We start from the raw sequence: 69,300 nt of genomic DNA, 5'->3' as shown, positions 1-69,300 counted from the left end.
CGTGCCAGGCTTGTGCGGCTTCGAGCGCACGAGCGCCTCCAGACTCGAGGGAGACGTCAGAAGCGACGACGGCGGACGACTCGAGGAAGGCGGCGGGCCCGAGGGGAGAGGCGGAGGCGCTCGACGCGCGGGCGCACGCCGCCCAGAGGCGCTGCGACGTGTGGAGCTGAAGCTCTGCAACCTGCTTGGGCCGCAGGCGATGGATTTTTTGGTCGTGATGAAGGGTGCCGGCGAGGAGAACCAGGCAGAGAAGCAGCAGGAGCGACAAGAGGTGCATGTAAAAGTAGCAGCGTCCCGAGAGGCGCCCAGGGCGGATGCACGCACTGGACGCACGGCGCGTGGCCGCTGCCATCTCGCGAACGCGCCCCTTGAGGGAGGGCGGCGGCGGAGAGGCCGTCGAAGGCGTGACCGGATCCGGGTCGTCTTCGTCCTCCCCCAGTGTGGTCGTGACGGCTCCAGGCGCCATTCCCTTGCCGTCCGAGCTGCTCCACTTTCGAGCTCGCATCGCCGCGAGAGACGCGAGAAACTTCCTCCACCCCCCGCGGCGTTCTTCCCCCACCGCAGTCCCGGTCGTCGCCTCGTCGAGATGCAGAAGAAGCGACGAGGGCGAAGGCAGGTCCACGAACCCAGGCGAGACGTGAGAGCGACTGCCAGGCCCCTCGGCCCGTCGAGAAGCGTCTGCCGCCGCTGGCGGAGACAGAGAGCGTGGCGGGGTCAATTCTCGGGCGCCCTCGATGTACAGCTGGTTGCCGGCTTTCGAGGCAGATCCGTTCGCGTGTCGGATCTCTGGGCCACCTTCTCGGGTCCGGCGGGGGTACAGGTGCGAGCAAACGGACGCGGAGACCACTGGATCGACGAGGAACGCTGCGTTGTGTCGAGGCCGCTGCATGCGGCCCGAAAGGTCGGCGACTCTGCAGGACGCTCGGGTCACGTCGTCTTCGTAACTATGGGGGGAAGAGCAAAAGGACACCTGGCCTCTTCCTCTCACGACGCTCTCGTCTCCAGAAGAAGACACCGCCTCGCTTCCTTCGCCCTCAGTAGCTGCGGAAAAGGCGAAGACACCCGCCGCGCCGCCTCGGTGGTTGAAGGAAGAAAGCCCAGATGGAAAATGCACCGACGGACCAGCCCGCCGGGGCGCGGCGAAGGGTGTGCCGGCGGTTCGGTGCGCGTGGCGGATTGCGGCCGAAGTGGGGCGTTCCGTTGATAAGGAGGAGGCGGGCGAAACGCTCCGGTGTTGGCGACGGTAGCCTCTCGATGCAGGCGCGGAATCCAGGGCGGGCTGCACAGAGGTACATAGATCGAGGTAAGGCATCCGCGGTGTCCCTTCAGGCTCGCCACGGGTGAGAGACGACGAGGACCGGGACCGCAGAAAGGCGCAAGTCCCAGAAGACAGGAAACGGTCAACTCCGAGAGACGGAGTGAGAGGCACGGACGAACAGTCTTCACGCCCTGCGTAGTCGCGGAACGCGTCTTCACCGTCGAGGCCTTCGTCCTCCGGGCCATTGTCCTCGAGCGGCGTCGGGGACGTGAGAGACGAAGGATTCGGAGAAGACGCCAAGGAGGAGATGGAGTCCTCCGACGAAGACGACAGAACAGAAGACGAGAAGGCAGAACAGGCGGCGGGAGTCGCCATGCGCGAACGCCGAGTCCCTGCTCCGGGGGAAGGCGTGCCAGGAGAAACTTCGCCCGAGGCCGATCCAGGCGGTTCCTGAAGATCTTCGTGGAAAGTGTGCACTTGAGGCGTGTATGCGCGCATGGCGGAAGATACACCAGAGCTCTCGATTCCCCGGTCTCTGCGGAACGAGCGACGCGAGGCGCGCTGGGAGGAGGCGGGCAACGACAGGCCAGAAGACGCAGACGAAGCAGAGGAAATGGACGCGCGGGAAATCGAGGAACGCGCGAAACTGTACCTTGACCTGGGGCCACCCGAGGCACCGCCAGCAGCGTCAACGGCACTGGGAAGCGATGGCGGGGAAGACACAGAGTCAGCAGTGGGCTGGTCGCTTGCCTCAGTCGACGGACGCCGACCTCGAATCGGCGACAGCGGCTGGTGAGACGCATCAATCATTTTAGCTGCAAGTCGACAGGGGACGTGACAACGCCGTTGCGGACGGTGACATTATTCGACAGCTGGAAATTCGCAGGGTGGTGCCACGAAAAAAGGGTGCAAGCACCGGTGACAGCCGCAGCATCGAAGACACATCGGAGCTGCGGGTGGGGGAAAACACAGCCTGAAAAAGGAAAAACTCCCCTCACAAAAGGACGGAAATGGGAACGTCCCGCTGCCCGGGGAGTCCTGTCAAGTCGCACAGTCCCATGTCCACCATCGAGCAGACAGGGGCCGTGCAGCTGCGCAGAGAGGCTGAAACACGTCCGGAAAAACCGACAGCGACGCCAGGGGAAATATAGGAAGAGACCCAGCCGCGCAGACGGAAGAAAAAGAGGGAAAACTAATCAACGAACGAACGCGTGGGTCTGCGTCGTCTTCCGTCGGGAACCGAAGGAACAAAAAGCAAAATCGGTGAGGGAATACCACTTCTAGGGTGTCAGGAGTAAGGTGTTGCGGTGCATGCTTTCCAGAAAATACGCAGGGAACAATTCCTCGTAAGATACCACATCTTGTAGCACAAAAATCGCGGATGATTGTGTCCGGCAGAGACGCAGCACAGTTGTGCAAGTGGTGTGCGAACAAGCACACTTTGTTGCGGTTTTGTTGCGCAGCATGCATGCAGTCGTCCACCTGACCAGGAGCAACAAACACACACAAACATCGCTCGTCTATAAAGAGTCGCAAATGGATTTCAGCGGTTGATAGAGCCACAGCGCGCCAGGAAAGCGAAAAGAATGTGCGAGACTTAAAGGATGGGAGGTAGCCTCCTCTCTGAGGTCGTATGCCGTCAGCTGTGGTTTTTTGCCGCCCAACTGGAGCCAGATTTTCCACGGGATCTCTTCTGGATCACTTTTTTGAAAAATGTGCACACATGCCTGTCTCTCATGTACTATCAACGACTAGATCCTCGTCGTTACTGTGAGTTCTTCACCAGATAGTTTCACTGAAATGTGATTCCAGAGGTACCCTAAGTATGCGACACGTAAGAGAAATATCATCGGAGGGGCTACCATGATCCCCATGAAGCTCGAGTCCATAGAGAACAACCGAGTATACCGGTAAACAGGTGATTCTTCAAAACAGAGGCTAGATGTAGTCAAACATGGAGACGAGGCCGTTTGCAGGCCGTGGATCCGAGGGAAGCCTGCACCGATGTGTGCTGTCTCATCAAATCAGCCAGTAGGTGGACATTTCAAATAAACTTTTTGTTGACAGCTGCTTTCGACGATATCTACGCTTGCTTGTGTGGTAATCGGTCCGCGTACTCGCATGGTTATGGAGATGGTGTGTTCTTTCGCGGGCACTACACGATACATTCTATATTATTGCACATTTCCATTTTATATTATCTCTGGGAGCTCTCGCCACCTGCTCCCGCTTCCTGTGGCAGCGATATACGGGCTCAAAATTTGTGCGGCAAATGGAAGCGTATCGCGAGGAATTGCGTACATCGTTGAGTGCGCAATTGAGTTTTCTAGGAGGACAACGCACCACGTGTAGCAGCGAAAGAGCACTATGCTGACCGACTGGGAAAAGTGGTGTTTCGCAATCGCACAGGCAAGGTCACTCAGTGTACGTGGACCATTTTGGGAAGAGCAATGCTACAGCTAATACGCAGCTGCGCTTGCGTAAAAATTTGTCTGAGCAGACAACTTGCGAAACAATCACTTTTTTGGACGTGCACCGCGTAGTTCTGAGCGTTGTACGAAACATGTCAGACCAGCGAAACTTCGACTGCTGCTCGTGACCGCCTCCATCGCGCCGCCATTTAGTTGAATTTAGTGCGAGGGAATGGCATGCAGTACCCTACTGAATATCTGTGGTGGCCTTTGTGCGCCGCCATTTAGTTGAATTTAGTGCGAGGGAATGGCATGCAGTACCCTACTGAATATCTGTGGTGGCCTTTGTGCGTATATCGCTATCTCTGTTGCGCGTCATGAGACCGAGGGAGGAAGCCCTTCGGCCCTGAAAGCCAAATAGAGACATGTCACTGTTCCATGCATGCACCGCACTCCTCCGAACAGCTGTCTCTATTTCGGTTCCACTTGCAGGGTGGCTTGGTCTTGAGCAAAAGTTATCGGGGCCCCAGTCCCGCTCACGAAGACAGCACACGCTGCGGCTGAGACCGATATATGCCAACCTCGTCAGAAGGGAACACGTTCGCTTCCCTCACGGAGGTTCACATGGGACGACACATACGAACGTCCTGAAAGCTGCAAGTCGGTACATGCCAGTGAAAGCGGGGATTCCACTACGGGCACTCGTGGACCGCTCCTGTCACGTCCGTCAGCATACAAAGTTCACGCGCACATCAGTATTATGGCCTGGAACGTCTGTCGACATATTTTTGTGTTGCGGCCTCTGGCTCGAAGTGTATACCTTCTGCTTCCTTCCTTCCCTCCCACGCGACGTACTTCCAGACATCGAATAGTGGTTCTGTTACAGACTGCGAGGGTTCTTGTTCTTTTTGTACTTCATTAGCACGCGTAATACTGTGCACTGGTGTACCCTCGTTTTTTAACGGTGACTCTGAGCCACTCGGCGCAATGGACGAAAGATATGAGAGGGGATCCTGAGGAGTTCTACCCCTGCCCAGGGCCGCCGCCGGACTTGCTTGCACTTTCGCAATCACCATCCTTGCGGCAGTTTCCAAGTCGAGGTCCGCTTCAGACAAATCCTGGGAAGATAGTAGCCTGTTGCCGTTTCGGCCTCGACTCGGGGGAATCCACCTTTCCGAATCGGCTGTCTTCGGTAGGGAAGCGCGTTGCTGCGATTGACTAGAGATGCCTCCGGAGGTTTTAGTGTCTCGTCCTGGATTTCTGTCAACATGTCGTGGAGGCCGCCTATACAGATTTTGAAGGGGCCGAGGCCTGCGAAACTCCGCTGAATCAAAAGGCGTCAATTTAGAAGGCCCTGTAGTTCCTCCTTTGCTTCGCCTCTCCCCCCTTTCAGCCGCTTCTTCGGCGTTGCCGGCGGGTTCAAAAACACTTTGAAAGTGCACTCCATTCTTCACACTTCTCGAAGATCTCACTTTCGTTTTCGCAGCCGACGGAGGTTGTTGCTGGAACCACAGAGCAACGCACAGAATCACGGCCTTGCTCATGAAAATCACAGGACATCCGCTGAGACGATAACGTGAAGCACCGCATCCTGTGATCAGCTGGGCACAGCCCCACCCGCAACAGGATGAGACAAAGAACAGAACCGACCACTGCAATCGACACAGTAGAACTTGGATCCGCTAAACCAAGACATTCCAGATCTAAACCAGAAGTCCAACTCAAATATCACACATGGGCTCGTAACATACTTGTATGCTCTTGTATGATGGGTTCCTTTAGAAACGTGAGACGCTGGCCTGTTTCATATCGAAATCCAGCGAATAATGGCTTGTCTTGCTTACTGCTACATCCACACTTTAAGCTGCCGACGTCGCAGCTGATACAGACAACACCTCCAGCATACCTCCCACTTCACACAAGAACAGGCAGTCAGTGCTGAACAGAGAGCAAGGGTGTAGGGGGTAGAAAAAGCATCCTTGCCCTAATAAATGAACCACTCAGACAACGTGCAAACAGACACAAACTCGCAGATCACCTTTTTGACATACAAGCCCGGCGGCACAGCGGGCTGGTTTGTAGATACCGAGTTGGCAATAGCAGGCTGTCGTGTCGTCGTTCACCATTTCATAAAGCCACTACAAAGATGCTAGTATGGCCGTACGGGATGCTTCTCAACTTTTGCAGAAAGGCCGAGCTACCAGTCATATGCACGAGAGACAAGACACTTGATTCCATTGTCAAACTGATGCCACTCCATGATGGCTGTGAGGCGATCTTTCATCCACATGATTGGAGTTTGATTCACAACAGCTCTTACCGATTCATCGTGTTCAGCAGCAGGTCCGCGACCTCCCGCTGCACGGGGATTCCTCTTTCCCCTCCTGTTGAATAGCTCACTGAGCATGCTCATTTTGAGTTTATGCGCCAGCCTGTCAGTCACCGACAACGAATAAGATTTTCTGCTTCATGACAGACATGTGCCCTCTAAATGCAGCAGATAAAGAAGAGATCTGACTTGTTCTTCACGTTGTGTCATCCATCGGTGCGTGAGAGTAACCACCACCCCGCAAGAACGAAAGCGAACTCGGGAAGTCACGGGACGTTCAGCCGGTCGTGCCCGCAAGAAGCTGGCTGTCTATGAGAATGTTTCGGCGACATCGGGGGTCACCTCAACAGCCGTGACACAGAGACGGGGTTCCTCTCGAGACGTTAGTCACTCTCTCGTGGTCAGCACAATGCAGAATCAATGCGTTAAAGGCCAAAAATGGCGTTTGAGAGAAACCGCAAATGCAGCGATGCTCGATGCCATATTTAGGCGATAGCGGTGGAGCCAGTTTTCGCTCTCTTGGTTTGGGTGGTTCTGATTAGTCCCTACCACTGACGCGAATGTTCGCCTGTGAATTATTCGCACTCGAGAAATCTAGGACCCAAAACGAGTTTGGCAGGATCACCCGTCTCCGGGATCCATCCCCTCTTCAGACTCTGCTCGCTAGCCGACGTCCGGCCGTCGTATGAATGTCTAGGTATGAACCAAGCACCATGGCGCAGGAAACGATTAAGTCACGTCCCTATCTCTCGGCGGCAGGAGTTCTGCAGCAATTGCAAGCTATTGTTCGAAACCCCTCGGCAAACCACAGGCGAGCGGCGCAGCAGTGCAGTTCGACAACTGTCGGCGACTATTGGATAACTGATATTTGCCTAACAGTGTTCTTCGATCTTTTCGGGAGCTAAGGGGAGAACTGACTGTTTCATTATACAGGAATTTCGTTTGTCGTTTTGGTCGCAGATTATCAATAGCAATAGCACTATCGCTTTTGTCGGTAGCGGAACGGATAGAGGAGGTCTTCATACACGTGCCCCGCTTAGGCTGTCAGGATTACGAACTATCCACCGGCGTGTCAGCCTGGTTTGTTCGTCGGCTTGGACGAAGAGACAGTCCGACTCGAAAACTCAAAGCTCTTTAGGACGGCGAATGCGCATACACGACAGACACTCACCGGAGACAGACTCTGTTCCGGAATGTTCCAAAGGGAAACGCTCTGGAGGCGCGTGTACCCAACAGTATTGGAACTGAACAAAAAAACTCGACTTCCACAAACAACACACTTTCCTTGTCGCTCATCGGAATGCTTATGAGCCAGTCAGACAGCGGTAGTACGTAAGTGCAATCATTGTAAACGCCACAGAAATGTGCGTAAGCGAAGACTGGTGTCTTCTCGTCTGTAGAGGAAGACTACAGAGCCAAGCATGACTCCTCAAAAAAACAGAATCTCAACGAATGCCTCTTTGTGTGCCATTGAGACGGCCGGAACACAATATATCTCCTCCGGCTATAATCAACAAAGGCAAAACAACTCTTTTCCTTCTGACCCGCCGTCCCCGGACAACAGCGAAACGCTTTATGACCTCGAGAGAAACAAAAACAAGCGACGAAGTTTGTTACCCAGTGCGTATCGGGGGCTGAAAAGGTTGCGATGGATCGGCTGGAATGCTGCGTCCGTCCATGACAAGAAAACCAGCGTCCAGGCTTTCCGTCGCATCACCTGTCGCGGCGTGCCTGTGTGTTCGTATAAGCGAGAAACGCTACTTGGGATGTAAACTGTTGCTGCCAACCACCCAGACGCCGCGACATTTGCCGGGCTCGCCGAGGTACACAAAAATTCAAGGAAATAGGAGACACATGCCCACGTGATCCGGCACTCTGCATGCGAACAAGCAATAAAAATACAGTGTTCATAGCTGAAAGACACACAACGCCTGAGGTTGCTATCGCTTTGCAACACTGATGGCCATCGCGCTGTTCTTGAGAACAAGACGCTTCAGCAGTTATCACCTACATCCATATATATATATATATATACATACATACATACATACATACATACATACATAGAAACATTTATGCATACACACGAGCGAGAATGGCGTGACTCTAGCCAAAATGGAGACCATATGTGCAGTGCAATGAATGGGAACCCCAAGCAGAGGTCTTGCGGCCGCTCCAACGGTGGAAACGTCTGGATGCTATGAGTCCACACAGCGAGACACTTTGGTGCAGGGAAGCAAAACCGATTAAAAGCCATTGGATTATGCGGTCGCAAAAAACACATGTCACATGCTGTTCACAAACAACTGTTTCTCCCGGTGAAAATGCCAGAGGCGCGCGCTATTCATTCGCCAGCACCGCCAACGCACGTACACAGCGAGATGGAACACCCTACTGCGCGAACGCACGTCAAGCCATCCTGGATTCAACGATTTATTTGCCTGAGATCTGCGCATCCTGAGACTGATGACTCACGTGAAACCACAGCGGCGTGCGTAGCGAGAAACGACTCGAGAAAACTCCAGGCGTAAAGATGCCGTACAACTTTGAGAATTTGTGGATTCGTTACAGGGCGATTTGACCCGCGAGCAGGAACGTCCTTGTATCTGAACCACGCTTCATCGGAAGCACGGAACTAGCAGATAAAAAAATCGGATGACAGGCGAGTGACTGACACTCAACAAACTGGCATTGCCATTTTACACGGTTAACAGATCAGCCCCGTGTACCCCATCTCGTTCACAGCTATTGCTGGCCTCTCTCATAAACTGCGTCTACACTGCCCGTGTGCCTTGCGTAGGTCCTTCGTCTGAAGTCTCCACTTTTTAGTTGGGCCCCCGACACCCACCGCACACACCGTCGGAGCACTCTCTCGCTCGTTTCGTCCCCCAGCAGCCGTTTTTCGCAACTGTGGGGCGAGCAACACCCGTAGAAAACAGGGAGTCGGAAGCGCCCTCCGGGCCTCCGGGCGATAGTTTGCCACGCCAAATCCGTCGCCTCTTCCCCGGGTTTTCTGGTGTCGTGCTTGCCTCCTCTTCTTCACGAGAGACCGACAGGCGACTTCCGTCCACCCTGGCCCTCGACGCGTAAGTCAGAGGACACACAAGCGGCGGGTTAGCGCCTGATTTCGAATGGTACTGACCACGTTGTTCTGTTCGCTACCTCTGATTTTGATCTTTAACACATGCGCTTCGCTAGACACACACCCGTTCCCGACCGGCTCCTCGCTCCAAACGAAGCAGCGAACATAAGACTGGAGACCGATCATCAACTCCACGCGTGACTGGATCAATCCCTTTGTGGTAGATCCGCTTCTCCAGCTGCAGGCCCCGCCTTCTCAGCGGCGTCCCTTCGAGGCAAAGCCGGCGCGTCAGACTCGCGTTGCCCGGCGAGCTGCGCAGCGCCAGTCACAACCGTAGGTACACCAGGTAGCGAATCGCGGCCGGTCTGGAGAACCGCCCAGTTGACGCTCCGGCCGGTCCCCGTGACTTCTGTCACCACGCGAATCATCCCTGGGTCGCATGCACTCAGGCCGTCCCAGCCCCACTCGACTGAACACACAAAAGAGAAAAGCGCGTAACAAGACGCTAGACGCCTGGAGAGAGCTGAGCGTCGGTGCTCGGAGTACGCGGGACGCTTGGCATCTACGTGATGAGAATTCACACGTGCAGAGCGATCGACAACCAACTCGAGGTCTACGTCAAAAAAGGGGCAAAGGGACGATCGGCCATAGCGACGCAGGCGGCCTAAGAGAAAAACTGGAACACAGCGTGGAAAGCACCCCGTCACACGCGGCCTTGTGCCCGTTCCTCCAGCTCGTCTGTTCTGTCTCTGCGTCCCGCCGTTCGTGCCTTCCTCCCTCCGGCGCTCCTGCTGCGCGGTCTGCGCTACACGCCACTTAGACGACCCTGTGGCCGTTTCGCTCCTCCTCGCTTCTTCCGGAAGGCGCCATACCTCTCTGGGTGGCCGAGGCGCGTGCACCTCTGTGCCGGGTGTTTGAGAACGTCTTGGAGCCGCGCAAGTTCGCCCGCGAGGGAGACAGGGAAGCCGCTGCGGAATTCGGATTCGGCGCCGCGTCCCCGTCTGCCTCCGTGGTTTTTGCCGTACTCGCCACAGAGCTCAGACGGCGCACTAGGCATGGAAAGACTTCACTGAAGGATCGCCGGCGCGCAGGCTCCCCGCTGAGAAAAGAAGGGGAAACACTAAGAGAGCAGTGGGCGGGAATCGAAAGAAGAGAGACGTGCGAACCGAAAGGAGGCGTGGTGACCGGAAAAGGAGAAAACGCGACGCAGCGAGCGAAGGACCGGAGGAAATGCAAGGTGACAGCAATAGAGACAGCGACAGCGCGACGCAGTTGTGGCGGGCGTCGTGCGTTCCTCTTCTTTCCGGGACGTGGCGCCAACCGCATGCGCATGCACGCGATGAGGAACCGCCATTCGAAACGCATGCATGCGCGATTTGGATCAAATAACCCCTCAGTGCGATATCGGCAACGGACGCAAACACACCTGACACATGCAAGCAGATACAGATACGCATCATTCGTATCCAGACCTATCTTTGCGTGTGCAAAGTTTCCAAACTTACGGTGTCGAGTCATCCTGGACCACCGTGCTGCTAGGTGAGGAGGACGGAGGTCCCGTTACACCTCTCTCGACCCTGCACGCTGCGTTCCTTGCATCGTATCTCGCCCTTTCTTCGCCTTCGCGGCGTGTCTGTGAGGGATCTGGTCCTCCCGGTCGACTGAGAGACTGCGGTAGGGTGGCGATCTCGCTGCCGCAGGCGACTGCACTCAGCTCCACAGGAATCAGCGAGCCGGCGGCCCCTTCTCCAGTAGGTGAACCGGGAGGAGCGACAATAGACAGAGTCCCGTTTTGCTTGTGCACCTTCGCTAGCGAACCGAGGCGTTCGCCTTCTTCCCTTCTGTCTTCTCTCGACCTCTTGCTGCTGTCTTTCTCGGCTTCGTCGACACACACCACAGGCGACGCGGTGCAGGTTGCTACCGACAAGTCGAGAGACGGGACGACGCACTCCGTCGTGGGCAAGCAACTCAAGCTCTGCCCGGCCTCGACCGCGCCCGCGACGCCCTCTGGCAACATGCGCACGTCGCTCGTGCCGCCTCGTTTGCTTTGCCAGTAGAAGGGTTCGAGAGGCGCAGCGGCGTCCCGCGCAGTCAAGGAAGAATGCTCGCCTTCGCGCGCAAGCTACGAAAACACACATATGTGGGAAGAAGCGCCTGTTCTCCTTGCTACGGGAGCCACGCGACAAAAAACTGGCTGATACCGTGCTTCACCCCCGACAGATTCCGTCTGTCGCTGGACACCGCGCAATACACACCGAAAACACTAAAAAGAAGAGAGAAGCGTGCGGACTCGCGGCTTTGCACTCGAGTTCGAATATAAAAGATCGAACACGTGCATGCAGGCCTTTGGAACCTGACGTCGGTTTCGCCATTTCTGGGCAAAGAGAAAGGGTGAACCACCGAACCGTCACGATCCGAAGCGCGGGCGGGGTATGTCGGCATCGCGACGGTCTGCAGCGATTTCGCGCCTCTTGCACACCTCCGGATCTGCAACTGGACTTCAAAAACGCCTGATTTGTTTCCTGCGGCTCGCGCATGCACCTACTTTCTGTTCCGCAGCGAGCTTCCGTTTCGCCCAAAAAACAGCATCGTGGAGAGAGAGGAAGCAGTGTTCTGGAGGAAGCGTTTCGTAGAACTGAGCTCTCTGTAGGAAATCGCGCATGGGGCCTTTCCAGTTGGCGAACAACATGATAATTCCTTGCTGCCGTAGGTACGCACACAGGCGCTGAAGCATGCGAATCGAAGTCACATCCAAGTCATTGATCGACGATCCGTCAATGATGAGGTACCGCGTTGACGGCTCCAGTTTCTGCCGAACACGGCTGTCAAAGTAGTCGCTGTTGCTGAAGTTTAGAGACGCGTCGAAGCGTACGACTTTGATGCCTGCACGCGGCGAAACAAGGGAAACGGGATGCAACGCGGCCTCCTCTCGTGTCTCAATTCGACGCCTCGCCCTCTGCGCCATCTCCCCTCGCGCGCGCTTAACCCCCCCCCCCCCCGCTCCCGCTCCTGCCTCTTTCTGTCAGGCGTTCTCCGTCGCCTGTCTGCCGGTCTCCGTTCGCTCGCCTTGTTCACTGTCTCTCCGGCCTGCGAGAGTGCTCGCCGACCGCTTCACCTCAAGGTGCATCTCACCAGGCTCCTCTTTCGCCATGCGAAACCGCTCGATGTTCCTGTAGATGTAGGTTTGCGGGAGACGCCCCAAGACGATGCACTGCGGTCGCGCCGTCTTGCGCAGAAGCCAGAGCAGAGAGAGAACAATTGAGGCGAGGATCCCCTCCATCGCGCCAAAGACGATCGTGATGAAGAAGCAGACCAGCCAGAGGAGGACGTCGAGACCGCCTGAAGACGCCAAGCAATCCATGATCGCGACAACATGCAGAAAAAGGGTCTGCACACCTTTCGACGCGAGAGAGACACCTCACCCAGTCCAGATCCTTTGACACCCGGGACTCTGAGGCGGCAGCGACGTCGGCGACAGAGCAGAATCGCGCGTGTTTTGTGGTTGACGTCGCAAACGAAACCTACAGGAATCTGCACGTTTGTTGTTCAACAATCTCTCTTTCGGCATACGTTCTCTGTGCGTTCATGCGCCCGGCGGATACCCGCGCGGGTCCCCTCTTTTTTCCTGTGGCGTTTGCATGTCCCCGCTCGGGTTTGCCACCGAGCCTGCCGTCGCTTCTGGCAACGCGCGTCCCGCTCCCCTTCCCCACTACGTCTTTTGCTCCAACACGGCCGCACAGCCTGCGATCGAGAGGGACAAAAGTAGATAAAAAAACTAAACCAGACATCCAGGCGGGGGAGCTCTCTTCCCTGGGTGCTCCGGGCCCGAACGCGGGGCTGCCGGCGCCGCCTTGCGCGTTTTCCTGCCTACCGATTCTGCAGAGCCGGAAGAACTCGGAGAAATCCATCATGCCATAGACCCCAAAGAGGACGACAGCGGCCAGGACGGCGTTGGGAAGGAAGTACAGGAGCGGGGTAATGAGGGAGAGCGTGAGAATCATCACCAATACGTTGCTGATGTTGTGAAGCTGCGTGTGTGCGCCTGTCGCCGAGACGACCGACGTGCGCGACAGAGACGTGGCGCACGGGAAGCACTGGAAGAAGGAGCCCAAGAAGTTGCAGAAGGCCAGAGCCGTCAGCTCCTGGTCCGGATCAATCTGATACGTCTGCAGGGTACAGCACAGCACCAGCCAACGCGGCAGAAGTGAAGCGCGAAGAAAACCCGGTAAGCCGACGCACGCAGTCCAACAGATCCTGCGCTGGACGCATGCAGAAGGCGAGGCCTCGCGCGTATGCATTGAATCCAAAAACAGTGGAGCGGGGGGTCAAGGCAGACAAACGCAAGGGCGCTAGCGCGTCAGGGAAGTGGAAACGTTTGATGCGACCGCGGCGGCGGGGGTGAAGCCTAGACCCATCGGAGGCAATCGGTGACGAGTCGCCGATTGGTTTCTTGCTCGTCGCCCACTGACTGTCAGCTCTGTGAAGTCTGCGACCCGTACTGCCCGTCCAGAAATACACCCACGCCACGTTGCATGAGAGATATGGTTTCGTCCGGAGCATCTGCAAACCTTCAGAACCTAGGTGCAGAGTCGCGAGGGACACCCGAGGCATCTGGTCCTCGATCAACTCATCACAGGACTTATCAGAACCCGTGGAATGGGGAGAAGCCGTGGAGACTTGGCGACGCCGCACAGATGCAAGACCCGGCGGCACGGTCGCGCGCAACCGTTGCATTCTTCTCTGCCTCTCTCTCTTAAAGCAGTACTTTCTTTTGCTGCGTGATCGTTTTCGCGATGGAGATGTGAATGATGAAGAACATCACTGTCAACGGGAACGCCTCGCGCAGGACGTCGAGGAACGCCAGTCGATAGGTGACTGCGCTGCCGTCGAGGTCACCTGACAAAGATGGGAGACTCGCAGTCCACTTGCTGGCTCGGCAGAGCTAGCCAAGAACGCACCGTCAAGTCCCTTCTCGTCTCGCCTCAGAGCAATTAGGATACCCCGAGGCACCAGGACGGATCTCTGCGGCTGTCAGGAACCGGAAGAAATCCCTGCTGTACCCCTCCATCTACAACCAGCAGCACGCATGCACTTGCGGCTTCGTCATGTCGCGGCACTGTGTGGCGAACTTCACATTTTCCCAGAACCCCTTTTGCTCCGTCTTCACTGGCGTTTCGAACCCCGTCTGATGCGCAACTTACTAGCCGGCAGGACCGGGACGTAGAAGGACGGAAGACGCGCGGACGGAAACCCGTCGGGAATGAGACCGATAACTTTTACCCCAAATTTCTCGTCCAGGCGGCACAGGTACGTGATGGCCGTGAAGATCGCGACGACGATCAGCGGTCCCGGAAGAGGAAAACACTTGAAGTAGCTGAAGACGACCGGAAAAGACAAAGAGGAACCCAAGCGATGGCCGCTCTCGATTGTGTCTCCTCGGGGAATGGACCCTCCATCTACCAAGTGTCTCCGCCTCATGTCCGCGTCGAGAAGAAGTTTCGATCGAGCCGACATTTCACTCCCCTACCCGCTCGCCTAGGTATCCGCCCGGCGCGCCAATACATGGGCATCTCTACCACTGACGCCCGCATCTGAAGGCGTATCGCTATGCGGGCGCGTGATACTCATGGTTTTTCTCTCCATTCCGCCTCTCTCTTAGTTCGCCCGTCTTTCTTGACTTTTTCTTGACTTCGCCGTGCCTCCGGCTCTCGGAAGCCGAGAGGAGCAAACCCGTTTGGCAAATCGCACGCGGGCGTACGTCTCGCAACCGGCGCACCAGCCTGTGGCGAGTACTGTGAAATACGCCAGCCGCCCTACAGAGCGCTATGCTCCAAGCAGGGACGTCTCCATCTTTGTTCGCTACTGAGAAAAAAGGAAGGAGCGGCTCCTCACCGGCGACTGAGGAATTTGCAAATTGCGAGAATCCCGATGGAGAGACAGCAGATCCCGACCGCCATGCCGTTCCACTGCGAAATGTTACTGAAGCAATGCCACCATTGTCTGAGACGCAAAGGAGGGAGAGCGGAGGCAAAACTCAGAAGCGAAAAAGACGCACAAAAGAGCGCGACAAAGCGCGTACAGAGCAACATGCTTGGTGATGCCCGAAGCACCCGGTTTCTAGCGTGTCCGGTTTGCCGTTTTCTCGTGCCCGTGCTCGCCAGAGTCGAAAAAGGCAAACCGCCACCTCTGCGGGTCATCCCGGGCGATATGGGGTAGGGTTTCGGCCGCCCCGTCTTGAGGAAAAAGAGACCGCTTCTGTGGTTTAGATGTGTCTATCCGGTGCAGATCGCGTCATCTTGAAGCCTCCAGGACGATTCGGAACACGGCGCTGCTAGCGACTACTCCCTGTATGTAGCTGCTTGAAGCCTTTCGGTTTTTGATCCCGACGTATCGACGGAAGGGCCCGAATCGTCAGCCGTGATGTTTCGTTTCAGCCGTTTCCCGGATTCGAGTTTGGTCCCCGAAGCGTTCAGAAAAATCCATGAGGCACACGTACCTTATGATTTTGAAGTCTGCGTTTTCGACGTCGGCAGGGACGACCAGTCCGGTCATGTGTTTGAGTTGAGACGTGCCAATAAGAAAGGCGCTAGCGGTGGAGAAGCCGGAAAGGACGGGCACGGAGAGAAGATCGGCAAGGAGACCGGCTTGTAGGACTCTCATGATGACATACACTACGCCGACACACACGCAGAGGCCGATTGAAATATCGATCCTGGCCTGCGCCAGAATTGCTTCTTGACTTTCGATTCGCCTCAAGAGGGCGTCTTGCAGAGCCGAGTCAGCTAGCCCCTCGTCGAGAAGCAGCTTCTTCTGGGACTCCAGCTGAGAGACGAATTCCCTTTCTCCGATGATTCGCGACACAGCTTCGCCCGCGAGAAGATCTTCGATCGCAGAGACTCCCACCACGACATGTTTCCCTGTCCCCATCAGCATGTAGAAGAGAGGGTAAAAGAGCCCCACGTAGAGACCGAATTGAGGAGGAAGGTTCGCAAGCATCGCGTACGACATCCCCATGGGAACTGCCATAACGCCTGACAGAACATGCAAGGAAAGATACCACACAAACCAACCGTCTTGACAAGCGACCGTAAACACAGTCAGTTCTGGGGTGAGCAAATAGCAATAGACATAAACTCAGATTGGAAACCGACTTTCGTGGACGCACACAAATATTCACTGCATGCACGAATATATAAATATGTATATATATGCATATATATAGGCATATATAGTGATAACCTATGCCTGAGGGCGTGTGCGCCTAGGAATATACACGTAATTAATGCGTTTGTTCTCCATTCACGGGCCTCCCCACCGGTCAACTGTACAGACATCAGGGCTGCAAAATGCGGACGGCCAGGGAGCACGAAAGCATCCGGCGGAATTCGCGATGGCGTACTCACGTCTTGTCCGCCGTGTTGTGTTTGTGCCCGTTCAAATTTGCCAAAATCAAAACTAACCTGCTGATATCCCTGAAAAGAAATCGGCGTTTAACTGGTGCCGACTGTAGGTCTTGATAGCGCCAATAATCGGAAATGTGGAAACGAGCAATTGCGCCCACGAAAATTTCCGCCACCGAGACCTTGCTTCAGCCTTCACGCGCGTTACCACTCCTCCGGCGCCCTTTCCGAGATCAAACTCCTGGCACGAAGAGGGAGAAGAGCGCTCACTATGTACGTTGCTTGTCTCGCGCACTCCGTCCCCCAGACTGTAACGCCACAGTTCCCCCTTGCTTCATCGGACCTTGAAAATCCCTCTCACCGTTTGCCTCCCTTTCTCTGAGTGTATACCGCTACGTTTGTCTCTTTCAGGCGAAATGCCTCCTGCCCTTTCTGGCGGTCAATCTTTGCCAACCTGCGTCTTTCACCCCGACTGTCTCTATCAGTTCTTTCGTCTGCATCCATTGATATATACACCACCGTCGCTGTGTCGGTACTTACCCGTGCCCGTCTGTGAATCTACACCCTCCCCTATCGCGGTCGCCGTTCCCCCGCATGAATTCTCCCACGACCCTTCTGTCTCTCACGATTTCCCTCTAACTGTCCACCCTGGTCTCTGCCTCGCTCTAACCTCGGCCTCCAGCACAACGCAAACACCTTTGCAAGCATGACAGAGTAACTCTGAATCTAAGCTGACTTGCGTGCAGTCCTTTCTTTGTCTACTTGTTCTCTGGACTTCCGTGGCTGTTCTGTTGGTCGGGGTAGTGAAATACGATTGAATTACTTATACATCACTGAGCACCTATATATACAGAAAGATAAATTTCAGCAACTCCAGTGACGTCTAAAGAAACTTACACGATGGATGTCACGCTCTGTCATGGTTGTCCGACTCGGCGCAAACAGTTCCCGCTCCCTCCTGCCACCGCGTAGGCCCCCCCAAAGATGAGGGTCGCCTGAACCGCCGCCCGAGACTCCATTTTGCTCTTCCCCCACGTCTTCCATTTCGTCCTCTGCCCTTTCTCTGTCCTTTCGTTCGAAATCCAATACCCCACCCCCCCCCTCTCCTTCCATTATTCCTGACTTCCGCCTGCTCTTCTCGTCGGAAAGAGAGCCCGGGCGATACATGGAGTCTTTCCTTCTGCCAAGGAATACGTTCAGGCGGTCATTTAGGTGGGAAAAAGGTGCCCGACGGTGCGTTCCCATTGTGCCTCAGACGCAGTGAACGTAACTGGGGACCAGAACACACAGATAAGAGGCAGTACGCTTTCCGAGCAGAAAACGCGAAAGCCGTTTTCTTTTCAATCCGCTCCACGAGGTTCACACCTCATGAGCGGATTGTCAGAGCGGAAGCCACGAGCTCGACATGCGAAGAAAACGTCAAAGCAGGGAAGTGCGAGGAGTGTGCGGAAAAGAGGGTGGGGACGCCAGACTCACAATCAAGAGAAACGCCAGCGGGCACCGATGGAAGACGCAATCCACAAAACTTTCTACTAAAGACGGTCAGGAGCCTGACAATGCCTTCTCGACGCAGAAAAGGACGGGGACTGTGGTAGGCAGGATAAGAAAGGGTCGAAAAACAATCTTGCCGACAGAAGAACAATGGCGACAATGACGGACAGCCCTCGCGTACGCGTCAGAGGACACAGTCGTTCACAGTGGACTCAGTTGATTAACGAAAGTCACGGAAAAGGGAGTTCTTCGCGTGAACTTAACACTTCCAGTGCAAGTTTCCATCTGCGCCTATCCAGCAATCACACTCACGTAAACTCCTGTCTGTATGTCCAGCGCCCCGCAGTTAACACGGTCGACACGGCCGGTCTGTCAGAGCAGATTATAAGGTCTAGACCTAGCTTAGCCTTTACCAAAACTACCGTGGTGTCACTCAAAAAATCCAGGAAACGCAAAAAAAAAGCTAACACCGCATTTGCAACTCGGACGGGCGTTCGGCTCACAGGATTCCACAGCGCAAAAGGCAATGGAAAAATAAGCTTTCGCCCCTGAAAGCAATGGACGGGCAAATTCCTTCACTGTTCCCTGCCATTAAGACAATAGCGAAAGCCACACGAATACCGCAAAGGCATTTAGCGGTTTCGGGCGATTGCAGTTACTGCCTAATAAAGCGACACAGAAACTGTACGGACGCGTCGCCTGGAACCGAAGAAACCGTGGCACTCAGTTCTCAAAAACAAAGAAAGCACGCCGCCTAAGCTTCTTTCTCGAAAGACTATGCACAAAAGACAGCAACAGGAAGAAATTTGAACAGTACAGGCGTCCAGCTTGTCGCCTGTCGGCTGCAACGGCTCCCAGATGTAAATACACCGGAAAGTTAGCTTGTCAGCTGCACTTGGGTTTCTCTGTTCCCGAAAAGAAAAAGAAACGCAGCTACTGGAGCGTCGCGGTTTCAGGACACGTACGGGGCAGGAATGCCAAATTTAGCTAAACTTTTCTGCATTGCGTGAGAGACTTTTCTTGAGCTACGTCTCACACGTCTATCGACCGAATATTGCCTGCAGTCCCGAACTGTCTTGTACATGCGTGGTGGGTACTGGAACTGCGCTGGGACAGTAACGGTGGCAGAAAAGCAAAAAAATCGTAGCACGCCGCTGGCCTGCAGAAAAAGCACAACCGTCCCACCTTGGTCCTTCGAAAGGTGTAAAAACGCGACGTGTGGCCGTATCAACGGCACACATTAGCAGTTCCAATGCCTGTGAGTGACGGTGTGCCGCTCCCCAGCGTCGCCGCTCTCTGTTCCGCCACAAGGCCGGTATTTCGTGTCTCGTTTTCACGCAATGCAGTTGAGACAGGTGACGCCGTGCGCTGCTCGCTCTCAGGTGCCTCAATTGGCTGCAGTGCACTCCCCGTGTGTCTTCTTTTCTCCCATTTCAGCGAGGTCGACCTTCCGATCATGCGTTTGTACCCGGGTTTCTTCTCGTAGCGCGCAGAAAAGCCTTTCTGTGGAAACCACCCGCCGCCACCCTCGTGCTGGTATCTGTGGTCGGCGGTGGGTAGGCAGGGGGACTCGGATCATCCTTTTTCCATATCGGGAACCCGCTTTCACGCGACGCTCAGCGGTGTAACGCGGTCGATGATGAGCAGCGCAAGGGTTTCACACGCTTTTCCACCCTGGGCCACCGACCAAGCACGCAAATGGCAAAAAGTTTGCCCCCACCGCTTTGCTCCGAGACGGTCCCACTGCAGCAAGTGGGTCGTGGTGCTTGTACCTGTGGTGTTTCGAGAACTGCAGGGTTCAGATGCATGTGGAAGCCACCGCTGGAAAAATAAGTAGTTAAGCAGCCGCGCTTCGCAGTGCTGTGCGCGGGGAGTTAGCGGTTGTCATCCTATTGGCCTCCAGCGGTCCCGGCAAGTCGTTGCTCTTTGACTAAAAACGCCGTTATTGGTTGTCTGTGTCTGCACCTCCTCCCACGAGATCCAACACTCCCGTCGTAGGTTTTCAGCGTTTTTCCTTGCGGGGCCGAACCGTCGCCGCTTTCGCCTTCTTTATTTCCGCTAATCTGCGGCGTGAGCCCCCGAGCAACTTTTTCCCGCCCTGGATAATCCCTCTAGCAAAGAAGAGGAGCCTTAGGCTTCGCGCGCTTGGTAGCGACATACACGTACAGATACGTATACATGTATTTCGGCCGCAATATCTCTATTTACGCTGACCAGTGTGTACATATATCCATTTTCGACGGAAAAAAAGAAAGTGGTGGCATTACGCATTTCTAAATCCCTGTTTTGGCGCCCTTACTCTTTTTGGCTTCCAACTGGTTTCCGCTGATCAACACAAGGGAGACACGGAAGGTTATCGGGTCTAATACAACCCCAGTCCGTCTCTTCTTCGTGCCGAAAAAGAGGAAGGGATCGTGCAACTTGCGCGCGCCCCCACGACAGAGAAAGGAGGAATATTACACGTATTCTCCAGCGTTTCCTTCCATTTTTTGACAGAGCGACACAATTTCACTCCGGGCCTGGGATAGAGCGCCCTTTTCCTGCTTTTTCAGCTTCTTTCTCCGTCCGTTCTGCTTTTCGGCGCCTTCTCGACCGTCTCGCGTGGCCTGTCCGCACTCTTCACCTTTTCCGCGCGTTCCGGTCGACAGCAAGAAAAAGGTACACATACGAACGGGAAAAAATACTGAGTGTTGTGCGTGTACAGCAACGGAAAACGTATCCTTTCTCTCCGGACCCAAGCGTTTTCCGAGCTTTATCCAGTTAATTTACCGTCGATTTCACCTTCCGGTGGATCCCGGTTGCATGGCCGCCTGAAATGGCAGTCTCTCTCCCTGCCTGTCTTCCCGTGCGTCCAAATCTGTCCTTTTCATACAGAGAGGAAATCGCGCTGCCCTTCATTTGGGAGCAGATTCGTGTTTGTTCCTAGTTTGCTGTTGTGGAAAGTCTCATGGCAACGTCCGTTGGGAGGGGGCGGGGGGACCAGCATACGGGGGCCTCCGTCGCCTTACTAAAATTCCGCAATCTTTGTCCGTTTGCCTGCACTCCTTTCCTGTCTGCGTGTCCATCCTCGTCCGCCAGTATTTTCACCTGATTCCGTCGCGATCATGCCCGTTTCCAAAGCAAATAAAAGCAAGTGCCCGAGATCACGTGTGCATGCGCGGACGCAGCGACGTTTGTACACTCGCATTCTGACCACGTGCGCATACATTCCTATTTGTAGTTGTGCATAACTACGCCCGTATCTACTCACAGAAATAAATTGTAGTGTGTCAGGGGAAGATTAGGCTAGGCAATTGGATCTGCACTGCAACTGAATGCAAGGTTTTTTGGACATACTCGTGTTGGCGTTGACCCCCGCAGCTTCCGCGGGTCACCTTATGGGCGCTTTTTTGCATGTTCGTTTCCCGAGTTCCTGTGGGTTTCTCTCATCTTCTGTCCGCCTTCTGCTTTCCTCGTGTGATTTCCGTGTCCTCTTCCCCCCACCGCATTCTTCCTCCTCTCTCCCCGTCTGCCAGCCAAATAGTATACTTATATATATATATATATGCGAACATCTCTGTTTATATAGTTGGAGAGGTTGCTGCTTTCTACCGTGTGAGTCTGGATCCGTCCTTTCGGCGCCGTCACCGTTTCTTTGCCCGCACTGTCTGCCGTCGCCTTTTTCTCGTTTGTCTCGGCTGTGCGTCCGCGCCCGGCGACCGTGCGTGGGTGTGTCTACTGAAGGTGAGTTTTTTTCCCTGCAGCAGTCGGTGCGTACACGCTTTCGTGGGTTGCTGTCTTTTCTTTTGTGCATGCAGACGACAGCTAAGGCATCTGCTCCAGGGGGACACGGTACTACGGGCCACGACCGCCTGGGCGTAACGGCGTTGGGGTTCAAGTGGGGGAAACAGGCTCGTCTGTCTGGACTTGGTTGTTTCTTCTTCCTCTCCGGGGAAAAGGGTTCTGTGGAAAGCGTCGCGTTTCCGCACTCTTCGTCCCCGATTGCCACACGCTGCGCAACAATGCGGGGTAGCATTTCTGTCTCGACCAGGGTTCCGTATTTCTTTTCTCGCTTCTCCCCTTTCACTTCCCTTCCGTTTGTCTGTCTCCATCCTCAACCTTGTCCTTGGCGAATGTGAAAGACGGGAACGTTCCGCGTTTGGTGTCGCTACGGGGAAACGCATCCGTTTCGTGCGTTCTGTTCAACTCCAATCTCTCCTGCTCTCCCCCGCTGTTTTCCCTCCGTCTCGTCTCGCCTTCCCGCGGTTGTCTTGTTCGCGCCCGCTGCGGCTTGTCTCCTTTTCACCTGCCGGGTCTCGTGGCCCACTTGGATAGTCAGATGCGCCACTCCACAGCTGGATGTTTATAGATGCATCGCCTGTATCTATATGTGTACTCTGTAGTTCCGAAGCAAGATGAGCGCAGCCTATTACACCCGTAGACCCGGACCGTCCGGCTCGCCGTTCCCTCAGTCCCAAAACGGAGGCGAGCGAAATGCGAACCAGGGCGACGCCCGCGGGGGGGGACATGGGATGGGGCAGCAAGGCGCGCCTGCGTACGGCTACGCGCAACCCCGCATGCAGCATTTCAGTCACCAGCCCCAAAACAGTGCGGCGCCTTCCCAACCGGCGAATCCGGCGCATGTCGCCGATCCCAACAACACCCCCGACGGCGACGAAGGGTGGAAGAGCCAAGTCGTCTTGCCTCCAAAGGACAACCGCGTGAAGACGGAGGTGAGGCATAACCCGAAGGATCGAGAGTGAGGGGGCGAGCGGGTGTGGAAACGGGGGAGACACCAGAACGGCGAACCCCTGAGCGTCTGGAGACCGCACGGCTGACGGAAAAAGAGGCGTAGGCAGCGTAGAGCAGACAGAACAAAAGGGGGAGGGACGGCAGAAAGAGAACGCGAGGCGGCGGGAGAGAGACTCCCGCTTTTCCCACGCTTTCTCTTTTTCTCAGGATGTGACGAAAACGAAAGGCACCGATTTCGAGGAGTACTTCCTACGACGTGAATTGTTGATGGGGATCTTCGAGAAAGGCTTCGAAAAGCCGTCGCCGATCCAGGAAGAATCCATTCCTATCGCCCTCGCCGGGAAAAACATCCTCGCCCGGGCGAAAAACGGCACTGGCAAAACAGCCGCGTTCTCGATTCCTCTCCTCGAGAAGTGTCAGACGTCGAAGCGCTATATTCAAGGTGCGTGCTTCACTGTGGATTCACTCTGGTGCACAAAGTTGTGTGCTCGTGCTCGGCTCGGGGTTTACCAGCACGGAGGCTCCTCCCTCTGCCGCTCCTCGTCGAAGTCAGAGTAGGCGTATACGTGGCGTTTCACGGACTCCAGGACTTGTGAACATCTCCTCACATGTCGCAATACATCAACGTGCAGGTATATATACATATATGTGAATGTGTGTCGAAGGCGACTCGGGTTTGAACGAAGGCCGCTGCGGCGATGTGCTGTTTTGCTCAGGGTTGATTCTCGTTCCGACTCGCGAGTTGGCTCTGCAGACGAGCGCAGTCGTGAAGGCCATCGGGAAGCACATGAATGTTCAGTGCATGGTTTCGACAGGAGGCACGAGCCTTCGAGACGACATTATGCGACTGTATAATCCCGTGCATGTGCTGTGTGGGACGCCGGGACGAATCCTGGACTTGGCGAACAAGGGCGTCGCCGACTTGAGCAATTGCCACATGGTGGTCATGGATGAAGCCGACAAACTGCTCTCGGCGGAATTTCAACCGATTGTAGAAGAGCTTATCAAATTCGTCCCTAGAGAGAGGCAGATTCTCATGTACTCCGCTACCTTTCCGGTCACAGTCAAGGACTTCAAAAACAAGTATCTCCCCGATGCTCATGAAATCAACCTCATGGACGAACTCACGCTGAAGGGTCTTACACAGTACTACGCGTTTGTCGAAGAACGTCAAAAGGTCCACTGCCTCAACACCCTTTTCTCGAAGGTAAAAAACGGGCGCATGTTTGCATCTTTGGGGACAGTTGGATCATTTGCACAGTGCGGTGTCTAGGTGTTTGGAGATGTAGAAACCTACTCGTGCTGGGCTGCAACGAAACGTGACTAGGGCGGAGAGGGGCTGCAAGAAAACAAAGGAAAGCGAGGCAACTGGGAAAGCGGCAGCAACGAAGGACCTGCACGTCACCGTGATGCCAAAATAGAGAGGAGGGAGGTCGAGACACGTAAAGAAGGCATGGTTGACGTGCGAAACGAAGAAAGAAGGGACGACGATAGCAAGACGTGATCAACGCGGGAGATCGCTATATGAGATTTTTGTGAAGTTTTGCGGGCTACGCGAAGACGAGTGTGTAGCAAACAAAGCAGACTGAATGCAATAACGCTTTTGGGAACAAGGTGGGCTCCGTCGTTGCTCGGCGGGCAGACGCCGACTGCTTTACTCATCCCTGGACTCCAGGGAGCGAAGACGAACGTTAAAAAGGAACGTTTCCAGTTGTCGACAGTCGAAGCGTGCGCGCCAGGAGAACAGGAATAGCAGCACAAGATACTCTCAGATGTTGAGGTGGCGTGTGCAACTTGTGTTTGCAGCTTCAAATTAACCAAGCGATCATTTTCTGCAACAGCGTGACCAGAGTGGAGCTTTTGGCTAAGAAGATCACGGAGCTAGGATATTCGTGTTTCTACATTCATGCGCGGATGATGCAGTCCCACAGAAACCGGGTTTTCCACGATTTCCGGAACGGGGCGTGCCGCTGTCTTGTTTCCTCCGACCTATTCACACGTGGAATCGATATTCAGTCCGTTAACGTCGTTATCAACTTCGACTTCCCAAAGAATTCAGAGACATACCTCCACCGCATTGGCCGCTCCGGCCGCTTTGGACATCTTGGACTTGCCATCAACCTTATCACCTACGACGACCGCTTCAACCTCTACCGGTAAGCGGAGACGCCTCGTTCATCCAATGACGTTGCCAGCTACGCGGCGGGCATCCGCAAAAAGTGTACGTCCCGTATCCGGTGCGAACGGTGAGACGAACAGACCAGGCGATGGGCAAGAACGCAGTATTTGAAAATCAGTACTCACGCTGGTACCGAGAGCCTGTCTCCCGTACCACATCGGTCGGCCCGCCGATCTGCCTAGACGCAGCCATTGGCAGTTGACGGGAAAGCGAAGCATTAACGAATAGGAAGGCAACCGCATATGAACAGGTGTGACGTGCCGAGGGTGTACCGTTTGATGCAGTGCTTTGGTCTTCGATCCAGACGGACAGGCCGCCGCTGCAGTTAACTTAAGTGATCGTGAATAAAATCCGAGCACAAAAAAAAGATAATGTGACATAAAAGGGAACGAGCGGCTTGGGCAGACGGAATGCAGTCTGCGGCTAGGTAGTCGATGGTAACGCGAGAACAGACAGCGCTTTACGTTTTGCTTTTCTGTGTCGACGTCTGCTGTGTTTTGTGCAGAATTGAGAGCGAACTGGGCACAGAAATTCAGCCAATTCCAAGCCAGATCGACGAAGCAATTTACACTTGATATGTGTGACGTCTGAGCGGCGAAGAGTGAAAAGAGCCGAGAGACAAGAAATCGGACTAGACTATGGAGGTCTCACCCGAGGTGATGATAGAGCATCTCCGGTACAAAAGTTGACTTGCCTGCATGCTGCGGCTAGATGCTTGCAAAGAGCGAGGACTTGATGACGGGGCCTGCGTGGTCTTACCGAGAAGGGGGCGAGGCGTGGGACAGCTAATTGACCGTACTGTTACTGTGGCAAAGTGGGGAAGGCATTCGCCCACCACAATCTCCCAACATTGTCCATTAAACGCCTGCCTCGCCCCATGGGAAGCGCAGCTTCTCGTTGACAACTATACAGGTCGACAACGAGAGGCTAAACCTATACCTTTTTTCCGTATGGAGCGCAACCTAGAGACAGCGATGTAGTTAATCATCGTCAGCTGCGCATGCTCCGTGAGCTCACATAGATGCGCGTATAGACACTTGGTATACATTCGGGTATGTGGAGCCAGCGACATCAGAGCAGCTATGCTGACTTCCAATCCAGTTTGCAGTTTTGCACTGGCACGTCTGAACACTGGGCAGTTCCATGCCCAGCTGTATATCTAAACCAAGCCTCTCGCCTGGCGCGGCGGGTGGTTACACACAGGGAGCACCCGAGCGAAATTCGAAATTTTCGTTAAACTATTCACGACGCACGGGTGACACAAGCAGGAACCTGCAGAAAGAGGCGAAAACGCGCGCACTTCAAATGGTTCAGTCTCGCATAGTCACTGCACCTCACACGCTTTCTATTATATGCGTGGAATGCTTCTTCAAATGTAGAAAGTGTATGGCGTCTGAGTTCCTTTGGGTCATCAGCCAAACCACGCAATGCTTATTGTATGTATGAGTGATTAAAGAGCCTCCTTGTGCGCGTCGGGCTCTAGTAAGTGCCCTAAGCGGAAGAACGTTTGCGCAGCACGAACAACGAATCCATCGGTGGGCAGTCAGATGCTGAACGGACAAAGGCGGTAGCTAAAGTGATGCTGCGGTCAGAGATGTAGACACATTTTTTTAACGGGAGTGTGTCATCGACTTCCGGACTGTCAACCGCACTGCAATGTACACACGCGGGGGAGGGGGGGGTCAATAAGTGTAGAACGCCTCGTTGGCGCGTTCTCCGAGCCGTATCCACTCTACAGAAACCCAGGAAACAGGTAGTAAGAGCAAAGCCGCTGGCTGAGCAAAGTTTGCGTTAGAGTCATTAAGAAGCTTCAAGAGCTACTGCCTAGACTGGAAACGCTCGACGTCGCCACGTACCCAGAAAGCTAGCTGCGGACGTGCACCGGCGAATGTCCTGTGGTCGGGCGAGATTTGAACCTCGGAGGCAGGGGGGGAGGCTCGGCAGAAGAACTCTTGTCAGCCCTCAGCTTGTGTTGAACGTGGGGTACCCCGTAAACTGTGCTATCTCAGAAAAAAGCTCCGAAATGGACTTTATCTCCCGACCTTCCACCGTTTGCCTTATTTTGGCGACGTCGCTCTGGTTGGGGCGGGTGACTGGTGCGCCGTACGGGTACGATCCCTATGATCTCGATCCCGTCAAGAAAGATAACTTCAAACATCAGCACCAGCAAACGCAGCACGGAAGTGGATTGGGACACTCGAAGGAGGTCGTGCAATCAAAACAAGTGTACCTCCCAAGCAAAGAGTATCAGGAGCAATGTGACAGCATTCCCCTTTCCAAAGAGGCGACCTGCTCGATGGTAATGACCAGTCTAAGGAATTGGCGCGCGGACCGGATTTACGTCGGTTTATCACTAGAGTAACTGGCTCTTGCGTCAATAGAAATTACCCTGTTATACAGTAGTCTTAATGACCTCTGGCTATTTCACGCAGATCACGTTGTCAGCTTCAAGCCCCCTTGATCGTTTTCCTCTTCACAGAAACACTTGTGTCCTGGTACGTGTTTCTACTGTCAGGCGGTGCCTTCGTCAAAGCCGTACAGTTGCCCGTCTCAGGTCTCTTTCGAGGTCTGCGACGTAAAATCTACTCAAATGCAAGCTACCTGCTATCGAGTAGTTCAGCAAGAGCGGAAATATTCTTGTCCAATCCAAGTTGACGTGCAGGAGCTTTGCGCTGATGTTCCTGTCTCACGACCATCAACATGTGCTCGGGTACGACTGATGGTATTTGTGTGGCAGTATGGCAGAAACATTACAACAAGTAACAAGGCAAATGTAGAGTTAAGCCTAAGTATTACGGGTCTCCCCCTCACCGCCGACAGGAGAACCATATTGATATTCAAAACGTTCGCTCTGGATCCTTCCTTACTAATCGTCCGAAACGCATCTGTACTTTTGTTGCGTTGGCTGGGTTCGAAGAAACGGTGTAGACGCGTTTGGTGTATGCGTGCAGCAAGTCCCTAAACGCACCAAGAAGCCGTGTGTCAAACAGGTCAACGAGACGGTGTGCAAGGCGGTTGCTGAGAAAGTTCAGTCGACGTGTTACCGGCCCAAGCAGGTCACAGAAGAGTACACGTGCCATCGCCTCGACTCAAAGGAGGAATGCGCAGTCCACCAGCACACGGTACGCTTCATTTTAAGGCGTCTCGTGCGGCGTGGTTCCGCCGACCATGCCGGAGATAACCGTCGTACCGTACAGGACCCACCCTGATCTACCAAGGCCCCCCCAGCCAGCCGTGTGGTTCTATTTGACAGAAGCTGCTATGACTTGGTCCGTTTCTCGGACAGCTGTTGAGATATCACTTTGATCATTATTGTTAGAGAACAGTTGTCGCCCGCCATAATGTCTCCGTGCTACTCTATGTCATGCCTGTAGGTTCCGTCTCTGTGTACCCGCAAAGTCATCAGCAAGAAGCCGTACACTCAGATGGACACCGTCTATGAGAAAGAATGCGCACAAGTGCAGAAACACAAAAAGGGAACCTGCAAGCGGCAAGTGATGAAAACGGAGCAGTACCCGTGCACGGACTTTCAAATGAAGAAGCAGTGCTCCAAAGTCCCAAGAGTCGTGAACCGGCCATGCACCATTCAGACGGTAAAACAGCTGCTTTTTATCCAGGAATCGGGCTGTCGGCAACTGCAACCATGTGGCCGTGTTCCCGTCGGCTCTGTCACATACGAGTAGAGATATATACAGTGAGACGAAGCTGTGATTTTCTGGAGTTTCATTCATTGTGCGTTATGCTCAGACGCAGCAAGTGGCAGTCGACTGCACGCAGGAGGTCGACACCGTCCAGGAGAAGCAATGTGCGAAGAAAATTAAGGAGACAGTGATGCATACCGTGTGCGAGAATGAACACTACGAAAAACCAAAGAAGCAGCTCTATCACCAGAGCGGTATCTACAGGCGCCTTGGTCCCGGAAAAAAGGGCTGCAGGCAGGTGCCTCAAGAGATTGAACGAATCGAAATGGAGACGTGCACCGAGGTTGTGAAGATGAAAGTTCCCAAAACTTGCTACGAGAGCCAAGAGGTCCCTGTTCAGTCCACGTGTCCTCAGACTGAGATGGAGGAGGTGTGCTTCGATGTGAAGGAACCGGTTCAAAAGATGTGTACTCGCGAGGTTCCAACCACCGAAGACTATGCCTGCGATGAGGTGGTCTCTGAAGTCGAATGCAAGAAAGTCCCTAAGCAGGTCAAAGGGGTTGCGTACAAAGAATACGAGCAAAAAGAATCGTACGCATGCGAAGCAACAGAACAGATCAAGAAGTGCAAGATGATTCCTGTCTTCCAGGCTTCAACGTGTGTTGCCGCCCTGATGGATGTGGAGCCGTACGAGTGCGCTGTTAGTGTGATGAAGGAGAAGTGCGAACAAGTTCCTCGAACAATCCCAAACACATGCATCGAGGAAGAATGGGTCACCGAACAGTATGAGTGCTACGAAGAAGGTGCGTTTGTCCGAGAGTATAAATTACCTAGGTTCGTCAAGGAAATCTCGGGGCTCTGTCATTGGAGCAGTTGCGGCCCCTCCCTGCTGTTCTTCGGTATACTCTTTGTTTCGTCTAGTCTCATGAGCTACTGATGCCCTTAACTTCGGCACTGCTAGTATCTCAGCTTCCTCGTTTTTTGCCTGTCTACGGCGTCTATACGGTTTTGCTCTCCACAGTCCGATTCTCTCACTTTGAACGACAACCTGTGTTTCTGCGTGTGCGTGTTCCTTCTTGTTACAGGCACCGAAAGACGCTGCAAGAAATTCCCTGTATACGCGAATATGGGGGAGTGTACGACGACAGTTAAAGTGACGGAGGAGTTCCCGTGCACGCATCCTTCTTTGGAGCAGGTTTGCCGATTAGAGACTTCCACAGTGGACAACACATGCTACGAGCCCACTATGGAGGAACAGAAGTATACTTGCTTCGAGAGACACACGAGAGAGCAATGTGAAAAGGCGCCGATCCCACAGAAGAAAGGCGGGTACCATCACAAGGCTTAATTTCGAGGGACGCGTTTATCGTTCCGCTTTCCTTCCTCCAAAAGAGAGCAGAGGGGAGCTCAGTGTGGAATAGGGCTTATTTTACCGTCTTAGTGCATTCGTGCACGAGGCCCTATACTTCTGCGTGAAGGGTTCAATGCGGTGCTCCTCCCGGTCAAAGTCTATGTCCGGGAAGTGTTCAGATCTTCATTTCTGTGTGAGATATCCGGGTTCCAAACGGGACTCGAAAAGCGGCCGTTTGTGCCGAATTGCTTTTCGAGGTGGTTTCTGCCGGTTACTCTGCTTTTAAAACTTAAGGTCGCAGCCGACCCAGTGAAAATTTTCTGATGCGTGCCTTCTCTGTGTCCTGGATACAAACCTCATCTACAGCTGCTGGTGCCTCAACTGCTTCCTTGCCTCGGCCTCGATGCAGCTGCTCGCAATGTGAGCGTTTATAACGTACTCCATCGATCTTGGGTTGTGCAGGCGCTGCTGTGTGCCCCAGAAACCTTACACTAACTGAACGATGGTGCAGGACACATTTCTGCTGTTCACTGGTGCTAGACAGCAATGCTCATCCTAGTTGCAGGCAGAAGCACGTCTTATTTAAAATATCACGCAGCGAGAACATTGATTGTATCTCAACCCCTGAACGGCAACGCTCTCCCCCTCCCACTTTGTTTTGCATCACAATCTTCACTACCTCGTGTATCGGCTGCAGACGTGTTTGCACTTTTCCCTCAAGAGCGTGAAACACCCGTTCTGTTCCGGAGAGTGTTCGAGACTACTGAGGCACTGCTGTAGTTAAATTGGTCTTGCGGTCGGTGAAAAGGCAGCAACTGGTGTAACAGGACCTCGGTTTCGGAGACATGGTGTCTCGCTATTGTTCTTTTCGCTTTAAATCGGCAAAGAGAGTTTCCAGGGCATCAGGAGGGTGAATAACATACGTGGCTCGTGGTGCGTTCTTCACTATACGGGCACAGCGGGGCCTTTGGCCGTGTAGCTCACGTGTGAAGATGCCGAAGCAGCACGGTGAAAAAGGACTAGGTGTGGCCTTAAGCTCACCAAGGAAAACCTGCCTCAGTTCCCGTATCACACGATATGAAAATAGAGGCTGCTGAATTGATTTACGTTGACTGGCTGCTCCGAATGAGCATAGGCATGGCCCGTTGTGGGGCTTGGCCAGCGGCGAGGGACGTAGTCTGTTGCCTTCAGTCGAAAAGGACACTTTTGCTCGTTATCGCTGTATGTGGCACAAACCCTGCTTACCTCTAAAATATTTTGTGGGGCATTGACTTGTTCGGTTTTTTTTACTCGGCCGCTTCCTCTCTCTTTTCCTGCCGGGCGGGGCAACGCGAAGATCGATTGCAGTGCATGCATCTTCTCGCTCTGCGTCACTTCGCGGTCCTCTGTCCCTTTTTTCGTAGCTACAAATCCATTTCTTGCTCTACTTTAGGTTCTTGAAACCCCCGAACCCAATCTCATCTTTCTTGACGGGGATACAGGAGTCAGCCTGTGGCGTCTCCCTCCATTTTTTTCGCTCGTGCGTTGACTCGGGGCACCGGCCGCATGCAGCAAGCGACGTGAAGCGTTTTGACTTCGCTTCATTACCACCATGAAGAAAAACAGCAAGAGAAGCTTTGCAGCTTCCACAAGCTCTCGGGAAGTGGAAGTGAAGAAGAAAAAGAAGAAAATTCAGGCGACTGACCCCGTGGAGGAAGAACCAGCAGAGGAGCAAGAACAAATTTCTTCGCCAACAGACGCACCTGAACCTGCAGATCCAACAGATGTTTCTGGAGACGACACGGAGCAGCAAGACTGCCGGAAGACAGAGAAGGCTCCTGGTAAGGCATTCGTTGCATTGTTGCGTCGTCATTTGAACCGAATTGCCTGTGGATTCATGGAGACCAACAGCGTCGCCTCTTGCTAATATCGGACGGACATGCGCAAGTCAAACACTGGCATATAGGTTTGAGCTGGCCATTCACGGTGCTTCAACACGTTCTCTCGGAACTACCGGCTTATTCTTACAGCTTCGACTTGTGTGTCTCGACTGCGAAGGTAGTCCCTGTAGGTATCGAAGAGGCTATGGTATAGCTAACTGCCTATAGAACATAATAGGGCTCTGCGGGCGTCGTTCCCTCAACGTTTTTATGTCGGCGGAGAAAAGGTTTTCTATGACCACTAGAGCCTCGTCGCGTTCCCTTAAGTTACACTCATGAAACCCGTGTGCTGCTTGGTCGACAAAAACCCCTTTTACCAAGACTGCCAATCCACCCTTTACACGAGGCTGACGGATTGCCTCGTTGCTTCTTTCTTTTTCGAAACTATTCTGCACCTGCGTAGGGTGTGCAGATTTCAGAACGATTTGTCACTTTGTTTACTCACTGTGTTTGTGCAATTCCAGGGAAGGACTCTTTCTTTAGCGATGTCGCATTCGAGTCCCTCGACATTTGCGAGCCGGTCAAAAAGGCTCTGGCGGAGATGAAGATGGAGCGCTTGACAGAGATTCAGGCCAAGGCAATTCCTCGGCTGCTGGAGGGAAGAGACGTATTGGGAGCGGCGAAAACAGGTAGACACCACATGCGAGCGGCGAATTCTCGCTGTTTTGATTCGCGACGACTGAGGCATCGCGTTCAAAAGCCGTTGTGCAGGAGCGTTTTAACTGGCACGGCGAGCATTGCCTGTGTATTTTTATCCGAGGTGTATACCGCCTGCTTCACGCCGGGGCTCACCTGTACTTCATGATCATGTTTTCTCGGGCCCTCCATCAGGTGTGAACACTCTGGCGTTCTCCGATAATAGTGGTCGTCATTCAGTAGCTCAACGCGTGAGTCACCTTTCGTTGGCGCTTTTTGCGCGTTGTGTTTTCCTCGGCACCGCCTTACCCAGCAACCCTGGCGGCCTGCTTCGGCGAGGGCCCTTTTCCAGATACGGTTTCCACCTTTCGTTCCGTGTTTCTCGCTGCGCGTACTTTTTTTTGTATCCGGGGCGTGTCACGTCCTGGTGCTGCTGCAGAGGTTTAGGGTACACGCAAGCTCTCGGCTTCCTCACTGTCGACCCCATGTATCAGGTTAAGGTTCGCGTCTTTTCTGGACTCGCTCACTGGCAGACATGGCCTGTTGACAGTGTTTTTCTTCCGCGCCTCCATCCCTCGCTCTCTTTGTTCCGTTTTCGATGTATTTCAGGATCCGGAAAAACCCTCGCTTTCCTTGTTCCTGCCGTCGAACTCCTGTACCAAGTCAAATTTCTTCCTCGAAATGGGACGGGCGTGATCGTCATTTCGCCCACAAGAGAACTATCCCTGCAGATTTTCGATGTTGCTGCGGAGCTGTCAAAGTTTCTCCCGCAGACGCTGGGTCTCGTCATTGGGGGCGCAAATAGGAAACACGAAGTGGAAAAGTTGCAGAAGGGAGTGAATATTCTGGTCGCGACACCTGGACGTCTGCTTGACCACCTTCAGAATACGAAGGTAACCCCGCATCGTAGGCAAAGGCTGGTGGGGACGGTGCGAGAAGGAAGAAAGGCGGTGCACCGATGTTAGAAGCACGAGAAGACGAAAGAGTCGGCAGATATAAGGCGCGACCAGGGGCAGAAACGAGGAGCACAGTCAAGCGTACGGGGGGGCGACGACGTCAACAGAGACAGAAGAGAGAATAAGGGCGATGGTGAGGAAGCGTATCGCAAATGATACACCGTTTCCCGCTTCATTGTCGGGGCACGTAAGTTATTCGATTGCCTTGCTGCGTTCTGTTCCGGCATATCAGGGCTTTCAATATTCAAATTTGCTCTCTCTGGTCATCGACGAGGCAGATCGAATCCTCCAGATTGGTTTCGAAGAGGAAATGAACGCCATCCTCCAGATGCTTCCTCAAACCCGTCAAACGTGCCTCTTCTCTGCAACTCAAAGCGCGAAGGTGGCCGACCTCGCGAGGCTTTCTCTCAAGAAACCCGTTTTCGTTGAGGTGAGCTTTTCTCTTTGAATGGCAAATGCGTGACACACGCCGTGTCTGTTTCGCGCTTGAGGGTGGGTCTGTAAACTGCGTATGGCGACGCAGAGGGATAGAAGCCTTTATTTACGCATACACAAGTAAACCGGAATACGCGGGCGTAAATTCGAAACAGGGTGGCGAACCCCCAAAGGAGCTCCCGCGTTTTGATTTCGTCAGCGCTACACTCCCTTTTGCACACGATGTGGTCTTTGACAGGTCAAGGACACTGTGGCGACAGTCCGAGGCATCCAGCAGGGCTACGTTGTGTGTCCTGCGGAGGAACGCTTCCTCCTCCTTTTCACCTTTTTGAAGAAGAACCGAGAGAAAAAGATCATGGTTTTCTTCAGCAGCTGCATGTCGGTCCGTTTCCACGACGAGCTCTTCAACTACATCGATCTGCCCACGACCTGCATTCATGGCAAGAAGAAACAGAATGCCCGGATGTCGACGTACTACGACTTTTGCAATGCTGAGGTGAGGCGACTTGCACGTATTCCATCAGAGCACAACAGGAATGTTAGCCAAACTGGTTGGTCGCGGTGAGTCTCCCGTTTTGTGGTATGCGAAAGTGGCGTGCCCTATCTGCTGTCAACCGGGTCTAGTTAGTCCGCACGCACGTATGCCCCGCTCAGAGTCGCCCTGCCTCTGTGTATGGTACCTACAATTTCTTGCTGTCTCCGCTGGTGCTGGGTGGACCGTGGAAGGAACGACAAATGGTTCCCTTCTTGCGCTTACTAGATTTTCAGAATGCGGGAAAACAACGAGTCGAGAGGGTTTTTGCCGCTCATCCTTGCCTGAGGCCCCGTGTTCGCCTGTGGAGAAGGAGGCCGTTCGACGACTGTTCGTTTCTCCTTTTTTCATGACTTTCGCTTCCTGCGGTTTGTTTGGTGATTGACGGTGCAGAAGGGCATTCTTCTCTGCACCGACGTCGCCGCACGTGGTCTAGATATCCCCAAGGTGAGGAGCGTTGCCAAGCTTCAACACTCATAGACATTCTGTCATTTGTTGCCACTCTCAGTGTGGTCAAACTACGATACATCGATATTCACGTGGGTGCCATCAAGGGTAAGTGCATGAATTCACCCCGTGTGTGTCCCACGTACGATCCATTGATGCATTCGCTGCTCCTACTATCCGCATCACAGCAGACATGGGGAAATAGATATGCGATACCCTAAGGTGCTGGCAGGCCTGCGCCACATTTCAAATGCTTGTGTCTTGTCGAGGTCTACAACAATGGGAAACAAAGGCATTAATCACCACCGTAGGCCTCGGCCAAGCAGACGGTCGATGCGCAACGTTTGGAAGTCCTCTTGCCTAACTGTGCCGGGCTTATTGGCCGAATAGACGACCTAAAATTTCAATCGTTGGAATCAGAGACAGCGTCGCTGGAGCCGTGGAACTGCTCTACTGTGCTACCCTATGATTGAGACGGGCTGCAACCCTTTCTGTGGTGTCCGGTTTGTTTCGCCGTTTCCGCGCCTTTCAGGTGGACTGGATTGTTCAGTATGACCCGCCAGATGATCCCAAGGAGTACATCCACCGTGTCGGGCGTACAGCACGAGGTGCTGGGGGTACCGGAAAAGCCTTACTTTTTCTTATGGCTGAAGAAATTGGCTTTCTGCGGTATCTGAAACAAGCGGGAGTCCCCCTCAACGAGTATACATTCCCCTCAAACAAAATTGCCAATGTCCAGAGCCAGCTGGAGCGACTAATTGAGAAAAACTACTACCTTCACAAAGCTTCCCAAGATGCATATCGGTCGTATCTCCATGTAAGCGCATCTCCACGGAACACGCCTACATTAGCTGTGTTTATATATATATATATATATATATACCAATGTCTGTAATCCTTGGGTCTTCTTATGCACACTGCTTCGCTACGCCTGTGAAACTTCCCGATCAAACAGTTGGTCTCGTTTGTTGCTTCGGTTAATGGAAGTTTGACTGGGCAGGTGTCTCGTCCTCGCGCAGTCGCGAGTCGTCTGCATCGGAGTGCCTCGCTCTTTCCGTTACTGCATCTTTTTGCAGGCGTATGCATCTCACACTCTCAAAGACATTTTTAACGTCCACGCCTTGGACCTTCAACGCGTAGCACGGGCATTTGGCTTCTCAGTTCCCCCCAGAGTGGAGCTCAACCTGAAGGCGAAGGGCCGGACTAAAGTTGACAAGAAGACACAGCGCTTTTCTGGAACGGGGCACAAGTTCTCCGCCTCAAATCCCTACGGTACGGGGATGGAACGCAAGGGCCAGTTGAGGGCCGGCATGCTGAGCACTAGAGAAGGGGATCCACTTTACCGTTTTCTCTGCTGGAGTTTTTTAACGCGTCTGTGTCCAAGTTTCCCCCTTCGTTCAAAGCTAAGTGTTGCCTCGGGAAGGGGAAATTTAGATCCATCACTGTAGGTCACTTTTGGTGTCTGTTTGGATGTGTGTAGGCAAAAGAGAAGCGGGGGACCGCCGGCAATTTTCGCGGTAATCATCTACGCATCGCTCTCATGCGTTTTCAATGCATGCGCAGAAGGCAACAGGTGAAAGCTGGAAAGAACGACTTCGAGGAAGACAGAATTCAGAGCAACAGATATCCAGTGCGAACCGCTATGCAGTCTGTGGCAGACAGCTCTACACTGCCTTGAACCTCCGGTGTGCGGGGTGGAAGACATGCCGCGGAATGCCCCGACGGGGAGGCGGTCTTGAGCTAGACGACGGACTGTGGTAGAGGGCAGGAGGTGCTCGTAGTAAACGGGTTTGTGTTGAAATCACCTCCGCAGGAAATCCTTATGCGTGTAAGAGGGAAGTGTAAACGCTAGGAAGGGGTATGGCACTTGGTGGCGGTGCGATTTTTTTCCGGTAAACTGACTCCAGTTCATGCCTTACTTTGTTGAGGACCGCGAATTTTAGGGGCAGGAATGATGACGTTAAAGTGCGCGGTGCCTCGTTTCGAGACTCTGATCAGCAATACGTCTCACACCGTTCAAACGCGAGAAAAACAAGGACCCTGGTGAAACAGGCCCCGTTCGCCTGCTCGAGGAACACAGACCCTCTTGCTGATTGCCCTATCTACGTTTTTCATTAGACAAACCGCAACAGTGGAGGCGTGGCAAGCCGGCCAACAGTCGACGGCAACGAGTCTCCTTGCTTCTCGGTAACTCTAGCGTTAGAGGAGGAATTGTGTAAATGCATGCGCATATTTGCATATATAAAAATTTATTCGGTAAAATGTACGTTTGCAATTTTATATTCCATGGGGGAGGGCGAAATATCAGACGAACGGAAGCAGATTCTGTGCGTTTAAACGTCAGTTGTTTTCCCCTGAGCAAAACGACACGAGTTGTCGGATTGCCCTTGACGATTCCTGAAGGCCCCGCACGTGCTCCGGACGGGACTGGTTTAACAATAAAAGAAACGTGAGTAGCTCCGGATGCATGCGGTATTTTCTCCACTTGTCCTGCCATATACAGCGATGCATTTAGAAGGCCAATGGGGAAAATGCGTATGTGGGAAAATGTGCAAGACGAAGTTGACTGCGTAGGCGAAGGCGTGGAGGAGAAAACAAACGAGACAGAAAATCCTCTACACGAGCAGAGCAGCTCCTATTCTTATACTAATTGCGCGACAAAGAAGTCAGAACGAGCCCCTCAGCCAAACGACGTTTTCTGCAAGAGGACGGTGTATGGAGCCGCGGCACCAGATTCTTGAAGTTCCTGTAGCTTTTTCATCTGCACAAAGAAAATGCAAAAAAGTTGAGCGAGCTCGGTACGGGTGTGATTGTCTCCTATATGCAAAGCTAGAGCACAAAAAGAACGAGAGGTGTTGTTGTCGTTGATACGCGGAAATAACAAATCCAGAACTGTGCACGTGAACACCGACGCGGCAACCAAAAACGTACAGGAATCGGTCACTGGGACCATGGCTATCTGGCGTCATATGGGCCGTTTTCTGTTCGTCGGATGAACGGATCACCGGCGAACCATGGACAGCAATACAATCGTAGTTAGGACGATGGGTGTGCGTGTGCGTGAGCGGCGCCACCGCCGCGTTGTTCACTAGTCCATCGAGGCATCGAGAAACTGCCTTTTGCATTCTGCTCGCTGCTGATTTCTTGCAATTAAGGAACGACCAATAACGCGGCAAGGATCCGCATGAGAAGGAAGCGAGAGTACAGAGTGTAGTATTTTGTGAATGGAACAGTAGGGGTAAGCGCACCGGACAACGGGCCGATAGAAAGAATTGGATGCTGCCGTTCCAGGTCTTCCCCTGGAGTTTTTGTTTGCTGTTGCGAGAGGCCTCGGGAACAAGCAGAGAGGCTGGTGTGCTGCGTGGCGCATCATTCCTCGTGGCTCTTTATAACTCCTCTTATTACCTTTATCGTTTCGAGAGTTTTCCGGTCTTCTTCCTGTTCCTTCTTGAGACGGATGGCCTCTTCGATATGCTCGCGTTTTCGTTGAAGCTTCGCTTTCTCGTGTTCTTCAATTTGTCGTCTGAGTTCCTCTGCATGCTTGTGCCGCTTTAGCTGCTCCTCCTCTCTTTTCTTTTTCTCAGCCTTTTCACTCTCTCTCTGAACACGAGCCATGCGATCAAACTCCTCCTGGTCGGCAACTGCCATCTGTGCTAAAGTCTGAACTTTGTCACGATGTTGTTTCTGACGAGCTTCAGCCAGTTCCGCATTGATCCGGCCTAATCGCTCTTTTTCCTGTGTTTCTTTCAGTCTCTCGCGTCTCTCCCGTTCGTCCATTGCCCTACAGGGAAAGTTAACGTGGACATAGCAACATGTGGAGAGACCATCTCGTGGACTAACGTAAAGGATCTTGAAATGACGGATTCAAGTAGCCACTGCAGTTGAATGGAGAAATTCTCTCACGCATGGAGAAAAAACTTTAAGTTAGCCATTACTTAAATAGACCTATCTGACCGAAAGTTCGTCGGGATGTGATCGTAGTTCCACTGCTCTAGTGAGGACAGTTGAGAGGTTGATGGCCATCAGTCCAACTCTCCTGGGTAGTTCCTTTAGGATAAGGTATTTCTTTTCGCTAAGAGGAAAGCAATGTGACAAACCTCAAGATGACACGAACATTGAGAGAACATAAACACATCGGTTATCTCTGACACTGGGGCATTTGCTGTCTTTCTGCCTAGTTCCACTCTGGTAATAGAAATCGTACATCACTGCACGAGCTTGGGTGACTGACGTCTAGGGTGTTCAGTAACGTCCACGGAGACGACGAAGGCTATTGCATCCATCAGAGCAAACAAGAGCACTCACAGAAAGTTCCGGAATGCATTTTCGTTTCAGTCTTCCTTGGGCGAATATCATCATGATTGTCTGTGTCAAATAGGGTCTGCCGTGTTTGCATATCATGCCGGTGTGTAGCCCAAAGCGCATGAATTCATCCATGACGTACGCTAAAGATGCAGAAACGGGCAGAAATATGTTTTCCGCCAATGCAGGAAGAATCCCTACTACTGTTACCACACTGAGATATCCTCATTATTCATGTTGAAGCGTTAGCTTCCACTTCTCGCTGTACTCTTACCCTTTTGTATTCGAAATGGAAAGCAGTCGGCGCCGTATTTTGGTCGGACAGGAGCGGAGCACGGAAGTTAGTTTTGTCGTGCAGAATACTCACCGGCGTGCCCTCAAGGCGTCCATTTCTGCTTGTTTATCCATGACCTTTTCGTGCTTCGCATAAAGGGCCGCAATTTCCTTTTCTTTCGCGGCCATCATCTCCCGCTTCCTATCTTCCAGCTCCTTTTCTCTTTGCGCCTTCTCTCGCTGATATTCGGCAATCGCCATATCCTCCTTGAGTCGCTCGGCCTGACGCTCTTCTTTTTCTGATCACAACGCATTCGGCACCGCTAGCATAAACAGAAAACCGCCGTCATGCACTCTTACGCCCATCGAACCAGCCATACCCAGCTGTATGCCAAGCCAACTTGTGGCTCCGTTGCAAGTGGAAGCAGTCTTTCTTTTTTTCAGGTTCCCCCTGTGGCGTTACACAGAATCGTAGTGTAGCGTTCACCAAAACCACACGCCCACCCGAGACGGCGCTTTGAAACCATAGGCTGAATAACGGTCTGAGAATGTATTCATCTGCCTTTCTGGTTTTGCCCGCGAGCAGTGTGGCATCTGTTTAGGGGCTACTAAGGACGAACCACCGTCACCTGACTGGCTAGAAGTCAAGCGACTGTATTGTATCGATACCTTTCGAAAACTTCGCGTTATGCGAGTTTATCTCGTTCATGAGCATGCGCTTTGTCTCCTCTTTCTGGTCCCTCGTTTTCTGTTCCTCGATCTGAAGAGCCTCCATTTGCTTCACTAGGAGCTGGCGTTCCCGTTCCCGTTCCTCCAATTCAAGTTGCCTTTTTGCCTGGCCCAAAGCAGCAACTCCAGCAGCGGTTGGCAGTTCATGGCAGCTCCAAATGGACACATGCATGAATATGTGTATATATGTGTATTGGTCTTCGGCTTTAGAACACCCTTTGCGTTTTGCTTTTTTCCAGTTTTAGTGACTTGTAAATACCTTTAAAGTCAGCTTCCTCTTCGCTGTCTCCTGCAATTGATCTACGTCGTTTTCTAGCGTCTTAACGTCATTGTAAGCTTTTCTGGTTGCCAGTGTAATGCCATGCACCCATGCTTGTGCTCGTTCCTTGGATGTTCACCTTCGAGTTCCACTTAGACGGTCTTCGCATTCGACGATCTTTAACCTCACCTACCTCGCGTTCGGCGATTTGGCTGCGGATCATGGCTGCCTCTGCCTTTAGCTTCTGCTGTCGTTTCAGCTCCTTCTCCTCGTCTTGATGTATGCCTTGGATGAGAGCGATATCCATGATGAGGTCCAGCTTCTTCTCCATTGCCTCATTCTCAGCTTTCCATTGCCTAGAGAAACATAATGGTTAATGGTTGTCACTAACGAAATGGGAGGAACTACTAGTATCTTCTACTCCATTTAGACGATTTCGTCCTTTCTGCTTTGTGGTGGAAGGTCAGGAAGGGGAAACGGTGGCGACGAAGACCAACATCACGTACCATTCCAGTGGCAATACGGACACCACCGAAATCAACAGGATAATCACTGAATTTTCCAAGGAAAGGTGGACTGCCAAAGGTTGTTAGTGTACGGCAATACGATAAGACAACAAGCTGCTGTAGTCGAGAGAGTCCAAAGAGCACTCAAAGTTGATCGTATTCGGTCGAGTAGGGTGACGATCGGTTTCAGTGGACACATCCTTCTTGCTGGTTCTGTTGGCATCGTGATAGAATCCTGTGGTTATGTAAAAAAGTAAAAAGTGTGGCCGATTCGGTGAGGAATTTCAGTGCGTTGTCTCCCAAGGATTACTAACCTTTTCTGTTCTATTTGCGTGTCTCGTATGGTGTTCACTTTGCCGTGAAGAATCATTTGATTCATCTTCTTGACCTCGTCACGCTGCTCATACTTTGCCTCGAGCGCTTTGTTGCGAATTGAATCCATCAGCGAGTCCTCGTTGTTCAATTTGGCAATTTCTTTCTTTCGTCGTTCTGCCTCTCTTGCCAGCATCCGTCTTTTCCTTTCCTGAAGTAGTGTTATGGAAAGCATCCGTATGCGTGTATATGTCACAAGAGTATTGGTCCCTCACTCGCAGGGGACAATGCTGCGTTGAGTCGTCTGCATACTGTACATATATGGATTGGCCCACCGCAGCGACTGGACTGGCCCACGAGGCCCATGCATGTTCAGATATACACACCGCTTTTTACTGAGTGATGTGCTACGAAAATGATAGTGGGCAACGGGTTAAACAATATGATATGTGAATGTTCGAGGTGGGAGCAACGAGAAATTAGTTTTCAAGAAGCGGGTTAGCGGAGAGAATATTGCCGGTTCAGACCTAACAAATGGGAAGCGATTCCTCTTCGCTGGACTTCTCGTTTAACGGGTAGTTACCCCCGCAGATCACAAAACAGGAAAGCGCGGACACATAAGATAGCCATACTTGATCTCATGAAGGCACTGTGTTTGCTGTTTTGTTCATAGCAAACTGCACACGAGTTGCGATATGCGGAATCTCAATGCCGATCAGATCTCTGCAGGCCCATCTCTATTATTCAATACGACAGTGATGCCGTCTGCACTCTCAAAAAGTTGAAGTGGTAGTATCTCGTGATATCGTTAGTTGTTTTTCCCCTGACAAACAGCACACAGGAATTATGGTGTGGTGATTTCTTCGATTCCACTTTCATCGACATTTTTTGTGCCAACAGCACCTCTGATTCTTTTCCTATCCCCTAACCTGGGAAGCCGCGAGGCGATCGTCAAATCCTGGTTCTTCTTTCATTTTCAAATGTCCCGTTGGATGTAGAGGCGGAGGGCCGATGCTGGACTGGCAGGTGCATGAAGAACAAATAGGCTGACTGAGACCGTTCCAGTTTCCGTCAGAGCACACAAGTGAATCCTGACGTCATCCGCTGCATTGGAGCACGACAAAGGTTGGCCTGAAAGAGTAGTTGCTACCGCAAAACATGCAATAGCTATGGTCCGTACTCCTTAGTGCGATTAAATAGAAACGTTACTGTACCAGAAATGGCGTCTTCAACAGAGCGTTCTCTCTCTCTTACCAGAGCGGCCCACCTTTTTTGGATGTCTCTCTCCGGGGGCCTCGGCAAGTCAACAGTTATTCAAATGATAATAAAAATGGAAGCGTGATTTGGTTCTCAGGTTTTCCCGTCAAGGAGGGAGTAGCTGAGATCAAGAACCTGTTCTCACCTTCATTTTCATGAGCTCGTCATTATGCAGGAGAATCGTGTCGGAAACGTCACCGCACGACCGCTGCTTTTTCTCGGCCCACATGGCCATTACTGTATCTTTTCCAGTGATGAGGACATCCCGTTCGAACGCAGTTCCGAAGAGCGACTCGTCGACTCGTGAGTGCTCTCCGATTTTGCGATATTTGAACTCCTTCATCCTTGCCTTTGGGGCCGGGCGAGGTACCGGGTATACCTGTGGACAGAATGCCCTACAGAAGCCTCCCTTTCAATAAAGTAAGTAGCTCTCACTGAACGAACAGACTGCATCAGGCTCGTGGAGATATACGCATGCATCATGCTCAGCAACGACAAGGGGCACCAAAGTATCCCCTGATGCCCCGAGGCCGGATGGAAGGATACTCAAATCTCATCGAAACTCACCATAGTGAAACTGCCTTATGGTCCAGATTTTAGAGGGTGTGTAATTCTTTAAAACGCATTCCAAGTTTGCGATGGGTGTGTAATGGTAACAGAAACGATGGAGGTTGCCGATGAAACTTGCGAATGAGCAACTCGTCGTTTTGAGACGTCGGATACGCATTTTGTAGAACACCCGTCATGGGCCACAGTGGAAGCCACCGTCCCGAAAGGGCTGCATGCTTAGCTACTCGCTCAACTTTTCGCATGAATCGATGATACTAACTCGACAGAGTACTGCGCAAAACAAAAGAAGTGGTCCACTTCTGGCTGTGTGAAGAAATGACGCGAAGAGTGGCTGTTCCAGTCCCTCTAGTCCCCGCGGTAGCGAGTTTGCGCGGCATGTAAATTCAGCATATCTGCCGGCTCATTAAAGGCAGGCAACCGCGAGCAAAATGGAAGCTCTGGTTCGAAGAAAACCCCCTTCATAAGATCAGCAATTATGTAGAGGCGGTGTAGAGTCGATAGGAGACGGCGGCAATGGCCTTCTATGAAAAGACTGATCTCACTATATGAACTATATACAGCATATACAACCACAAACAGTGGTTTCAATTTGGCAATGTGCATTTGTTCCTTATCCGTGATTTGCTTTCCGCCATTCTTCATCTGAGTGTGGGTCAGCTATGCCAGTTACACTCAAAAAATCGTAGTCTGGTACGTGTCGAGCCTCCACCTGGGACATGCTAACCCGTCAACCGTAGTGTTTGCCCCCCCAGATATTTATTACTGACCACAATTCAAACGACCAGAAGGAAAGGGGTCAGAATGTGTTCTGATAAGCGGCCTCCGTCTGCCTCGAGGCCACCAGACGTCATTAAAACCTAAAGATCCATGCGCCGCTGTTACATGCCTGAGAGCAGCATTTTTCTGTCTGTCTTCGTCACTTGAGAATAGCTCTTTGCGATCGTCTCTCTGACTGACTTGCTGCGTTTTAGACACCAGCGAGAGGCTGTAGTTCATGCCCCGGAATCTTTACTGTTGCTTGAAGCGCAAGCGGATAACCGCCTGCATTGCTGAACAAGGTTCCTACATCCTGGAATTAGCTGCTCTACCAGTACGTGAACGTCGCCATTTCAACCCACATCGTGAACCGCCTTCAGTTTTTTCTTCTCCTCAATCTCCGCAGACACGAGAGATATAGTTATTGGTAGCATGTGTGCCTGACTCTAACCATATCCTGCCAGTCGTCAGGATACACTTGCATGAATCGTCACACCAGGCACCACACTGCTTCGTCCCAACGGGCAAACCGGCATCGCAGAACGTCACCACGGGTACGGCAGAATGTGGGAGCGTTCTGCCGTTGATGCTTTGGCAACCGCCTCTCTTTTGCAACGGGCCATCGGTAGTTTTTTCTTGTTGGTCTTGACAGCAGGATAAACTTGACAGGAATATGCCTCAGCGGCGGCCATCAGCTGATCGTTGGATGTACGAGTCTTCTACCAACAGTTTCCTCCGTAGGTCAAATTGAGATCGCTTGTTGTTGCTCTTGTTGCCATCGTTGTGCACGTTTATGATCGTATGCCTTTCCTCACTTCTGGATGCCGGCGAGCGGCATTGACTCGCCACTGCGTCTGATCCTGTGGATCAAGCTGAAGAGACCTTCTATACTGAATCCCTGAAGGGCCCGTGCTGCTATAGCAGGAACTGACGAGGATCAAGCATCTGCTGTTCTTCCATTTGCGCGCGATAGCTACGAATACTGAGGAGTGAAAGCAAACATTGGAGCGAACAAGCATTCAGTGAGGGCGACACCAAAAACAAAAGGATCATTCTGACCCCGTGGTGTCTTAAAAGCAGATCTTAAAGGTGGTTGCTGGTTTTGGTGAGAGGAGTCTATGACGCATATTAAAGCAAGTTCACGTTCTCTCAGAGGAGATACTACAGAAATGAAGGTGGTCTAGCTGTCGCATGTGTGTTGCGGCTGACTGAGGTGCCTTGTCATGTGAGGCAGTCACCAATGGAAGAGGCACACAAAAACTGGACGAAGTACCTCCACGAGTATGAAGCGTCAAAGAAGTGTGCCGCAGGCACGCCAACCATTCGGAGGCCTCCAGACCGGGTGACTGTTGGTAAAAAGACAATCACTTTTCTAGGACAGCGTGCTTGTCAGAGAAAGGAAAAACACTGTCCCCATCGGGCACTGGAATCCAAGCAGCAGACGTGCTGTGAACCAAGAGGTCCCAGAGCCGTGGTGCCAACAGTGGTGTCATAGTTCAATTCCTCGAGCACCACACGGGATTCCCAGAAAGTTGCAAGGGACATACACGAATCGCAGCAAGGCCAGACATCGTGACTGCACTTAAGCATTAGGAGGACACAGTATGGATCATGTTCATTCAAAGGAAAGAGGGAGAGGCCTAACGGATTTGAATTAAATCCGAGCCACATACGATTGTGTGCTGGTCAGCCCAGGTCATGAGAAGGCAGCTTGAGTACGACCCAATCCTTCAACTGTACCGGACTGCAGAACTGGAAGAGCAGGCCATCAAGAGAGAGAAAGCAGAACAGAAGAGACACCTGGCTCGGGCAAGGCGTTTTCAGATGAGGGGAGAACAGTAGGTAAAAGCCCCAAGCGCAAGATTCGCTTTTTTCTTAGTCGAGAGGCGTTTTTGACATTTTGTCTCATGAAGGGTTGTACATCTTCAAAAGCGAATAGCTCGTAACACTCGATGGTTTCTGTTTCCAAGAACAGCCCATTTCGGCCGACTGCTCTGGGGTGAATCCAAAAGAGCTGACACTCCATACGCACTGTTCAGGTATGACATCATAACCAATCTCAGCACAGCCTTCGAAAATGGCAATCAAGCTCGTGTTGCTGGGCCTTGTAGTAGACAGTGCCTTCGGCGGCAACCTGAGTATAACATTCTGGCCCCCCAAGGTTCGTCGGACAAACAGGTGGCATCTCGATCCTTCAACCAGCTAGGCCGCCAGCGCGACTACGACATCGTAACCAACGTGTATCTGAAGGATGATACGGATCGCAAAGAGGTGCGTGTCCAGATTCGTATAAACTCTCTGGCTGCGATCTGAACCCGGTTAATCGTTTTTCTAGAATAGGTGCTTGGACGGCGGTCAGGGCGGCAACAGCCAAGGGAGCGGACAATTTTGCAAACGGCCCTGTGTCCGTGTTCATGGCTTCGACGTGTAATTGGACGCAAGGCTGCACGACAATCCAGTTTTGTCACCCGTTGAATCTACTACGGCGTGCGTCATGGTCAATGCGGGCCGAAGGCCTTTGTGCGAATTGCGTCTTCAAACCCGACACAAAACTCTCAGCTACGCGCATGCGTATTGCTGAGGGAGTTCTGCGTTGGAAGACGAATTTGTCCGCTCACGTAGAGACTGCCAGCGCTTTTGGGGAGTGGATATTAACTGACAGCGCATTTCGATCTGCTTTTGAAGATGCTTACAGAAAGAGCGACTTGCTGAGCACACGCGGGCTCAAAATAAACTGTCATCCAGGAAGTACGATCCTGTTCTCGGCAAGTACCTTGACCCTAACGAGGACCAGCGGATGTGCCTGTAAGGGAATCAGTACCGTTTTCTCAGTGCAGTGGTGGTGCCGTAGCTTCCTTTGTGGGCTACTACAGCCCATCGATTTGAAAAAGCTTGATAATGTTGTAAGTCAGAAAAGACTTCAGATAAGGGTAGCTGTCGTAGAGAGGCACGCGAGCCTATTCATTGATGCATTTTATTTCAACATTACGCTAATTCTTAGGAAAGCGACTGCTGACCCACACCAAACCCGGCATAAGGTGTTGACCTTTTCGACGCCTGATGCTTGAAAATAGTGCTTACCTCTACAGTTTCACATTCGCCTACCACCCACTGTTTAGGCTGGAGAATCGCAAGCACGAGGGCATCCTGGCAAAAAAAATTGGACGCGAACCGAGTGGCATTCGACAAAGGCCGTCGGAATTCTATAATCTAATTACGCACGAGGTGTGTTAGGCGACGGCTAGTAGACACCAAAACGAATGTGGCATGGGGGTCTCTCTCGTGTCTCACGGCAGTCGGGACCGCTGAAGGGAAGTAGTATCATGTGTACATGTGATCATGGGAGAGAGCTAGTACTCTCCGTCACTAGATGTGAGGTGTGCAATACGCCGTTTCAAGTTGATTGTTCATCAGTGCTGTTTGGACCAGCAGTGCGTCAGTCTGGCATGTGTGATGACGTTCTCCTGCGAACATGCACCGGCAATTCGGTCAGCAGAAAAACAGATAGACTTTGAAATAGATAAAAACAGAGACGGGGAGGCGGGCATTCTGCATGGAAGGATGCTTAAACTAGCAGGTGGAAGATTTCGTATGTGGAACGCTTACGGATAGATAAAATATGCAGACATACCGAGAGACAGAGAGGCATTTGCGGCGTTAGAAGGTAAACCGTATCTGTAAGTGGGCGTGCAGACGTGGCAATACGCACATAGGCGGAAGAGCAAATAGAGGGTCAAGCAAGTAACTAAAGTATCTGCATGGCCCCAGCAGTAGACGGAATACTTCAGGAGGCCGGATATTGTGGTCTTGCTCGAGTTGTCCGTTCAGTCTCATATGCTTCCTCTAGCTTTCTGTCGCGTGAACGTTGTGATTCAGGCCTACGACCCTGCAACGCTCAAGCGTCTCGATGACAATGAACAGAAAAGATTAGTCAGGTGCTTCCACGCTTCAGTGATTTGTACCAGAGCGTGAGGGATTCTGTCCTGATACTTGCGTAGGGCTCGGGGCCGTGAACTAGAGCTGCTAAAAGGTGCTAGCTACAACGGGATTTCATAGTAAGGGTAGCCGGCTACAGGATGAAAATTCAGCCGTTCGTTGTTTCATTCCGTGAAACCTTCAGATATGGAATTCGCCACGCAACTGATGCGGAAACGCGAGCAAAAGAGGACAGCCGTTTCGACTCTCTCTATACACATTTCTCCAAAATAGTGTCCCCCATGCGATTTGCCTCGGGTGCCTCGTAAGTCCACGAAGTTCGATGAGAACCTTCGGCGTATCCCAGTTATCCATTCTATACAGTCAAAACGAAATCGACTTTCCGCGCTGCACACGGACCACCAGTTGCATCGGAAAGCACAAAAATGGGGCGGTACACGAGATATAGCTATAGCACTTCAAAAGCACGCTCCTGTATAGCAACAAAATACTATCTGCTCACATTTCCTGTCAGACTTTTCTTCTCTCTCGTAGGGGATACAATATCGTGACGAACGAACCACTATCGGTAAGCGTTAAACGTTTTGGGCCACTTGGTCTTCAGTAGAACTACCACGATTCCTCTAAACCTTTACGATAGGAAATTAACTTCACGCAGAAAATACTAAGGCTTTCTAATGAACACATACACCACTGCACTCAGCTCGACTTCTCGCGTCGTTATTTTGGCATAAGAAACTGACTTTGCCGTACTAGTGTCGCGAGGCCAATGTAGAAACATTTCGATCGTTGAAAACAACTGTAGAAAGTGGACACAGTGAGGGACGTTTGCCTCGTTTTTTTCTTGCTTTGCTCCCTTCTGCAGAAAGACAAACTAGCTGCCCCCCTGAAGCCAACTGTGTATTACAAAATTACAGGGAAACAGTAAAAGGCAATCCCGCAGCCAAGCGGTGGGAATGAGACACCCGCTACAGCCCTCGGGAAACGATACTCTGGACTAGAGGGTGGCAGGCAATGGGACCAAATGATTAACTGATAATAAGTGCGACCGATCCGTGTATTTTCCTCCCCATGAGCCATTTATTTTCTTGGTGGAGCCGGCTGAGGACGGGACTGCCACGTCTCTGTATCTCAGTCACATAAAACCTAATTCTATAAACGATTGATCGCAGTTTCAGCTCCAGTAGAACTTTCCATATAAGCTCTTGTTGCATATACGGGACTCGTCGCTATATCTGACTTCACCCGTCTATTCTCCGACGTACAGCTACTGCCACGAGAAGTTGTTCATGGTTTGCGGACACATGACCCAGATCCTCATCAATAAGCCGTTACTCGCTTACCATAGAGTGATCAGGCTACCGTCGTAATCCGGGATTCGACGTTTTCTGAAACAGGAATTCGTCGCGTAAGTCTTTTGGGTAGGTGGACAAGTACTCAGATGCAACTAGTACAATCAGGTATACCTTTCTAGCAGCAGTAATGGTCAATGCTCTAAAGCATGATGTTTACTGGAAGACTAACTTTTTCTGTAAGGGTGTGGCTCACTCGTTTACATCACGTTTACCTAATCGGTATACCAGAGTTTCTGGGACCGACTGCTTTTCGAGAACTCGACTAAAGCCCTGTTCTGGTTGCTGGCGGTACCAGTCATTTACGGTCGAACGATCGGCTTTTGAGACAGTTGTAGATTAATTTTTGATGCAGCAAGGTTGTTCTATTGGCGACGCTGGTTACAGTCAGTTCCGTCTTTTCGGCCCAACACCAGATCGCGCCTCCGTAGCGAGCCATTCTCTGCCTGCTGTGTTGATATCGTTCGATGCCATTTGAGCAAAGCACAAGAAACTGATGCTGTGCATGGAAGTGGCGGTACGCATCGGATTTTCGAAATGTTTCAAGATGAGACCCCATGTCAAAGAGGGCTTGTTGGATGCACGATACGTCTTCGTTTACGCCGATCAAAGGCTCGTGTGAAGCCTTTGTTCAGTACTATCTAACTCAAGTTTAGAACCGACTTCAATAACGGGACACGATAGTGTTCACTCGAAGTTGTGGCGCCGAGTCGACGGAAATTCTTGAAGTGCAGTCCGTTTACGGTTATCCTAGTCACAGCAGGCTCACGTGATGCCACTTCACAGGACAAACTCTACAATAAAAGCTTCCGCCGACCTGGACGTCGGTGATTCGTCAAGTGCACTCCGTAAACAGCAGGACTGAAAGTTCGTCGGTGTTGTCGGAAAGCGCAGCAACTGGGTAGGGAACCGACGGCAACAACGGATGTCTCCCCTTGCGGTTAAGGAGGAAGCGTGTGGGTGGTTGCCAACGCCGTAAGTGAGGGCTCCAACGTTTCAAGCTCTCCCTAAAACGCACTTCGAAATCTTTGATCCTGGACCTAACACGATAGTCACCGTTCTGCTTGCTGCTTTCCTCACGTAGGCCGGTGTCTTGAAAGCATTGCGCGAGCCTCATTCGGAACTCCACCGTATGTAGAACTAACAACTTGGAGTATTAGTCAAGAATCATCACATTATGGTCTGTTACGCAGAAAACGAACAGACCGGGCAACTCTATTTAGGATTAGATCCATACATTCTGCAGCTCTGTCATGTGAAAACACTGGATTGTTTGGCATCTGAGGGTACTCTCTAGTCTGCGGCAGCCGGGGGGGGGGGGGGGCAGGAACTTCGTATCTCACTTCATGGCTAGACGCTGATCTCGATCCGAAAATCTAACAAACTGGTCATTGCACAGGTGTTTTTTTCAGTATTGTTGAACTGAGTTTCTTTCGCTCTTAAATGAAGGCCACGCGGTGCATGCAGAGCTAGTCAGGGTGAGTCAGCCCAGCCCCAGAGAATTTTCGATTCGGCGACAGGACTGGAAACTTCCTATTCGTTTGTGGTTACTCCCAAGTGTTTCGCAGTCATCGGGCTTCTTGCCTCGACCTGTTTTTCGAGAGGCGGTCTTGCCTTCAGGAACCTGAAGGATGTTCTCTCCTGCAGAACTCACCGCAGGACACATCTCTGGTATGGTCTCATTGAACAAAACGGAGTTGAGGCTTGCATCCTGTGACAACGAATGCGTTCTTCTCTACAGATCGTTCACTGCTAGAGCGTGTGACAGCGTTTCCACGCCCCCGGGAGTTTAATAAGGTGGGCGATAGAGGAGAGCGTTCTTCAAATTCCAAAGTAGAGAAGAAGCACGGACTGAAAATCAACCACGCCACCCGTAGCCGGTGCAGAAGTCACCGTCCTGCTGGAATCGGTACCTTTCGGTTTCAGTTCTCAGATGCGTCTTTCTTGCGGTGTTTTTTTTCCTCATAAGTTGCAAGTGTCGAAATCTTGCACCCATACGTTAACATATGTGATTTGTCGCACACTGCGTCTATCGCTAGAAAATTGCCACCGCTGGAAGCCCCACTTAATGGCAATATTTGATTCCCAATGCAGAGATTTCAGTTGTGGTTTCCTCCCCAAATGATTCATCTTGTTTTCTGAAAAAAATACCTAGTAACAGGTGCTTCTATATCACATGGGCAGACCTAATCCTGGTCCAACATGTTTTTATCGCGACTAGCAAACTGCAAAACCTCATGTTGTAGACAAAACATGCGCTCCAGACTTGCCCGCCCCGGACAAGAACAAGGCAGAAGCAGTTCGTCCCTTTGAGAGTATGTGCCTCTGCGTAGCTGGTGCCTTCTCTCTCGTGGTTATGCGCATCCGCTCTTGTGCAGTAAGGGTGGGAAATCACATATGCGTGCATGAGGGGGTTACTTCTTGGCGTTTGGTACCGGCAGTGGGGCTTTCCATGCTCTGCTCTTGTCAGTGGCGTATGCGTCTTCATCCCGTCACGACCCTCTCCGCCACACAGATTTCCAAGTGTTCTCGTGGAAGAAAGAAGGCTCCGTTTTTATCTTTCGTTCCCTCGTAGCCTCTCTAAAGCACCGTCTCAACTATTTGTCACTGTTGCCTGCGTTGCACAAAGCAGTCTGCCTGTTGTCTTCCTTCTATAGTGGCATTTTTTCCACCACAAACAAGGCGATTTCTGGCCATGTGTTTGTGTGGAGTTCATTGGGAAAGCGGGGTCAAATGAGTTTCAGTTTCCAGTAGCCAACACGGTAGAAACAAATCCAATTTGTCAAAAAGAGGAAAAAACAAACTCTTGCCAGAGTGAGTGGTCTTTCACCGCTTCGTTGTACATCGGTGCCTGCACCGAAGCAAAAGCCTGTCCTGTCAGTCTACGTGATATGTCTCAGTTCTGTCGATCGAAATTGTGTCGCTGGCACTACAAGTTTATTTCCGTTGGGTGAATGTATGTATGTGTGTATGCATGTATGTATGCATGTATAGATGTGTTTACATACCAAAGAAACTAAATAGAGTATGCCTCGTTGCATATTACACCTTCAAAGAACGTGAAACTGACGTCCCTCCTGAGCAATTCAGCGTTTCTCAACTTCAAGCTCACAAGTTATTTCTTCCGCTTGCCTATATATGTGTTCATTTGGCTCTTCTTTCCTACCCATAAGGAAGCGTATATCGCAAGAACCGGTTGACAGGATCATCTGTTCTTCTGCATACCAGTCCTTTCGTTTTGCCTTGTCGCCTTTGTTCTCGTACGATCTTCTGCCTCTCCGTTTTGTTTTCCTTGGCTCAATGAGTGGCGGAGCACGAGTTCGTGCGCAATTTACCGCCGACTTTAGAGGCTTTCCCCAGCTCGTACCCTGTCTCATGTCACAAGAAGTTGTCCCACATTGACCCCAAACCTCCGTCCACACCCTGCGTATCATCCGATTGAGCTCCTCTGTCGCTGATCTCTTGCCGCCATGCCCGTTACTAACACTCACCACCTGACACAGGGATGTCTGGGATCGGCTGCCTCCGAAAAAAGGACTGAGGAGCCAGCGCTCGGGGAAACTTGGCATGATTATACCGGAGAAGCTTTGCACACAAATCTAGTCAATCCAGAAGAGCAAGCAACAATCCTAAAAGCACGTTCTGCTGATACGGACCTGAAGCACAAGAACCAAGTAATGTTAACATCCCCGGGCCCTGGCTCCGAAAAAAGCCGCTCAGCAGTTGAAGAGGACTTTCCAAACGCAGTCTTCGTTTTGGAAGAAGGCCAAGAAGCCCAAGCACCATGCGTTTCTTCAATCCACTCTCCGACAAACAACCCGACCTTCCAGGAAGGAGAAGCAGGGAATCTGCCTACGCTACTGTCGAGAGGATCGTCTCCGGGATGTGGCAATATATCGTGCCCGCAAGAAGCAATTGTTCTACCACCTCCTCGGTGCACCACAACCCACAACGGTGCAGTGACTCGGCCTCCTCAGTCTCATGACGGGGGCGAGTCTTTCTCCCCAAACTGTTGGAGCTCCTGCGAAAACCTGCAGTTCATGGTGCTGCCTCTCGACTCTCGGGACCGGCACTCTTTGGAGGGGCCAGGGCTGGACCCAGCACCTCGATGTGCATATCGGGCAACGAATCTAACTACAAGCCATGATGGATACCGTAATTTGGGCGGCCGAACTAACGGAGTACTAGTCGGTTTTCGTGCACAGCAAATCAAAAACAGTGGTGATGGTGGCATGCCGGACGAACTCGCAGCGGACCAAAAAAGGTAAGTGAGATGCGTGCTATGGAGAGTGGCATGTGAAATTGATTCGACTGCAGTGTACACGCTAATGGAATCGGTGGGGGCTCCCTGGAGCTCAGCAATTCCACCGTGCTGCGCAGATGAATCTGGTCCATAAAGCGAACGCACCGTCTTCACGGACATGCGATGTGTGCCGTTCAAACAGGTTTTTCCTTGCTGTGTCACACTCTGCTAGAAATCCATCTTTTGCAGGGTCTCCCACATCGGTCTTGTGCGTCCAGGAAAGAAGCTTTGCGGTGGAAACTGAAAGCCCTGAGCCTTCGCCAAAGGGTTGTTGCTGGAAATCTTCCCAGTGCAGGCAGGCGCGGATCGTCACCTGCGTGTAGTCTGCCTTCCTGTCAGGTGCGCCAGGCGATTTCACCTTTGCCAACTGCTGCGGCCTCTGCTTCTTCGCGGAGCAGTCCCGCATTCGATAACTCACCCTCTCGACCGTCTCCTGGCGTCCGGGTGGCACAGTATGTACCACTTCTCCAAACGTTCGGTGAGGAGACTATGTCTGAGGAGGGGAAGGAGCAGGAAACGCAAGCCCCGCTGGTGACAGAAACAGCCGTCGAGTCAACTTCAGCAAATGGGGTTATCCCACAAAACGGTCAATGTGGGGGTTCTGACGAAAGCACTGCAGTGCACAACAGAGAGTGGATATCCATGGAGAATTTGAAAACGCTGCTGAGGGAAAGACTGACGGAGCTGGCCAGCAAAGCCGGGTCGGGTTCGAGTTCGAGGACCACCGCTCCTTTGGAGCGCAGCCAAGGCGAAGGGCTTCTGACGTCCGTGAAGCAACAAGAAAATGCAGAGGATGAAGGTGATCCAGAGGGCGGTTGCGAGAGCGGCCATGGGCCTGACGGGTGTAATGCTGCTCTGATTCTCCACGATATTCTAAAATCACGACAAGTTGCAGCCGACGATCTGGAAAGTTACAGAGGGAAGCTTCCTTCTCTGGGGGCGTTGCTCCACGAGGAAGGGCTGTGCAAACCGTGTGTGTTTGCAAACAAAGCGAACAAGCAATGTTTGAATGGTATGGCGTGTCTGTTTTGTCACCACTTTCACAAGGAGAAGCGGAAACGAGCCCGCAAATCACGTGCACAACAGAAACATCAGTCCTCCCCTGACGGTGTCTCTCCCGTCTCCTTCTCCTGCCCTGACCCCCATTTCGCCCCTTTTCTTCATCCAGGGAGTGCTCATCGAGGCAACGGGCTGCGCCCCCATGTACCTATCAGATTGCCAATGCCGCCTGCCCTCAGAACACCGTTTTTCCCGGGTTGTTTTACCGCAGTGGAAGGACCCAGGTCCGTAGTAGGAAGCCCTGATAGTCTTCCGGCGCTCCTTCCGGAAGGAGGGGGATCTCAGTTTAGAACCAAGAGTTGCACAGCGAACCAGCCACCGCCACCCCCGCCGCCTCCCCCAGGCCTACATAAGCTCGCTATGACCGACGCGTCGAGTTGGAATTTGAAAGGGCAAACCCCCATCAATCTCTCGAAAAAAAATGATTTAGAGCTGTGCCCGACGCTCCTCACGGGCGGTCGTTGCCTGCAAAGCCTGCGGTCGACCTCGCGTCAGTTTCACGTCTCCGGACGAAGGGAGGCGGCATCACCGGCCGCCTGCAGTGGTGGTAGATGCGGTAGCCTGAAAAAAGAAAACTCTCATGCCAAAAGGTCTACAACAGGGACAGCGCTTTTCCAGGAAATCACAGCTCCTGAGAGAAACTCGTCCCTCCAGCCGGCCGTTGAGTCACCTGCCAACCCGGATGCCGTCGCATGTACGACGATTTCGAATGCAAGTAATCATTTGAGATCGGTCGCCGAACGAAAACACCCTGATTCTAAAAACGCTGTGCACGAGAAACCCACCAGCCATGCTTCCAACATCCATAGAGGTCTTTCGTACGAATGCAAGGCCGACAGTCCAAATAGAGGCAATGGATGGTTGCCTGCTGGGTCTCACAGTGGACAAGGAGACCTCGCTAGTGCCGTTGCCAACGGAGTGTCATGTGGCCCCTCATTCGAGTCATCAGTAGTAGATCTAAATCGTGCGAATAGTTGCCGAGCGCAGGAGTTCCGCAGGGTAGATCTCCAGAAGGCAGATCACGACGAAGGGCACTGTTATCAGAAGCGTCAGGACAGGGTGGAACTACGTCCATCTGCTGCAGAAGACGTGCCAGCGGCTGAAGATTCATGGTTTCGGGAGCGAAACTGCTTCTTCAACGGGGTGCCCACCGAAGCGCGTCCTCCGCAAAATACTGCGATTGCAGGGGGATGCAGCCATGTTTCCTCACCGAACAGAAGTGAATATGTTCTAGGTGGGAGGGGCAACGACAGTCGCAACGCAGTCTCTTCTCTGCTTAGAACTGCGCCAGATCCTGTAGATGGCAAGTCGGAGAGTATTAGAGGGCTGCAAGACAATGACAATCAGGAGAGCGAAGGGGTAGTGCAGCATCCTCCCTTTATGGGTGATGGAGAGAACGCAAAAGACGACCTTGCTAAGAGTGCCCTGGGACGACTGAATCGGGACGAACTTGTTCACTTAATGGACCTGATTGTCTGCGCATTAGCCGCCCAAAACCATCCAGCTTTTGCAAGACCCCAGATGGACGCTAACCGAGGAGAACATCTTGATTCACAGATAGGCTCCTCTACGTCTGGGAAGTTCGATCCGGAGTTGGATGAAGCTGGGAAACAAGAAGACGGTGAGAGCGCGTCCACTAGTTTCTCCTTTCCTGGCGGGCTAGCGCTATGTTGACTGAGCCTCTTCGCTTGCTCATCTGTAGACAGCAAAGATCATGCGAAGGAATCCGGTAGTGGCCCGGTCGATTCCTGCGGTCCCCAAAATCCGTTTGTGCTGATTTTGGGCTGGACGAACTACATGTATATCATCTACATCCGTTTCCAGAGACAAGCGAAAGCCGTCAAGCGGCGACTTTGCAACGTTTCTGCTCGGCGTGCTCCCAGATGGAGGAAGAAAACCAGCAACGGCAAGCTCGAGGCTATGCAAACCGGCCTCTGACAATGCAGGAGGTGGAGCAGGCACTAACCGTTCTACAGTATCGAAGTTGTTTGTTTCCACAATCGACGGCAGGTCACCAGTGGCAAGTCAACGAGCACCTGCCCAAGAACCGTCGTCTAGCCACGATTCTGAATGTTGTTGCCTTCGCTGTCTGAGTGAGAAGACGCTGCTGATGGCACAGCTCTGTAGGCCTGCATCTGTCACAGTGTCCGTGGCTGAAAGGAATCCTTCTGGGGAAGATGGTAGAAAGCTTGGCGAATGGGAAGGTTCGTGTGGATTTCTTCCTGGAACCGATTTTTCAAAGCCGTTTCTGCATTTCTCCCCTCACCGCGTCATCGATGTCCCAACAGGCAGTGACGTTCTCAGGGGTTGCAGAGCAGCTCCTCCCGACGAGGAAAGTGCTTCGAGGGCGAATATTCACGACTATGGCGGCAATGGAAAAATAAAAGAAGACTATGATGACGCGTTTTGCGCGGGACTCAGGAAACTGCTGCCGTACGATTCTGGTGCGGACCAACAGTTTTTATCCCTTCAGGAAGAACCTAAACAAGCAGAATTCACAACAGGGGTCGGCAACAGAGGAGATGAACGTTTTCTGTTGACATGCGTGGATTCAGAATTGAAAGATAGAGAGAAAGCTCCTCCTTCTAGTTCAGTCAGAGGTTGTCCCCAGTTCGCACGGTGTTCTTCAAGAACGACACCGACAATGTGTCCCGTCTATTTCCCGGTCCCATCCAAGGACGCACCCCCACAGAAAACAACTTCTTCCTCTGAGAGCTGCCCTTCGCCTTTGGGTCTGTTTCGGGACGCACAGCTTTCGTCAGAAGGCACGCGAGGCGGTGTAGTGGATGGACAGGATCGTTTTGAATCTGGCGACAATCAACTGGAGAATCCGACGGGTTATTACCTACGCCAAAACGTACATGGCGTTCCCAGCAGGCAGGGTGTGCTGCCGCATCAGAGTCACGAACGTCCGCACCGCCCTCTTGTAGGAGACCCTTGGCATACAGAGGCAGGCAGAAATACCAGTTTATCTGTTGGTCTTCCTTCCTACTTTCCATCCTACCGAGCCACCAAGCGGTCCTTCCGAGGGGCATACCCCTATACCTGTTAATAATGCTGGCACGCACCCGCTGATCGTATTCTTCACAGTCGATTCTTCGGCAAATTGCTCATTGGTGCCAGCGGATGCACAACAAGCGGTGTGTGCAGCAAGACTTGTGTTGCCAGATGTTGGAAAAAAGCCTGGTGTTAATGCATCAGTTGAGTTTGCAGGGAGGACTGGGTTCCACTGCGTGTTGCCACCTGTATGTGCTCGCGTGTTGCCGACACCGAGAGTTACATGTCAACGCACTGCTGCGTTGACATGAAAGCTCCCTTCCGTGTTGTTACACAGACTAAAATAAGCCGTGGCGGTATTTCAGAGATGAATACCGCATCGTGAAGTGTGACTGCAACTGTAGAGTCGGTTGGCAAACCCAACGCCGACGGGGAGGAATATGAGAACCTTCCAAAATCGATGTATTTGGCAGTTGCAGACGGGGAGGGGGGGTGGGGAGTTAAACCTCAGCAAAGAAAACAAGCGCGTCCCACTTTTCGGTGATCACGCCTTTCCGCCGATCTAGAAACAGGCGTGCTCTCCGTGCCCTGTAGTTGTATTTGGGCCGCAAAAGATGCGGGGGGGAGCTAAATGCGACAAGCAAAATGGGGTTTTTCGAGTCTCTTTTCTTCGCGGTGTTGCCTACCGTCTCTCAAGTCTTTTGAAACGCTGTGTAGAAGAGCAAACAGTACATATTTGGGGTTCTTTGTGGTTGCATGTCTCGCCACCTTGGATACGTGACAAAGATGCCTTTCTGCTAGTTCCCCCGTCTACTCAGCAGGTCTGTTTTGTGCGGTATGAAGATACTGTTTATGGCTTCGGCACTTGGCTTCTTGTTTGTGTCGGGCTGCAATACCCATGTGTTAGCAAATGAGAAATCATCGCAAATACATGTTTACCAAAAAGTAGGACCCCTGCACGCTTGTCTGTGACAACGGCAAAACGAATTTCGAAACAGGTTTGGGCTACGTCTTCTTCACTATGGAAACCTTTTACATTGTTACGCTCAAGGTATAGTAGGATGCGCGCGGTCCAGAAATATAGTGGTCTGAGGGCACGGCGCTGAACCCGTACTAGCATGCTAAATTCTACTGATTCCTGTAATTTAAAACCCCATAGCACGGGAGTGTATTCACAAGAACCTACATCGTTCTAAGTGTCCCCCCGGTTGCTTTTAAACAGTCTCCGAAGTCACCAGTCATATTTATCGGAGGGCATCCAGCATCAGTTCAACACCCGACAACTGGAAACCTCGAGATTCTCCCTTGGTTAATCCAGATGGCCATAACGCGGCGATGGAGGACAGGGAGCTCTCCCTTCATTCAGGTGCTGCCATACCTCAATTACTATAAGCCACAGCGGCATCCCCTCATTATCTTCGAAGAACCAGACGCGCTGATACGCGTTCTTATGCATGCTGTGGTGGCTGAGACCACGCGGCAGAAATGCAGCCGGGTGGACTGCGTGGCAGTTCTTTCGCCGTCCGAAACAGTCTAATGACGCCGGCAAAACTGCATGTAGAGACGAGACTCGCCGCCTGCGCAGGTGGTCATAGAACAGAGCTGCCCTTGCATGTGCAGCCTGTGCTACACGAGGCTTTGAATTTCCTGTCTGCGCTGCACTTCCGTATTCCTTTGCCGCCAGCTTCGCGAGCTGCTCTGGGATCAGAGGGTCTTTGTTTTCTTTTTCTTCTGCGTTAACTGGAGTTTCGCGGCTTTAGATGAGGTAGCCTTCGACCCCATCGTCGCCGCACTCGAGTCCCCAGCCTGGGACAACTTCGATGTCACAGTATCTATCTTCGGCTTCCTACTCTTCTTGCCCACACGCTCTCTGAGTTGATCTTGAATTCGCGACTCCACTTCCTGTTTCTTCTTCTCGGCAATCTCTTGATGCTGCTGAAGGAGGCTTTCGTGTGCTGGGCTCGGTGCCATGGTCAGCTGTGGCAGCAAATGCTCCTTCGCCGAGGCACACACGTGCTGCGCGGTATACAACCGCAGGAAGCGGCTGCACTGCCCCTCGGTCCACTGAAACACATTGATCTTCGTGTCCCTGCTCATTTTCTGAAAACCACACACCACCGAAATTTCCATGCAGCAACAAGCATGATATAAAGATGTAGATGTATCCATATAAACAATCGGTGAGTCGAGACATCTTGTCTATCTGCCTTTCATCATATTCCGCACGGTCCCTCGGCTAGTCCCCCCTAACTCCACAAGGAACAACTCCTGGCCACGCTCACTGGCGAGGACGAGAAGCGGTACCGAGAGCACGATTCCCCTCCCTCAAAAGTTTTCAATTCTCCGTTGCAATGTGCATTGTGCGTTCTTCCGTTGTTATTAATATCGCAAGTGCGGGATAGGCACACCATTGTCTTGCCTCAGGAGAAGCGTCCTTTTCTGAGGTAGCAAGAGTTAAGCCTCCACGCAGGCAGTTACATGGAACTGGGGAATATGAAGGACGCACTCACCTCGCAATCGTCTCCAAACTTGGCAAAGAGTTTGTTGAAGATGACGAGTTGCTGTTCATTCATCCTGACGTGTCACGGGACGGCGCACATGACGACGATATAGTTAGTGGTTCAGAGCACGAATAAAGTTTCCATAAGCGAATGAACACAGAACAACCACATTCAGGACGAGAGCCTACCCATCTGTGTAAACGCGCGCTCATGTAGGTACAAGTGCTTCATGACTCTGTGGCAAGTAAACGGTTGTATCTGACCCTTCCTGGAGCTGATAGCCGTACTGGAGCTGATAGCCGTACCCATATCGATTCTCTACATATACAGCATACGCGGGCATAAACCCTGGCCGTGGTGGGCCCTGGCCCATATAGCAGGTGTGTGTCGCTCCGTCTTTAAGCTTGTGTCTACTCAAGAGATGTTGCCTACAACAGGGATCACGATTCAAGAACCAATTGACAGTACACCAAAACTCTCATTGTTCTCGATGAATGCCATAATCGATTGCTGGACAGAGCCGCTGCAACAATTTAGGGGGTAAGTCGCCACTAACACCTGTCAGCCACAAGCAAATGGAAAACAGATGAATGAGAAAAAACTGAGCGTTTTGCAACGCATATAATGAGTGGATTGCCACTAGTGTGCTTTAGCGCAATGAGGCTCGTTTGCTGGTTGACTGTATTCTCACCGACTCAGCACGCACTTGTTCCTACAATAAGAATAGCACAGAGTGAGAAAGCTCACTTTTTTTCCTCGCTAGGACGGAGAAGTTCTTCATCATCGGCAAGGCGGTGTTCGAAATCCTGCAGTGTAAACTTGGCCATATTTTTCTGAATGCTCTCCCTGTTATTCCATTTAGCACGGAGCACATCATCGCGCATTTGCTTCTGCAAATCTCTGTATAAACGTCTGCTACTCTTTGGGCACCGACGCACGGCCCGGTGAGTCTTCTTCCGCGTTTTCTTCATCTTTTTCGGCTGGAATCACGCGCAGATAATAGGAAGCCTACAGAGACGGAGGCAGTCCAGTATAAGCGAAGATGGCGAAGGAAATGTTGCTAAACACAAGGAGGGGATAAACAAAAAAAGAGATCGCAACAGAATTTCGGCTGGGTAAGCAAGAAGATGCAATATCTAACGCGCCGCTCTCAAAGCGTGAATAGTTTACGCGCATGTATTCTTCAATCCACAAGTAAAAAAACAGAATCCAGAACCTGAGCTTCACGCGAAAAATTCAATGGTCAACGGGATGAAGTAGTTCAAAAGCTTGCATCGACGGAGGAGGCCGTTCTCAGTCAAACAAAAAGCGGCACGCCCACAGCAACTTTGCCTGTCAATTAGTTGTCTGTGTTTTGATGGAGCTCACGATAGTCATGTAGGTACACGACGTCCTACTGGAGAGAAAAATGTGAAATACAACAAGGAGAGCCGAAGCCTCACGACCGGGCATTTACATCGGCATTCGTCATGGCGCGGGGCAGTTCTTTGCACTGTCACATAATCTTCGCTCTCGAGTGCCCGAACTCACAAGAATCCACTGCTCGCTTTCAAAAGGGTGTCTGGATTCAAAACGGTTGTTCGAAATTATCAGCAATATTGTTTTGCTTCGCATGCGTCAGAGAACACAGGTGTCGCCGACATCGAATTGCGGGTACTTAAGATGGGCGGTAGGTAACGCATGCATGTGCCTGTTCTTAGTAATCGGACGGATGAGGCAACAGATTCAAGAAGTCACATTTGAGGAAGCGCTCTTTGACAAAAACGTTTTTGTTATAACGGGTGATAGAGAAAAGTTGGCCTTGTATACAGCCGAAATATCGTCGAAGGCTACACTCTATGTCTGAGAGCGACTCAAGTGAAGGAAATGCATGCGTCCCCAGGAAGCCCCAGAGCTGCCGGCTGCAGCGTCACGCTCACGGCAGGAAGTACGCTCTCATACGAAGGCAGAAGTGAACGAACCAAACGTCAGAGTCTGGCGCCAAATGATGAAGGCATTCTGTGCTTGACTCTTTGCGAAAGTTTCAAATAATCAGCGTCGATAGCGCGGTGCTCGGATACAGTGGCAGCAGGACGACATCTAGCAGAAAGTGGAACTGCCGAGAGAAACAGGATGTTTCAGAACGTGCCACTTCGTTGGCTGGGATCGCGGGAGAGCTGGCAGCATCACAGGGAGCATGATGCTCACTTGGTCTCCTCTCTCATGCCTCAGGCAGCCGACAACGGGCGGATGAGGAAGAGCATAGCCGCATCGACAGTGTGCACTTGCACATGGCCACTGCTCCGTAACGTCACGCTTCTCGACGTCATCGGAAACTGGATGACTGTTGACAACAAGAAACCACCCGAATCATTTCTAAGGCGGGCAGGTTGTGGCGGAATTCGGAACCAAGTGTGTTTAGCTATGGAGCCCTACAGAGTCCGACCCCAAGGCGAGAGGGCAGAGCAACGTGACGTACGTAGTGCGCCATGTACTGGCATATTATCGGTTGCTGCTTTTGTGTGCTACGCGATTCTGGATCGATCTTCCCGCAGCGAGTAAAGGATCTGTGTTACGCTACACCCCTGTTCTGTGGTTGATGCTGTTGAGTGTCGTTACGGAGCTCGACTCCCGTACGAGACCGAGTGCGCCAGTACCACGATGCAGAGCCGGCATTGGCATGCAGGTGGAAGCAGATACCACGAGTTTTGCCAGGTCACACCTGGAAACAGTAAAATCAATGCTTGTGCAAGTGCGCGCTCCAGTTTTCAACTAAAAAAAAAAGCAGAATATCATGCACAGAACACGCAAGAGTCCAGTTGGATCAGATGAATCATACCCTCAGCAGATAAAAAGCAACACAGTCCTTGGGAACCCCACCGCATGAACACATGTGTGGAACGGGGGGAACGGCGGGGACAGTGTCTCTATATTCGTACTAACATTATCGAGTCTTCACTCCAAATTCTGGTTCCTTTCTCTACGTTGTCTCCTGCGCCTCCATAAGTTGAATAACTTGCGCAGACGAAGGGCAACCGACTGCCTTTGACGAGGTAAAGGCGTTGCCGGTTCCTTCTGGTCACCTTCGCTCGAAGGCTGTGATGCAGCCGGAAATTCGTGGTGTAAGGAGGATGCTAGGGTCTCCGCCACCAGCGGAGCCAAAGCTTGCATCACACGTCCCCCTCTATTGGGGACCACGAGTTTAAGGTACGATGCAAACCACCGGACCATAGCCGGTGGGGCTTTCATGTCCCCCATTGGCGGACTCGTATGTAAGATCATTCTGACCAGTCTTCGACAAATGCTCTGAGAGCGGCATGCCTGGTTGAGAAGGACAAGCTTCCTGGGATTGTTAACGAACCAGTAAGCGTAACGGAAGAATAGACGTGCCAAAAGCTCCAATGTGAGCAGACGTGTAATACTGTCTGCCATTGGCAGATGGAACTGCCGATACCCTGCAGACAGTTCTGCCACTGCAGCTGGAACAGTATACAAGAGAGATGCTACAGCATTTGCAATTTCGTCTTCATTCTTAAACTCGCGGCAAGGCCCGTTGGCGACTCTCCTCAGTAACCGGGCGTAGAACAGAAAGTCGGAAGGTGGATTGGGCAGAGGGACGAAAAGCAGATAGCCTGTGACAGCAGGTACTTCGTAGTAGTTGAACACAGAAGAGAGTTTCCCGTTTGCAACCCAGCGTTCTACCTGCTTAACGCAGTGGTCGAAGACCTCGTCCCGTTCTCCTTGGCAGACTTCTCCAGCATCAATTTCTTTTGGGAATAGTTGCAGCTTTTCGAGGCAATTGTCTACCTTCGCGCGTGCTGATTTAGATTCGCTAAGGCGCTGCCGAAGACGCATAAGTACTGTGTTTAATTCACTTACCTCTTCACTGTCCTCAAATGGCCGTTCGTCACCTGAATCCTCCCCCTTTGGTTCTTCTAACATTTTAGCCGTATTTTCTACCCATCTCTCAGTCCTTTGATTGAGTTCCTCGTCGTCTAACTCTGGTACTTGTTGCTTTATCCGTGCAAAAGCTCCAATCTCGGGCAACTCCGAGCCAGAAAGCGTACGTGTCCTGATGTGGACGTTGGAAGCATGTTGACGGGCCGCATTTCCGAATGGGAATCTCGCCTGTCCAGCCAGAGTCGTGTATGGATGTAGGAGACCTTCATGTGGGCTGACAAGTGGTGTGGCAGTAGACCGCCCGGTAGTAGATAGCTCAGTAGGAGAATGCTCGGTAGGAGAATGCTTGACTGATGTGCCCCTGCGTTGGGGCACATAGCCAGTCATGCCAGGCTCAAAGCGGCCTAGCCTGCGGTGGAGATTTGGGCCAGTTTGGAGACCCAAAGCCGCAGCAGCGCAGCTCATCACAGCCAAGCAAGTCATATAGCGCCAGAACCTGGCCGTTTTTTGAAACATGGGTGTCGGCATGTTTCCGGCTATGTACGGGCGCATCGCACTATCGGTACACGCCATCCAGCGACCGTCTCAAATCAGGAGAATAGCCTTGAGGCAAAACATGATCCGGCAGAAACCTGTATGGCAGTAAAAAACCAAAAATGACTGTCCGCATAGAGTTCCAGTACGCATACAAAGAGTGCCACAATCAACGTGGTCGCAACACGTGCCTGCCGCTTGGCTCTGGCCCCTTGACATAGACCACATGGCATGTCTTGAGAATTGTTCTGCTCAGTGGCGAGACCATTTGTGGGGGCACCTCGTGAGAGGACTTGTTTAGCGCTCCAACGATGAATGAAGATCAATTTGCAGGCATCCCCTTTTTCTGTCGAGGGAATATCGAAAGATGATCGCTGCATTCTGGGGCTATGCAATCAGAGACATGCGGAAGCGGTATTCAGGTAAGACGCAAACCGCGGGCCGCTGGTCCGCTAGCCGTCCTGTCTGCTGTCACAGAAGAGTGCCTTCCGCTCCGCTGGATATGTTGTTCGATGCATCTGCGAGACGAAGCTCTTCAGGTGTCGCAAAAAATACAATCGCGCTGGCAAGGTCATTCATCCTCATAAAAGACGCAGTCGCAAACCTTCCTCGGACACACTGCTATTACCGAAGGCGGAGACGGTGCCTTTCAATCTGTAGCTGCGAGCGCACCTACAGTTCAACACTTCCTTGTGGGCTGGGCGCTGAAGCCCCCGTACAACTCAGTATCCATTTCCTCCACCGTTGGTGATTGCTAGCGGAGCCGTGGCAGTGCCGCTTGCCGCTATTGGGTCTCTGTAGGATGAATGCGCTATGGTCTCCGCTTCCGGAAGGGGGTTGCAACGCCGAGAGTCACTTTATGAATGGTGAAAGGGTGATTTCGGAAGTTTCGCTTTTACCCACTGGGCTGCGGGCAGCCTTCCGACGGCAACCGACGACGTAGACAAAGCGTAAATTGACAAAGTCTCTGTCTACCGTTTTTGCTGTAGTCTGACGAGCAGCCGCAGTTCACCGTACCACAGCTGAACGAATCATGACGCTCATGACTTGCATGGAGCCCCCGTTTTGACGGTGGTTGCGACATAACATCTCTCATCTGTCCACTGGGATATTCTATATAGAGCTTCTGTGCTCGCGCCTGTAACACCTCGGGCTGGTTACTCTTTCCAGCGACGCAAAGAGTGTCCTTTTTCACACGGCATGATAAATTGGTGAGTGTAGCGTTTCAAACACTGGGAAGCATAACCGACGGCCTCGTACTGTGCATACTTTTCCTGAGCACCTGTAGCTCAAGTCTAGCACTCTATCACCCAGGAACGGGTTCCTCGTTATCAAGTGTGTCTGAAAGGTGTGTACATGGGCCAACAATCTCTCTGATTGTCCCACACTTTATGATGAAAGCACCACACCTGACCAGAGGAGTGTCAAATAATTCAGGGCCCGTATGCGGCGACAGCTTCAGCAGCGTCTTTTGAGGTGATACGGAAAACCGGAAACTCATCACGGTAGCTGCGCTTCAGCCTGCTGTCTGCGCCATGGTACCAATGGGACATACTGTGCGACAATCGTCGTTAATTGAGTTTGCCCCTCGTCAAATAGTCCTCTTCTTGAAATGCCTGTTCCCAGACTGCCGAAGGCCCACCCCTGTTCGGTATAGAAGAGTTGGAAGTGACCGAAACCGTGCTGCCCCCTGGTTCTGAGAAATCCTGCTTATTTCTTGTCAGTCACGACGCTCACCAAGTCACTGCATTCCGAGAAAGCAATATTTCTTGGGGCTGTTTCATATCCAAGACATACGAAACCGAAACATGGTTGCTTCGCGCCGCAGATCGGTTCGCGGGCTGTTTCCCATTTCGACCATTCGTTTTAGCTTTCAACTCCACGAGGAAGTAGAGAGAACACGTTTTCCGCCACACACGGCTGTAATTTGAGTTGAACTGGCGGCCACCGACAGGACCGCCAAGACGTCACCGATCAATTCCCGAAATGCTGTGTGGCACACACGCAGCTGACTCCCGGTGCAAAAGCTGGTCAAGGTGGAAAAAAACTTGTCGATGAGTCGAGTTCTCCATTTGTTGTTAGGGAGCGAAAAAATGCAGTGCGGTAACTTCTCCTCGCCGACGGTTTTTTCATTGCAGGCCAGAGTCGTACCTGGAAGGGTACATGTAGAGGTGTACGTGATCCCAAGTGCATGCAGTTGACAGAGGTATCGCCCTCGTTCCGGCGCACGTCGAAATCTTCGGCGTTCATTTACTTGTTGTTTGTCGTTCCATCTCTCCTCATACCACGCATTTATTTAAAAGTACCTAGTGCCTGCTATTTTGCGTTTCCGCGGTAGAGTTGGTTGTCCCAGTTTTTGCCGGTCCATCTACCGGCCGGAAAACAGACTGCTTCTCGCTGCGACGCCCGTCTTGTTATTGACGTTCGTCCCTTGCCAAAACGGTTCGTTTTGCACCATATTGCGTCACGATGTCGTATGGGAATGGAACAGTGGTGCTGCCGATTGTGCGGCGTGTTTTCATTGGGGCTCTGGTCGGCATCTACGCGTACGCGGCGACTGATGTCGTGCTGATTCCTGGCTACGCTCAGCTCATGCAGAAATGGAAGAAGGTGCGTTTCGTTTCTCAATTGGCATTGCCCCTAGGACACATCTGCTAATGAGATTTTGGTCCAACAGACTCTGAACAAGCGAATCACATAAGTGACCAAACGAAGCGTAGCAATCGGTAACGAGCAAGCGTGGTCCACTTAGTAGCGTCCGACGTTGGTATTTCTCGTTTCTAGCCTTATTGTTCCGTTGTCAGATGGACATTGGAGGTAGGATCGACCTTTAGTCTTTCCGAAGTGCATTTCTCAAAGTCTGAGTCCCCTAGCCCTAAGCAGTTTCTCTTGAACTCGGTGCACTTGGAACAAACCCACAACGTGGTCGTGCAGCGGTAAATAGTCGTGACCCGTTTGAATCAGGGGAGCTGTTCATAAGTGCCATATTGCCTCTGCTGCTTTCGTGACAGCTAGAAAAGGGTTTATGCGGAAACATGCAGGACAGCAGAGGTGGTGGAACAATCGAGTCGGCCTTGCGTTCCTTCGTCAGTTGATTCAGAAGTGAAGTGTTGCCAGTTCTTACCCCCGCCCCCCCTCCCGAAGCAACTTCAGCGAAACTAGTGCGGAAGCGTACTCTTAGATGGTAGAGAGTTGTGGGAAGCCTGGGTGCGTTCTGCCCCTGACCGTGGCCGTACTTCTCTGCGAACGATGTCGCTGTCTGCTCGGTGTTCGATGTGGTCGTGTTTGCAGGGTTCTTCGACACCAGCACAGGGAGGCGGTCACTAGGGCTGGGCGGTAACCGGATGCTGTCTCAACATGGCTACACTCCGCAATTCTGATATCGCGGCTGCGATGAGCGTTCACATCCCTAAGAAGCCGCTGGGAGGGTGCCGAAACCGAGTGCTTGGTGCCATGAAGGTCGGGGGGGGTTCTGCCTCACCTCTTCTCGCTGAGGCTATGGGACGTACTGTGTGGTTAAGCAATTGCTTGTCTCAACTGTACACCACCGAGTTCAACACAATGTTCTGCTTTGGTGTGCTGTCCTCGCTGGGAAAAGCAAATCACATTGCTAGCCTCGTGAACCGATGTGATGCCCTCTCCGTGGGGACGCGTGTTAATCCTGGATGTTTCGTCGCATCTCCGTGAGTGTCCGCACGTGGCCCGTCCAAGTGACTCAATGTGTGGCATCAAACGTGTAGTCAACCTCAGATGTCGCCAGGTGGTGGTGTCAGCACCCAAAGAGTGAGATGGACGAACCCCTCCGCATACTACGTGAAGAAAAGTGTAGCCCTCGTGTCGCGACACAGATCCATTTTCCCTGTGCAGAGAAACATCGAGCCTAAATGCGTGCCACAGCATGCGTCGACCACGCCAACAAAACGAAAACGCCTGCGTCCCCAAGGGAGACATTACTTCGGTGCTCGCATTCTTCACTGGCCGGGGGAGCAGCAACGAAAACATAAGTGTTAGCCGCGTACAAATAGCGATTCGTATGGATCGAGAACGAAGGTGTAGAACAGTCAGAACGCCGTTACAAATATGTTCAGTTGTTTTTCTCTTCTTCTGAAGTCTATCCTGTTTTTCGGAATTATACGTACCACCAGGACGAGAATCTGGAGTGAAAGCCTACTCGTTTTTATGAACGCACCTTGTACAGAGTTCTTTTTTCGGGGGGGGGGGGGGGGACGTAGCAGTTTCAGAAACGGCACAATACGGAGGGGGTCGCCTATATAATTAACAGACCGCGTGTGCCACTGACCCCAACTAAGTACCCCTGTGTCACTGCAAGGCAGCGCCGACGGTGCAGCTGTTCGCGTATATACACAGAACGACACTGGACATCGTTGCCCTGACCTCTGTCGTGTAATAAGCTTCGTGGTGCACATACTACCAGGAACATCTTCTATGTTTGACAGATCTGTCAGGCGTATATCCGTTTACACAGTAAATACCTTTCTGTATTCCAAAATGTCACACTGCATGCTTGATCAAGACTGTAGGAGCGACGCCCATGACGCAAATCAACAGTGCAGCCCAGTTCGGAGCCACGCTAACGATGCGTCATGAGCACCGGGAGCCTTGTATCTACCACCAAAAAAAGCTCTCAGAGACCCTTGCTTTGTTACGCCACAGCGCTTGCCTCGGTGCTGACTGATGGGGCAATGCTGATTGATATGTCCCAGGTATCCCTATGAGAAGCCGTCTCTCCCGCAGCTGTGGCACTCCGATCCATGGGCCTTCTTTTTTGCCCTAACCGGGTCTGCGTTTTTTGCCATCGAGTGCCCAACTGTTCTGGGATTTATCAAGACTTTCTTTCTTCGAACGTCCTGCAAATTTCTTTTTCTGACGGTAGGCACGTCGCTGTTTCCATAATTCGTCGTTGTTCGCTGCTTACTAACACGACGCGCAATAGCGGGTTCTTCTGTTTTCATCGTT

General features: G+C 52.1%; 10 protein-coding genes across 10 annotated transcripts in view; 5 read left to right on the top strand and 5 right to left on the bottom strand.

The window, feature by feature from the left end:
• The window catches only part of NCLIV_056380 (conserved hypothetical protein), a gene marked incomplete at both ends in the record, with an annotated part of 4,767 nt that extends 2,699 nt beyond the window's left edge, over positions 1-2,068 (bottom strand). Inside the window, one exon of the mRNA XM_003885193.1 lies at positions 1-2,068. This exon is cut by the window's left edge and continues 2,699 nt beyond it. Coding sequence (XP_003885242.1) covers positions 1-2,068 — 2,068 coding nt within the window.
• A 7,218-nt stretch (positions 2,069-9,286) lies between these two features.
• NCLIV_056370 (hypothetical protein) lies at positions 9,287-17,401 on the bottom strand (the record flags this gene model as incomplete). Its single annotated transcript, XM_003885192.1, has 12 exons — positions 9,287-9,549; positions 9,953-10,179; positions 10,586-11,202; positions 11,626-11,963; positions 12,213-12,419; positions 12,952-13,246; positions 13,846-13,976; positions 14,282-14,454; positions 14,973-15,080; positions 15,577-16,111; positions 16,541-16,721; positions 17,378-17,401. 12 exons carry the CDS (start codon positions 17,399-17,401, stop codon positions 9,287-9,289), a joined length of 3,099 nt encoding a protein of 1,032 aa, XP_003885241.1.
• Positions 17,402-22,365: 4,964 nt separating this feature from the next.
• On the top strand, positions 22,366-25,456 carry NCLIV_056360 (Eukaryotic initiation factor, related; the record flags this gene model as incomplete). Its single annotated transcript, XM_003885191.1, has 5 exons — positions 22,366-22,683; positions 22,910-23,144; positions 23,419-23,909; positions 24,509-24,858; positions 25,387-25,456. 5 exons carry the CDS (start codon positions 22,366-22,368, stop codon positions 25,454-25,456), a joined length of 1,464 nt encoding a protein of 487 aa, XP_003885240.1.
• Positions 25,457-26,904: 1,448 nt separating this feature from the next.
• On the top strand, positions 26,905-29,674 carry NCLIV_056350 (conserved hypothetical protein; the record flags this gene model as incomplete). Its single annotated transcript, XM_003885190.1, has 5 exons — positions 26,905-27,180; positions 27,833-28,003; positions 28,256-28,474; positions 28,629-29,356; positions 29,608-29,674. The coding sequence occupies 5 exons, from the start codon at positions 26,905-26,907 to the stop codon at positions 29,672-29,674; spliced, it is 1,461 nt and encodes a 486-aa protein (XP_003885239.1).
• Positions 29,675-31,464: 1,790 nt separating this feature from the next.
• On the top strand, positions 31,465-36,319 carry NCLIV_056340 (ATP-dependent RNA helicase DDX55,related; the record flags this gene model as incomplete). Its single annotated transcript, XM_003885189.1, has 9 exons — positions 31,465-31,693; positions 32,257-32,421; positions 33,038-33,321; positions 33,617-33,814; positions 34,058-34,315; positions 34,745-34,798; positions 35,331-35,615; positions 35,875-36,070; positions 36,279-36,319. 9 exons carry the CDS (start codon positions 31,465-31,467, stop codon positions 36,317-36,319), a joined length of 1,710 nt encoding a protein of 569 aa, XP_003885238.1.
• Positions 36,320-38,167: 1,848 nt separating this feature from the next.
• Positions 38,168-42,779, bottom strand: NCLIV_056330 (GI11378, related; the record flags this gene model as incomplete). The annotated part of the gene is made up of 6 exons (XM_003885188.1): positions 38,168-38,579; positions 39,468-39,672; positions 40,043-40,208; positions 40,555-40,717; positions 41,182-41,390; positions 42,582-42,779. The coding sequence occupies 6 exons, from the start codon at positions 42,777-42,779 to the stop codon at positions 38,168-38,170; spliced, it is 1,353 nt and encodes a 450-aa protein (XP_003885237.1).
• Positions 42,780-53,842: 11,063 nt separating this feature from the next.
• Positions 53,843-56,086, top strand: NCLIV_056320 (conserved hypothetical protein; the record flags this gene model as incomplete). The annotated part of the gene is made up of 1 exon (XM_003885187.1): positions 53,843-56,086. One exon carries the CDS (start codon positions 53,843-53,845, stop codon positions 56,084-56,086), a length of 2,244 nt encoding a protein of 747 aa, XP_003885236.1.
• Positions 56,087-59,113: 3,027 nt separating this feature from the next.
• NCLIV_056310 (conserved hypothetical protein) lies at positions 59,114-60,737 on the bottom strand (the record flags this gene model as incomplete). Its single annotated transcript, XM_003885186.1, has 3 exons — positions 59,114-59,509; positions 59,920-59,983; positions 60,658-60,737. 3 exons carry the CDS (start codon positions 60,735-60,737, stop codon positions 59,114-59,116), a joined length of 540 nt encoding a protein of 179 aa, XP_003885235.1.
• A 2,107-nt stretch (positions 60,738-62,844) lies between these two features.
• Positions 62,845-64,317, bottom strand: NCLIV_056300 (conserved hypothetical protein; the record flags this gene model as incomplete). Its single annotated transcript, XM_003885185.1, has 1 exon — positions 62,845-64,317. The coding sequence occupies one exon, from the start codon at positions 64,315-64,317 to the stop codon at positions 62,845-62,847; it is 1,473 nt and encodes a 490-aa protein (XP_003885234.1).
• A 2,475-nt stretch (positions 64,318-66,792) lies between these two features.
• Positions 66,793-67,650, top strand: NCLIV_056290 (conserved hypothetical protein; the record flags this gene model as incomplete). Its single annotated transcript, XM_003885184.1, has 2 exons — positions 66,793-66,933; positions 67,615-67,650. The coding sequence occupies 2 exons, from the start codon at positions 66,793-66,795 to the stop codon at positions 67,648-67,650; spliced, it is 177 nt and encodes a 58-aa protein (XP_003885233.1).
• Between the last annotated feature and the right edge of the window lie 1,650 nt (positions 67,651-69,300).

This window comes from Neospora caninum, chromosome XI, assembly GCF_000208865.1.
Source record: "Neospora caninum Liverpool complete genome, chromosome XI".
Classification (NCBI taxonomy): Eukaryota; Apicomplexa; class Conoidasida; order Eucoccidiorida; family Sarcocystidae; genus Neospora; species Neospora caninum.
This window is presented reverse-complemented; position numbering and strand designations above follow the sequence as displayed.